Source organism: Dryas octopetala, chromosome 4 (genome assembly GCF_963921425.1).
Source record: "Dryas octopetala chromosome 4, drDryOcto1.1, whole genome shotgun sequence".
NCBI classification, from domain to species: Eukaryota; Viridiplantae; Streptophyta; class Magnoliopsida; order Rosales; family Rosaceae; genus Dryas; species Dryas octopetala.
Window position 1 is genome coordinate 9,695,523 of NC_141369.1, and position 60,948 is coordinate 9,756,470.

The 60,948-nt window shown below is 35.0% G+C and overlaps 3 protein-coding genes, 1 long non-coding RNA gene and 1 pseudogene across 4 annotated transcripts; 2 read left to right on the forward strand and 3 right to left on the reverse strand.

Moving 5' to 3' along the window:
- Positions 1-2,601: 2,601 nt before the first annotated feature.
- Positions 2,602-3,126, reverse strand: LOC147286632 (cold-regulated protein). Its single transcript, XM_086242277.1, has one exon. It carries the CDS (start codon positions 2,974-2,976, stop codon positions 2,749-2,751), a length of 228 nt encoding a protein of 75 aa, XP_086098403.1. The 5' UTR covers positions 2,977-3,126; the 3' UTR covers positions 2,602-2,748.
- A 24,853-nt stretch (positions 3,127-27,979) lies between these two features.
- Positions 27,980-29,415, forward strand: LOC147286633 (transcription factor bHLH162-like). Its single transcript, XM_086241562.1, has 3 exons — positions 27,980-28,205; positions 28,598-28,951; positions 29,053-29,415. The coding sequence occupies exons 1-3, from the start codon at positions 28,077-28,079 to the stop codon at positions 29,197-29,199; spliced, it is 630 nt and encodes a 209-aa protein (XP_086097688.1). The 5' UTR covers positions 27,980-28,076; the 3' UTR covers positions 29,200-29,415.
- A 1,108-nt stretch (positions 29,416-30,523) lies between these two features.
- LOC147286634 (Ubiquitin-like superfamily protein) lies at positions 30,524-31,288 on the forward strand. Its single transcript, XM_086242570.1, has one exon. It carries the CDS (start codon positions 30,524-30,526, stop codon positions 31,286-31,288), a length of 765 nt encoding a protein of 254 aa, XP_086098696.1.
- Positions 31,289-43,742: 12,454 nt separating this feature from the next.
- On the reverse strand, positions 43,743-44,458 carry LOC147286635 (uncharacterized). The gene is made up of 3 exons (XR_015121636.1): positions 44,324-44,458; positions 43,969-44,048; positions 43,743-43,888 (listed from the first exon to the last, which is right to left on the reverse strand). It is a non-coding gene; the product is annotated as an uncharacterized LOC147286635 (long non-coding RNA).
- Positions 44,459-45,195: 737 nt separating this feature from the next.
- LOC147286636 (uncharacterized) lies at positions 45,196-53,047 on the reverse strand (annotated as a pseudogene).
- Between the last annotated feature and the right edge of the window lie 7,901 nt (positions 53,048-60,948).

Below are 60,948 nucleotides of genomic sequence, written 5' to 3' on the forward strand. Positions count from 1 at the left end.
TCTTTGAGCGACAAACTAATAAATGAACGGTTCAGATCGTTAAAAACACAATCGACATATAAGGTTCTACATATAAATCAGTGGTTTTTGCATTTGAAGAATAAAATTATATCAACTCTTTCGTTAAAACCTTGTAGCTTCAATAATTGTGAAGACCACAACGTGATTATCACAATCAGAGCCATTCTTCATATATGTTCATACTGAAAGATCAACCCTGGAAAAAATCGGCTCAATCGGAGTTCATCTACCCGTTCGATTATTATTATAAGAATCAAGATCGTTCATACATCCTAAATGCTAAACCTAACTTCTACATCTCCAATTGAGTTAATTTTTTGCATGGATGATCTTTGAGTGAGGCACTAAGGAATGATCGGTTCAGATCGTTAAAAACACAATACAAAAGTGATCTTCTACATACAAATACACTTGAAGAGTATAATTATATTAACTTTTGGGTAGAAATTTTGGCGATTCAACAATTTGTGAAGACTACAATGTGATTTCAACGATCGGAACCCTTCATTCTATTCGTTTATACTGGAAGATCATCCCTACAAAAAATCGGCTAAATCGGAATTCATCTCATACTTCGATTTGTATTAAAAAATTTACAATCGTTCATAAGTTCAACCACCGTTACATAACTTCTACATCTCTGATTGAGCTAATTTTTTGCATGGATGATCCTTGAGTGGGGAATTAAAAAATGAATGGTTATGATCTTTGGAAATACAATCGTATCGTATGCTATTACATATATAAAATTATAAACAAAAAAGTTTTCTTACTTTGGGCGAGGAACTACAAATTTCGTCGCCCAAAGTGATCTTGGGCGAGGAACCTCACAATTCGTCGCCCAAAGTCACTTTGGGCGACGAAATTTTAGGTTCCTCGCCCAAACCATTATTACAAAACAGGATGACCCTTTGGGCGACGAACAGATTCCTCGCCCAAAGTGTCTTTGGGCGACGAACATAATTTCGTCACCCAAAGTGAGTTTGGGCGACGAAATATTTTGTCACCCAAAGTAAGTTTGGGCGACCAATTTACGTTTTCCTCGCCCAAAGACACTTTGGGCGACGAACATGTATATTCCTCGCCCAATGTATTTCTCAATTAATTGTTTGTTGCGTATGTTTAGGCGACGAGATGAGTTCGTCGCCCAAAGTAACTTTGGGCGAGGAACGTGTTATTCGTCGCCCAAACCTCCTTTGGGCGACGAACCTATTCGTCGCCCAAACCTTTATGACATTGAGCGACAAATTTTCTTGTTCGTCGCCCTAAATTGCTTTGGGCGACGAATATATGTTCGTCGCCCAAAGTATGGTCGCCCAGATATGTTTTTCTTGTAGTGTCTATACCCTAAAAAGGTATGAGGTGAACTCGTATCCTATACCCTCAAAAAATAAAAAATAATAACATATTTCTTTGACAATGCAATAGTTAAAAGACTTTATTTAGAAAAAATAAAAGCTTTATTTAGAAAAAAAAAAAAATTAAATAAGAAATGTTAGAAGAATTAAATTCTAATTTTCCTATAATTTAATCCATGACCAAAGCCCATGGCGAGTTACTATTATGCTCCCAAAACCAGTGTCACTACAGAAAATAAGCTTCCAAATGCTTATTGACGGAATTGTGAATTGTAACTGATTGTGAATATATTGTGAATTGGACCAACTTGTGTGTGTGTTTTTTTTTTTTTTTTTTCTCAGCGTATTTCCTTTTTCATTACTGTATTTTTTGGTTTGGTCTTTAAAAAAAAAAATACAAAATTCTACTCATACAACTTAATAATTTTCCCAAACCAAAAAAAAATCCTTTTTGCTCATCAAAAAGGGGGCAACCTCAACATTATATCTGTCCAAAATAAGCAAAGTTTATTTACTTATTTACTTTTGCCGACTTCAAACATTATAGGTTTCATTCTAAAGTTATTGGGGGGTTTAATTTGTGTTTGATCTTTGTTTATTTCAATTTTATTTATATATGTTTTGTGTTTGTAGTTTGTGCCTGTTGAGTTTGTGTCGTTTGTTCTTGTTCTCGGCATGACTTTTGTTTGTAGTGCGTTTGGACCAAAGAATTACATTTTGAATTATAGTTAAAAAATATGAAAAATTTCAATTTAGTTAAAAATTTGACTAAAACAATTAAAACTTTTAACAAAATTTTAACAATTTTAATTCGATAATATTTTGAAACCTCAAAAAAATGGAAATTTTTGAAATTAATTTCTTGATTTTGGACTACTGTTGGGGGGCTATGGGCGTAGTTGCCCTAATGGTTTGTGTTAATGAATAAAATACTGATCCTTAAAAAAAAAAGAGAAATAAAAATATCTATTCAAAATATCTCCTCACGACTATTTAACGATATTTTTCCCTTATAGAAGACTACCTTTTCGATTATAGTGATGTATTATTATTATTTTTCAGTTTCATAAATTTGGGAATTATTAATCCTTCAAAACTACAATTACAAATTAAGCATAACCACGTAATGATAGAAAAACACTAGTAGCTCACATAACATTGAGAATGAACACCATTAATTAGTGACCTCCAATATTAAAAAAAAAAAAAAAAAACATAAATTAACCAAAAACTGTGGTTAATTATTTGTTATAATTAGCAGATTGGAACTGCAGACTCTTACAAAGCATAAGCAAGCACTAGTAGCTTTTACACATACAAAGAAAAATACAAGAAGAAATTAAAGCATATATATATATATTATATTTACTTAAATTGGAAAGGCATTGTTGACTCTTGGGTAAACAACCCTGACCGGATGACCCATGATCCGTCGGCCCTTCATGTGCTTGAAGACGTAAACCAACGCTCCCACCGGCCACTCCACCACGGCCGCCACCGCCATCGCCAGAAACCCCACCGTGGGACCCACCACCTTGCACCTGCATGGGTTCCTACGCGTCCCACACTGTACGCATAATGGAAAGCCACCTGGCATTTTCGATCGCAAAATAACTCTCTTTTTTTTTGTCTTGAGAAGGAGAATCCGAACTTCGATCGCAAATATTTGGCTGTATACAACACACAAGAGGAAATTAGAATTGGGTTTTGAAGTATATGTCGGTAGTATAGTAGAGCGAGGAGGATGTGAATTTTGAGAAACCAAGTAGCTAGGAGCTGCGTTTTTATAGGCATTCACTTGGGTGCTGTACACGTGTCACCTTATTCCGGCATGCTGTACACGTGTCCTTGTTACGTGGTGGTTTGGACAGGTGTTGGAAGTTCATTGAGTCGGTGTCTTGTTTTGGGAATTTTTGCAGTTAAGCTTGCCAATTGGTCGGTGCAGCCTACTGGATAATAAAGTAAAAATTTTATACATAAAAAAATATACAATAAAGTAAAATAAACTTGTGATGGTTGGGTCATCCACGTGGAGCACTTATCCATACTTGGCCCAACGAAAACATGACACATGTGGTGGTATCGATAAACATCTGTATTGAGAGGCAAAAGTCCTGAACGAGAGTACCGACAATATGCCACGTGTTTATGTTTGCTTCCGGAAACTATAAACTCTACTTGAAACAAGTAAGAATACCGGTATATGCACGAAGATCGTACAATATACGTAACATGATTGTTCTATTAACAAATTACTCATATTAAGAGATTTCTTAATGGACAATCGTGTTATTTATATGGTTCACTTCATTAATATAACGACATACATTTTCATTTAGTAAAATTTATAGTTTATTTAAACGAGAGAATACATGACATCATAATTAAATATAACAATTTTTAACACAATATAAACTCGACACAATATTAGTAAATTGTGTTGACAATTTTTTACTCATATCTCTTTAATCGATTGAATCGATCTTTGAGCATTAACATAACCATAATGGTGATTTATGATTAGGATGGAGGCAGAATTTTCCGTTGGGCTGGGCCTTTTTTTTTTTTTTGGGGTTGTGGACTGCCTGAGTTGGTACTGGGCTATAGGGTGAGTCCTTTAGTTTGGGGTGGACTATAGGGTCAGTCCCTAATCTGTAATCTGGCTCTGTGCTTGATGATGATTCCACGACCAAACCATGGTGATGTTAAATTGTGTGCACATGCACTACATACGTATAAACTTTTATTAATTTTGAGAAGGGATATAATGCTATTAAAACAACATTTTAGCCTCTTACACTTCATTTCTGTAGTCATGGGACAAGTGTAGGAAGTTATGATCAACACTAGTGTACGTGTGGGTGTCCTAGTTAGACATGATGCATGTGAGGGTGATCTGGTTCTAGTTTACCTTCTGGTAAAAGAATGGTATATACATTTCTTGGAAAGAAAATAGAAAAGCTAGGAATTGCCTTTTTAATCTTTTGCCAGGGCATATGATTCCCTTCTTTGTTAATGCAATGTAAACCATAGACTGATCGAGTACTGCTTTTGGAATCCACTTCAAATGCTTAGCATATTGAAATGCCAGCTTTTATTGATATTCAATAGGGTAAATGAAACTTTAAATAATAGTTGCAATTATTGATAAGCAAAGTGAAAGAATAATGCCAGCCACAGACTTTATTCAAAGGGCAGGAAGCAAATATATTCTCGCTGGAGAGATGCAAAGTAATCTTAGCTATCAAGCTGAGCCTTATATCTTAAAACCCATCAGTTTGAAATGACGATCTCATCTATACTATCTGTTTAATCATAACACATAAAATATAGATTATATCCATTTTATACTAAATAAGTTTAATATGGTAGTTACCATCTAGCTATTCATCATGGCAAACCCTCTAAAAATTTTAAGTTAGTTAGAAAATTAATGGGCCAACAATGTATATCAAGATAGTTATCAACTAGCTATTCATCGTGTCAAACCCTCTAAAAATTTTAAGTTAGTTAGAAATTAAATTAATGGGCCAACAATATATATCAAGATATTATTATAGTATATACTGTCATTATACTCTAATAGATATCACCCTTCCTTATGTCTAGCTCCATTCTTGTAGAGGGATAAATACTCATGACTTTCTCTTGGGTTCAGAGGTCTAATACCAAATCACACAATTACTGCACCTAAAAAACTTAAGCTTTAAGAAAATTAACCAACAATATATGTCAAGCTAAAACATACATACATCTATATATAATATGCTTGAACCAGCATCTAAAGGGTTCATGTCATAAATAAAAAATATTGGTTTGTTACTAGAGCAAACAATTTCTTTAGAACGTACTGATTGTATATGGGTTAATGATTGAAAACATATTAAATGGAAATAGCTAGCTATATGTATATATGGCAATTAGAATAGGTCGACATAACATAAGGTCCCCTCATGCATTTACAACATCCACATGCAATTCGCTTTCAGAGCCATTTCAAACCCACTAAAGAGGTTCACAATATGAAGTACTAGTCCCTCTCACCTCGCAGCTGTGTGTTCCCCGAAATAACTAAACTTACCTAACCGCATGACCTGTGCATTTATACCATTTCCATGCACCCATCGTAAGCCACAAGCACCCTCAACAAATTGAGCTTACATTCCCCACCCACTAAGTACTAGCCACTACTATTCTCTTCTAAGTCTCTCTCTCTCTCTCTCTCTCTCTCTCTCTCTCTCTCTCTCTCTCTCTCTCTCTCTCTCTCTCTCTCTCCTTCTCTGAAGAAATTAATGGCATTGCCTCCAGTACATTGGAACCCTCAAACACTTGCTCTGATCATGCTGCTGCTGATTTTGTCCATTTCAAGAAATGTGACTTCTTCTGATGAAAACCAAGATCATCATGGGCAAGTATCGCTGTCTCATGAGCAGAAAGTTGACATTAATACGGGAATAAAGTGTGGAGAATGTCCTTGCGTAAACCCCTGTGAGCAGCAGCTCCTTCCACCGCCACCACCGCCGCCACCGCCGCCGCCAAAGATTTGCAATCCATCAGCAGCAGCAGCAGCAGTAGCAGCACCACCACCTCCAAGGTTCATTTACGTGACAGGTATTCCAGGGGAATTGTACCCCACCGATACCTATGGACGCTTCGGATATTTTTACTCGGCTGCTACACCAAATGTTATGCTGAGGTCATTGTTCTTGTTTGGATTTGGGGTGTTCTTTCAAGTAGTCATGGTTTAGGGGGACTCTAATAGCTGAAAAATTATTGCATTTGAATGTATCAGCACGTGACTTGCTGATGTGGTGTTACGATTCATAGGCTCTTCTTTTGTTTTATTGGTGCTGTTAGAGTATTAACAATAAATTAACCTGGTTATTATTATTATTTTCCAGCTGAAATGCCATGTCAGATTAGTCAGCTGTTAGTCTGTTAGAATTGCTGTTAGCTAGGCTGTTAGTCTGTTTAAGCTCAGAAGCTCAGCTATAATAGCTTTACTGTGTGTGACTTTGTATGATGATTCAATTAATACACACATGCATTATCTTTCTCTCTCTTACATTTTCTATTCTCTCTGAGATTTTCTTAGTTCTTTCTTGGTATCCAAACAGGTGCATGGGGCCGGATTGGGATGTGTTAGTCATGCCTAGTTCCATTAGGTCTGCTTGGTTAAGGGATTGTTACTGTTCCTCGAATTCCGTTTGCGTTGTGGACGTCCCTGCCCATATTTCTCTTCTGATCTCATGTTTTCTTCTTTTTGCTCTGCATTTACAATATATATGTGCAGTTCCTTGCATTTAAAATTATCTTGGCCACCCAATTAATTTAATGGCTCTTAAAAAACACAGTTATGGAAATAATATTTGAAACAAGAAGAATATAAGTAAAAACCAACAATTACAATTACTTGCTTAACATATCTAGTGTTTCTTTGTTTAGGACCCCAAGATTTATTAGGTTATCGGCTAAGATTTCTCTCTTTAAATACAGAGTAAATCCCTTTAAAAACGATCAAAGGGCCGGTACGTCCATTAGAATAGAATTCAGGGGTTGCTAAACAGTATTTTTCATTTAGAATAATGTAAGCTACAAAATGCTCATGTGCAATTTTTATATTAATTCACCAAAATAAATTGAGTATTCTGTGAATATTTTTTGTTTGGTGTCGATATTCGGACCAAACTTTTTTATCAGTAGTCTTAACAACTTAATGAATTATTAATTTACAATTTTATCCTAATATAAATTGATTATTAAAGACAAACATTTAATTTAAAAAAAAAACAAAAAAAAACAATTAACTTAGAGTATACATAACACTTTCAGTATACGTACCCAAAATCTTTTCTCATTTCTCCAACATCCAGTGTGTATCAGTTGATTGAAGGATGAATGATGATGGTATAGGCATACATATATATGAGATATATGAGAGAGCTAGTACATGAGAAAGTTAAGCAAAGTGAGCAAAGACACCAACGAGTGGTGCATTCGTGACGGTTGTGGGTTCAGCAGATTGGTAATTTCCCCTGGAGTCGGCATAACCATCAGTTTCATCTGATGGGCTCACAATTGCTCCCTCCAGCACGTTGGGGTTGGGGGCTTCTTTGTGTAACCAAATGTTCACCCCATCTTGGCATGTCACTGGTGTCCTGTCCTTGTTGATTGATATAATTGATGCTGCTCTGTGATGAATTTGCTTCGGATAGTTTGATCCATATCCAACGTCCATGTAACTCATGTTTCTGGGGTTTGACCCCAGGATATAATCCACCTAAATAAATGAACAACATTAATTCATTCACAGTCAAAATTACAAATAAAAAAGAATTCGCTAGCTTATTCACTTGGGTACGTACTTGTGATTTGGCAGATGCAAGCAGATCAGATGGCTTGGCCAAGCCAGCGGGACAGTTGTTGGTGGCATTTTTGGCCTCCAAATAAATTGAAGAAACAGTTTTGAGAATTGTTGGCCAATTGGGTATGTATTTGTTGGGTATGTATTTTGTTGAGAGTGTGTTTGTTGGGTTTACTAAATAGAATTGTTGGGTGTTATGTTGGGTTTAGTAAGAGTAGTTTAAGAAAACATGTTGAGTATACTAATAAGTTTTAATATTTTTTTAAATGAAGATGGGTGTAAAGATATTAAGGTCCATTGATTTTAACTACTAAATTTCAATAATTTTTTGATTTAGCTACCAAAATTAAATATTATTTTAGATTAGTTACTAATTGAAAAGTCAAACAACAAAATAATAAAGTAAAAGGTATTAGAATTTACAAATATTACATCACATGCCATTACAATAAAAAAATTATTACGTCACAAATATTACATTAATTTATACTATATTGTATTAAAAAAAAAAAATCAATTCAGTCACAACTTAACTGTAACTGTCTTGGTAAATTGAAAGATACAACTCACACCACTATATTATGTATTATTTTGAGTAAAAGTATTATTTTGATATCTATTTATACTATATTGTAGTATATTTCTCTAAAAAAAATTCAATGAAGTCACAACTTAACTGTGACTGTTTCACAACTTAGATGTGACTGTCGTTCAGTCCCAACTAAATTTGAAGTTGTGAGTGTCGTACAGTCATAATTAAATGTGAAGTTGAGACTATATTAGCAAATTTTCAAGAAGATAATATAAAAACCTCAAGGACAATTTTGTCAAAACCTTATAAATTTTAACTAACACCCATCATATGTAGGCCAAAGGACAAAAATGTCAAATAGAAAAGGCTCAAATCAAAGGGGCTAACATATTTGTGACTCAATCTAAAAAACTACATTTAAATTTAGTAGTTCAATTGAAATATTATATAGTCTTCATGCTATACCAAAAAATTATTGAAATTTGGTATTTAATCCTAATTTTCTAAAGATATTATTGGGACTACTGATAAAAAAGTTAGGTTCGAATAACGGCATCCTTTTTTTTAGGAAAGCAATACTTCAATTTTCTCATTTGCACTCCTTGTCTTTTTCTTATCCTTTTTTTAGTTGGTTTTCCAAATCTACCCTTATTGCTTCTTTCGTGGACCATTGGGACATCATAGTATTGTTCATGATATCCACTCTTATATTTTATTTTTATTAAGAGTGTTTGGTTAATAGGAAGCGTGTTTTTTTTTCTTCTAAAAAAATACATGGTATTTAGTTACATTTTAAATAAATATCTTATTAAATGTTGAATTTGTACACAGTAGTGGGTTGGTTTTTTATTAGACCTGTGAAAGGAGCTAGTAAGTAAAGATAAGAGAAAGATGTACTGTCTTAGAAATAAGGTAAGTATTGGTTATTCTTACAAGTGGGGAAAGGATGATGACGTTCGCCGCAAGTCGGCTCCCGGTGAGATTTGGATTCTTCAGCGTGAGTGTCCTTGCAAAAAAGCAATACATGTTAGTTTACATTCCTTATGAGAAGTTGATCGAAGTCATAAAGTTTTACCTCAGCCAAAGAATCATTCAGGGATGTTGTATCTTCGTCGACATTGTCTAAGGGTTGAGTTTCGGCCAGCTGCAACAGGCTGATGCATGGACATTCAAAAGAAAATAAGTCACATAAAGGTATTAGAGCATCTACAGTGGTGAGGTGTATTTCAATTTTATTGCAAAAAATTGAACTAAAGGTAAAATAATGACTTGCTGTGGTAGAGTTCATTTCAAATATATTGGAGATCAATAATTCATTTTAGAGATCACCAATATATATGAACTCTGATCAATAAGCTGCTCACCATGTGAAAAAGTATATAACTTTAGAGTCTCTCTCTTGTCGACATGTAAACTGCATTATATATATCTCCTTGTCTCTCATCTTAAATTTTTTATCTTCTTTTTTTATTTTTATTTTATTAAATAAATGTATCATTTATTCTATGTAGTAGTTGGCCTCTTTTATATCCGTTGCCCTCTCCTCTCTCATTATTATTTTATTAATAAATGTATCAACAAACAAATCTATCTGTTGGCCTCTTTTTTTATTTTATTAAATAAATGTATCAACAAACCCATAAATTTATGTTACCTCCCTTTGCCTATATATTATCTTGTTTGTAAAAAACTTACATCATTGAAAATTATTTAAATATAAATTTTTTTTAAGAATATCTAAATATAAAAGTTGGGTATGAAATTATATTTTTAATTCAAATTTTAAAAATATATCCAAAGTTTGGTCTCTTTTTAAAGATCTCTTTGAGACTATATTTTAAGTGGTATAATTTTTATCGTAATTGAATTTATCCATTTTATGTTATTTGAGTATGTAAAAAAATATTTAAAAAATATAGTTATTGATATGAAGCCATTGAACTGCACCACTGTAAGTAAAACTGCTGTTCAGTTCAATAAATGCTAAAACAGTTCACAAAATTGTATTAATTAACTGAACTATTAATCAACCACTGTGGATGTTCTTAGAGGAAAATAAGTATTCAAGAACGAACTTGAGTCTTTTTTATGGATCCTCTGCCAAAGATGTTGCCAAGCAACTCAAGGAACAACAAAATGGTGATGCATAAAGGTTAATGAAGTCTTACCAAAAAAATAAGGCTATAAAGTGGAAGCAATTTACTAGACTTCCTTATATTATACAAGAATGCTCTAAAACTAACTTGTTAGTAAATTAATACAAAACTAACTATCATGTTGGGCCCACTGCACAATGTAATCTTAAAATCTGAACCGTCTATTTTTTAGGCCCTACTTCAAAGATCATCCCTGTAAAAAATCTTCACAATCGGAAGTCATTTAGTCATTTGATTATAACAATAACTATTTCTATGCTTTTATCGAAAATACTGATCGTTTATTTATTTGATCTGAATTAGACGACTACATAATTTCTGATTTAGTTGATTTTTTGCAATGATGATATTTGAAATATTAACTAAAAAATGAACGATTCGGATTATAATATTAGTTATGTGGTGGGGCCAAAAGCATGGTTAGTTTTGTATTAACTTACTAAATAGTTAGTTTTAGAGCACTCCTCATATCTTATATATATATATTTAAGTCATGAATTAATTTAAATCTTCATCATAGTAATTAGAAAAGTAAACCATAAAAAGAGAGGGAGATAGCAGGAGAAAATTAAAGAGAGAAAAAGATAGAGGATGAGAAGGGGGATAAAATTGGAACTTCATTGGGGAAAGAATTAGAGTGTACGTGGGTATAGTTAGCAATTAGGGGCTACTAACAAAATTTCCCAGGGATACTAACAGATAATAAAAATTGATATGAAAATTCGTTGGAAGTCTACTACATATCCCAAGGCTATATATTATGATCACATTAATTAGTTGGTTTGTTATCTTTTATTAATTTCTCTTAAGGGCCCGTTTGGCACTGCTTCTTAGAAGCACTTTTATTTAGTAGCTCTTTTATCAGAAGCGCTTATGTTAAGAAACACATATAAATTTTTATAAAACTTCTAAATTATTTATGCAAAAGCACTTGAAAGTGCTTCTTGAGAAAGCACCTGTCAGGTGCTTCTCAAAAAACCCCTTAGAAGTGCTTTTATAACTCAAAAGCACTTCTAATTATTTTTGCCAAACGCTATCAAATGTGCTTTTACTAATTTAAAAGCGCTTTTGACAATTTTAAAAGCAGTGCCAAACGGGTTAGTGTTACTTGTTTATTGTTTCTGAATTAATTAATTTATTGAAAAAAATTTAATTATTATTTTTTGTTATATTTGAGGGGAACAAACCAGATATTACTTTATTCCTAACCTGTTATCCATTCTCCTTGGGTAATTTAATTCAATAACACTTTTTAATATGCAATAAACTTTTTTTACCCTTCCCTCCCAAATAAGCTTTTTTGATCCCTTTACATTTGTTCAGACTAAAATATTCCTTATATATCATATGTAGACCGCATATTCGACAACGTACTAGACCAGAAATTCGACTATTTGATTCTTCTCTTCCAGCGACTATGCATTTGACAACTAGACCAAAAATTCGACCATCTGCTTCTCCTCTTCCGGAGACAATCGTAGGGCGATGACAACCGCAGCTGATCAGAAAATGAAGAAGAAGATAAAGGTTGAAAAAGATGAGAAAGATCGAGCAAGAAGATGTTCAAGTTCAAGGGGGTTCTGGGTTTTTGAATATGGACGACAATCCTTTTTTCATAGCAAAACAACCCACCACCACCATCCCAGCAGATTCAACCCACCACCATCCTCCACTTCCCCCACCAACCTCTCTCTCTCTTTCACCTACTTAGAGCAAACTCCCAGATCTGAGAAAAAAAACGTAACCGATGCATTGTCGACAAGACAACGAGGAGGCACCACATCACCAAACCCCCGGCCACCTCGAACAACGATTGGACTAGTAGGAGATTGAGAGAGAGAGGCCTTTGCTCTCTGCAACGACACAAGTAAAAGCAACTTCTTTTTTATTTTTCAGATTTGAGTTAGAAGAGAAGGGGAGAGAGATAGAGAAAGGAGATGATGAGTCGCTGGCTGGTAAGGGAGGTGGGGCCAGAAAGTGAGGAGGGGAGGGTTTGGGTGGTGGTCCGACGAAGTAGCTACTGCAAGAACACGACAGTCGGAGTTTCGGAGGCAAAGAAGGTGGAGGACAAGTAGATGGTGGAATTTCTAGTGTTGGTCAAAAAGTTGGAAGGGTTAGATTTGGAATTACATGCAACTAACAAAATTAACCATATGAAATATATAACAAAGCATCTGCATTTCTGATTTCTGTAAATAGATCCTCTTAAGGATCGATGGAACTCTTGATCATACTCCAGGTAGTGTGATCGATCAAACAAAAATTGATTTGCCTTAACAGCTTTAATATATTCTCTTCAATATACTCAGCGTATTTTAATGCTTTTTCCGCACTCCATTGATACTACAATTGTCATTAATTAGTTGGTCCACTCCATTGATACTACAATTGTCATTAATTAGTTGGTCCACTCCATTGATACTACAATTGTCATTAGTTGGTGGCATAATGCTTTTTATATCATGGTGATATAAAAAGAAAAACAGAAAAATGTTGGAACTACAGATCAATGAAAAACAACGTACGCGCGCAAACATCAATATCATCAAATATGAAAAATCAACACAAAAAAACGATAGTAGATAGGGGATTCACACTCATACATGGAAAAAAATAAAATTACATTTTCTCCCTGCCATGCAGTCATGGTTAATTAATTTCATAATTTGTTTTTTCTTCGGAAGCAAATGGAAGCAGACCCTCCTAATTAAACTCCGAGTCTTGGATGCATGGCTGTTTTGTTTTGTTTTTGTTTTGTTTTTTTTTTTGTTTTTGTTTTTTTTTTTTCAAACGGGATGCATATATAGCCATTTCGATACACCAATAAATTAAGGACAACATTAATTACAGTACATTAGAAAATCTTTCAGCAAGAAACCATAATTCATCATTTCAGTGCACACAATTACAATCAAAACAGATTGTATATTATTTCATTAATTAGCGATGGAGATTATATCTCTCATTCGCAGAATTCACTGCAAATTAAAACAAGGGCCAAATTATAGGGGCCAAAATGATCATTTAGACATTTACCCATAAATTAAGGGCAACGTACATTGCAGTACATATATAAAGATTAATTTAAGGGAAGAGAACAAAATTAAAATAGAACATAAGGATGAGAGTTTTTCTCTCATCTTATTAATTTTGCATACTGCAAAGATTATAGAACATTGATTAATCCTTATGTGGTCGATTGCTGACTATGCAATGAATGAATATCAGACACGAAACCGAGAATATGACAAGGATGGCGAGAGCCGGAAATGCCGGCGGAGGAGCAAACTTCAGTGCAAGAATCAACAAAAAAATCAAGAACGCATAACCGAAGAACTCAGCATTTCGTTGCGCCATAATTTCAACGTTCTTCTTCAACGACGTGATCGACAAAATGTGTATGTCTGTGTATGGAATTAACTGTATTGTTGATGAAGTTTGGAGGATAATGGTGGTGGTGTATATATAATGTGCATGGTGTCTGTTTGGGTACGGGTACAACCATTCCCAAAGGAGGCATATATGCAAATTTGGAATATTTGCAAACACTCTATCATTCATGCACGATCGAGTAGGTGCCCTTTCCCATATACAGTCGCTTCTGCACAATGATCGATTAAGGTAACCTTTGCCCAGCTTGCATGATATTTGGACTGTCTGTAAGCCCATATACTGCATGCCGTTTTATATGATTTGGGTCAAAGTAGGGAAGCCCACTTACATCTCACGTGGTTCACTTGTGGTAAGCCCGGCCACTTAAAACCATAAAATAATTTTGATTTATATTCAACTGGAAGTGAGAAATATATAACAAGGAGTTGAAGAATCTCTTTTGGGGTTGATGGCTATTGCCGAGCGCTGGGTTATACCACATATTCATCAAAACTTGCTCCTAAAGAAGTTGGAAAAATAAAGGACAGTTTCAATGGAGTTTTCGGGTTGTATAAATAATTAAATTTATACAAAAAAGAAATTGCTTGTTCATTAAATCTCTAACATTTTTATGGGTATTTTGTAAGCATATCGTTCTGATTTTGTGAAGCTAATTAATTTGGTTGAGTTCTAAAATTTAGTGTTAATTTACTGGTTTTTTCAAAATTTGGAGAAACACTAAAGCGTGCTTGCAGAGCTTGCACTCATGATAAAATAATTCTGGCCTCCAACCGTTCCACGCACTACATATTAAAATGGATGTTCCATTACGTACAGGTCTGCTTTGGTAGCATGCATGGATCTGGCAGGGTCTATGATTTAAGGGTAGAGGTCTGAAACAAGGGGAAAATAGACACAAGAAGATGATGTTGGAAGGGTTAGATTTGGAAACTCAACTAATAAAATTGACTATATGACAGGGACGGATCCAGGAATTAAAAATGGGGGGGCTAAAAACAACTTTGAAGATACAAGGAAATTTCATTAATAAACATAAAAAATATGCATAGTCATGAGGGACATAGTGAATCTTACCCCTCAAAATGCATATTTATACAAAAACATAGACAAAAAAAAATACGACAAAAGAAAACAATTAAACATGCAATGCAAATACAAGATAAGTCTATGAAAATTGAATCATGTACTTCTTCACGATATAAAAATTCTTAATTACTGAATTTGTATCTATACTATTGGTAATATATTATAAACATGACATGTAAAGATATTCTACAAAACAAAATCACACAATAGCTATCTATTTTTCTAGCATTAATATGCAACTACAATTTAATATTGAAATTTAGAGATTACTTGGTTTTCAAACTTGCACTTTCAATAATTGAGATTGAGCTTAAAAGAGATCACATGCACATCAACAAATTACACGAGTTTTCCTTGAGTTTTTGAACAATATGAATAATTAAATTTTACAAACATTTAATTTTACAAACATTTAAGAGTAAATTAGAAATACCACAATTATTGCATAAAAATTAAATCCCTAATTAAATAGCTAAAAAAATAAAATATAAGAGCTTAAATAGATATATTAGTAATTAGTATAATAGTATTACTGTTGGGATAATTTATAACATATTTTCTATCCATAAATTATACATTTTAGTCATTATTTTTAGTATTTGAATTGTTGGTTTGATTATTTAGTTAATTAATGATTTTTACTAGTTTTTGTTTTATTTCATAGATTTTATTAGATTTTATTTCACTTTAAGTTTTAACTTAATTAGAGTGTGCTTTACTTTATTTGTTGTTGAGATTTTATTTTATTTTGATGTGTGTTATTTTATTTGAAGAATTAATTGTGGCCCAAAAAGAAACAAAGAATAAAGAAGGCCAAGAAAGGAAGCCCAAGCTGCATGCATGCCTCTCCAAGAGTCCAACTCTCTCCAGTTCACTAGCCCACGTGAAGAACAAAGCCAACAACAAATTTGATTAATCAAAGCAAATAGAGAGGATTAAGGAAACGAAAGGGAAGTTGGGTGGGCCGGTGGGGACAAACTTTTTTTTTTTTGGTCGAATAAAAAGCTAGTGCCTTATCAGGGAATCGAAGAGTGGGGACAACCTAACAAAGGAATTTTTTTTTTTTCATTGGTGGGCTAGCTGGGCTATTAGCAGGTGTATATATATATATTTTAAAAAAAGATAGGGGGTGTTATAGCCCTCCTAGCCCACAATGTGGGTCCGCCACTGCTATACGAAATATATAACAAAAAAATATAAAGAGTGTAAATGAAGAAAATTGAAGTAACAAAATCACCACATTTCTTGAATATTAATTTTTCTTGAATGTGTAGCAAACTAGTGGATCCCTGTAAGACCCTTACAAGCCAGCGAGAGTGACTCTTTGTTTCAATTCCCATCGTAGATCTTTGGTAATCTAGTTTCTAACTGAGGCCCAAGTCCAGCCTAACCCGAGCTCAAAATCAGAAAATCTCAAATACCCAGCCTAACCCTCGGCGAGGTGAGCTGCCCTCGTCGCCACCCATCGCCGGAGGCAGCAGATCAAATGGCGATGACGTCGCCGGAGCCAGATCGAAGAGAGACGACGTCGCCGGAGCCAGATTGAAGAGAGATCAAAGGGTGATTGGGCAGGGAGGAGAGAGAAGAAGGAGAAAAGATCTTGGAGAGAGAAGAGATGAGGGAAAGGAAGGAGGAAAGAGATGAGGTCTGGTGTGTCTCTCAGTCTCTCTGCAGTGGCGTCTTAGACTAGGAAAGAGGAAGTTACGGGAAGAAGGGAAGAAAGGAAGAAAGAAAAGAGAAGAAAAAAAAAAGAAAAGAGGAAATGAAGAAGTTACGGGAAGAAACTAGAAAGGAAGAAAGAAAAGTCAAAAGAGATAGGAAGGATTTGGTACAAAAAGTAGATCAGGAATCCAATATACTTTTACATGGCCATCTGATTCATCTCACAGAACTTGAATAAAGCCTCCTCCACTTTTCATTTCTTCCGTAATTTAATTTGGGATTTTTTTCTGACGAATATTCGCTTGCATGCCACGAGTAACATAAATTGGAGCAGTGATCAGGTAATTATATATTTATACGGAAGGAAAGAGAAGAAAAAGAGAAGGAAAAAAAAAAAAGAAAAGAAAAAAAGAAGAAAAGAAAAAAAAAAAAAAAAAGAGGAAAAAAAAAAAGTTTATTGTTAATTGGGATTTGGGGCTTTGGGCAATTGGAAAGAAAAAAAAAAGTTTAGAATTTCGTTTAGTTGTTTTAAACTCTAAATCTTAATACATTTATATATAAAAATAATTAAAAATACTTTAAAGGGCCTAAATCCTAATATCTTAGTGTGTAGATTATAAAGAATAAAGAGTATTAGAGTATATATAATATATAGGATTTAGTGTATGAATTATAAAATATGAATATATTAATTTCATTTATTCATTGTACTAATTTTATTTAACAGTATTTGCCTCCAGCGCGCATTATATTCATCACATATCACATGGAACTTATCATATAATTTGGTTTCTTCAATATTTTTTATCAATGTAGTAGATAATATGTTAAATAAACATATGGTAAAGTTTCATTCAAAATTTCCGTATTTTGATAGCAATTTCCGTCATTTCCGTCGAATTTTTGTCGAAATTTAAAAATCTTCGAAATTTCCATCGAAATTTCCTCAAAACCCGAAATTTTATTCCTTGGGCCCAACCGTGTTCTTAGGGTCCCAAAAGAAATCCACAAAGATAAAAAAGTATGAAAGTTTAGGGATAGGCTGATTAACAACCGCTTGATAAAATTGACCTAAGAAAGATTCTATATATGGACAATTTCCAGTCAGTCGGCTTGGGTGGGTTGAGGCCCCCGTCAGCCAAGCCTAATTGATCGGGTAGGAAACTGCTAACTCAATTTGTCCGAAATGTAAACGGGGCGGCCCGGGTGATATATGCAGCTTCGGGTTGGCGCCCAAGGTAGGTCGGTTTGAGGCCGACAGCAATAGCAACGATGACGACGACGATCTTGACGACGGGCAATGGAGAAGATATGAAGAAGACTGAAGATGAGAGGAAGAGAAAGAGGCGAGTAATTAAGAAGAAGAAGACAGAAGAGGAGAGAAAGATCGAAGATATGCAGGAGAAGAGAAGAGATGGGTCAATGGAGGAGAGAAGATGCGGGCTGGTCGGTTACCGACTGTCGGTGAAAGTTCCAGACCGAAACTGCCACTACAACAAAATCAAGCAAAGGCAACCAATTTTTTTTGGTAGGAATAGATGCAACTGCCACTGTTGTTAATTTGTATTGCCCATTGCCACACTGCAGTCACCATATAGCATGTTGGAGGTTGGTGTTGGGGTGGAAAGGGAGCTAAGGCCACCCACATGTAAGAATGGTGGAAGGTTCTGCCAAAACCTGCCATGACAATCTGCAAGGTCTGGTTCTCACCAATCCTGTAGTTAGTTGGTTTTTTCCCTTCACCATTAGATGTAAAGTTGCTGTATTGGTGTTAAAATTGATATCATTAAACAATGTCTCCATGAATTTTGGTGACTAATTAATTAGAATTCAAAATATATTTTTCCACCAAACATATCCTACAATAGGATTGAATCTTATATTAAAACTCATTCCATGCAGCAAAAGCTGGAAGTGGGCTAGCTATTGTGTTAGGGACGGAGATTCAAAGAAGAAGAGTAAAAACGTACTCAGAACTTGGAACCAATTTTCTTCAATACTCATTAATTTTAACAAATACAACCAAACATCCTTTTATAGGAAGAATACAAAACAACAATTCAAATAAACAAAACAATACTATACATGTGAGGTTTGTGGGATAAAGAACAAAAAAGAAATGAAGAGGATAGGGTTGTTGATTAAAAAAGTGAAGGATGGAAAGGAAAAGAGAAGAAAAGTGCAAGTGAAGAAGGAGGTTTCACACTTTCAAGCTACTGGAGGTCCGGTCCTTTTCCATGAGGTCCGGTATTCAATCTTCTTCTTAGCTTCTAGAGGTCCAGTCCTCTCTCATGAGGTTCGGTCCTCAAGTCTTCTTCTTGATCTTCTTGTCCTACATCACAACCAAGCAAAACCACAAAGTATAAACTCACAAGGGAACGGAACATAAGTTGAAAATGAAATTTGTTTGGTCAAAGTTGAACATAAGTAAAACCATATTTTGGAGTTATAAATATGCATGCCATAATCGAAGTTATAATTAATAGAAGTGAAAACATACCTTTCACAACAACAAACTCAAATAAGCTTGCAAAATGAAAAATATAATGAACTTTGATAGCACTGAAAAAATGCCTCATGCCTACTGAGAGGCAATAGAGAAACTATTACTTAATCATGTTGAAAAAGAAAAAGCAAAAGAAAGACTAGTTTAGGGGAACTCATGCTAGTGTTCAAGTCACATATGAGGTTCAGACATATACCCCTCCCCATATGCATGTTTGAACCCTATCTGTGACTCATTCCCCTATTCACCTGTGAACTTGAAGGCAATACATATAGATTGAAACCACACTCACAAGGCATAGATTAAAAGAAAGTTTAAGTTAGTACAGATTAAAATAAGAAACTATAAGTATGCTTCCTAAACCCAAATAATGAGCAGCTAAGAAGCACACCTCTTGTCTGAAGGAAAGTATCAGAACTTTCTCATATTCTTACTTGAAGAATACCTTAACAACAACATCCTGTAAATATCAAAGATATAACTCAACCATATATGAAAATTATATATGCTCACAATACTTTCATGCTTCTCTCACTTCCATAACCTAAAGATAATATAAAAAAAAAAAACAAGACAGATCCCACGATGCACTGTCATTGTTACACTTGTTCATATAAATAAAAAGAGTTGTTCATTTATACTACAGACACATAAAATAGACTTTTGAGTAATATGTTATACACTGCATTTTTCTTCATTAAGGTCACTGAAAATCATCACTAGAGCATATCACTTTGGTTAAATCGGGAAATTTCATTTTTATGTATCCACTTAAATTTGAAGTTAACTAAAGAAAAAGTAAAAGAACATACTGATCCATACCACAGACCATGGTATTTATAATTCTACATGAACCTGCAGAAGGTTGGAAAATGGAAAAAAGATATCAGAACAAATATCAACCAAGCAAAACAAGCCATATGGCACACAACTATAGGCTATAGACTAACTAACATAACTGATAACCATAATTACTGAAAATACAGACACGTGTACAATTCAGCACAACCATAAAGCAGAGGACCGGACCTCCACCTTGAGGACCGAACCTCCAGGAAGCCACCATAAAGCTGAGGATTGGACCTCCACCTTTGAGGTCTGAACCTCCAAGACCTCCAGTAGTCAACACATTTTACAGCTCACTTGTTTTTATTTCTTTATGTTAAAAGAAATAAAAGCAAACCCAAAAATAATACCTGAAATTAGTAATTTCTCATATATATATATATATAAGACACCAATTAATTAGTACCCCAGCCAAGCGTAACAACTCCGTCAACATCCCCGTCATCCACCGTCGGAGTCGCCAGAGATCAGCAGAGGAAGGTCGTGGGTGTTTGGGCTTTGAATCACCATCTATGTTGGTTGCCGAATTGATTTAACGACACCAATCAACTCAGATCAATGAGAGGATGAAGATAGAAGTCGTGTGCCTTGCCGCCTTGCTACCGGAATAGTGAAATCGCTGGAAAAGTTGGCGGTTTTGTTTGGTTTCAATCTAGCTTCATGGCTGAGTTTTTGGGAAGAAAAAGATCAAAGGGAGAGAGAGGAGGAGGAGACGAAGAGTTTGTTGGTAGTAGCGCCGGAATCCTCTACTGGATTATCCATGTTCGATCGAAGACAGAGAGATGAGAGAGAAGGGAGGGTGCATCTGGTTTAAGGTTGTGGGAGGAAATGAATAATGAATTCTGGAGTTAGGTTTTTATTTAACCCTATGTTGCAAAATTACACATTTACCCCTCAAACTAAAATCACCATAATTTGTTAACCAGTACACCAATTCGAATCTTGATGGTCGTAACTCTGTTTCATGTCTTATTCGTGTCTACACGCTCGTAGTCCCGAGCCCTATCCAACTAGACCAAAAACTCGTTTATAATGTAAACATTTAATTTTGTTAAAATAAAACCTTAAATCAATTTACGTCTTCTTCATGTCTACGCGCTCGTAGTCCCGAGCCCTATCCAACTAGACAAAAAACTCATTTATAATATAAACATTTAATTTTTTCAAAAATAAAACCTTAAACCAATTTATAAAAGCATTTCTTTTTAAAACAAATAATTTTATAAATTCATAGAAAAATAATTTTAATGAAATATATTAGTTTAATGAAATATTTTATAAATTCATCCCTAAACCCAAAATGTCAATTGCCACTTTCCCAACTTTAGTTTCAAAGAAAAGAGGCATTGTGCACAGCCACCATTACAAATTTAGATTGGGTTAGGGGTGGGAAAAGCAAAATTATCCCACTAATCTCTCAATTTGGTTACTATGTTTATGAAGCTACCAAAAAATCAACTATTGTACAAATTAGTGAGTCCTAAGGCAACTATCATCTCCACCATAAACATAGTAATCACTAACAATAAGTATTAGTGACCACCTCATTTGTCAATAGGCACCCTTTCATCTATGGGTGCAAAAAATAGAAGCATTTGGCCTTATTTGTTGTAGTGTGCCTAGCCCATTATTGATCGGGTTGGGCAGGTTGAAGCTTGGCGGGTGGCGACAGGTGGTACGTGGAAGCTCAGGTTTCTAGCGCTCGGTGCAAGCGGTTTCGTCGGCTCATACGGTTTGATGCCCACCCCTAGTTTCCAGTTATCTCTAAACACCCAATTTGAAGGAACAAAAACTTTGATACTCTCGGTTACTAAAAAAAGAAAGATAGTAAACTAAATATATAGGCTCACTACAAAATTAAAGGTTTGATAAATACTAGGGAATGGAAATAAACATGAGATTCTTCAATTGCATTGATATATATATTCTAAGTTAATCAGTCTTACTAATAAACATGAGAATGAAAATAACTGACAATGTATATGGTGAAAAAAGTATTACATTCACGGTCAATTAATGTATGTGCGCAATATAAAAAGTTTGGGCACTTGCAGTTGATTCCAAGACTTACACAAGTAATCATGTCTATTGTAAAAACAATTTACAATGTATATACACACCATTATAAAAAGAAAAAAAAATGTCTTTTACATCACATACGAAGAGGCTAGTTTATAAATAAAACCAAGTCTTATAAGTAAGTGAGCGTTGTTTCATTCAATTTTTATTTTTTTCTTATGTTGGAGGAAATTGAATCATAAACTTAGCATAATCTTAATCTATACCATAACTACCCTTACCATTCGGACAAACACCAAAGACTTTTCGTTGTCCCATTCTAATTAAGGAAGAGTGATAAGTTTAAACCGGATGCTCACCAATTTGAATATATGGTGAAAAGTGTTAGAGCTTTGTTCTGATATATGGTAACTTACCATGAGAAATAGAGAGAGGAGAGAGAAAGGAGATCGGGAAAGGAGAGAGAAGAAGAGAAAGAGTGACAAAAATACTTGAACCACACATACAAGCCTTAGGAGTGATGAGTGAGTGTTTGACTTGCCCACTGTTTCACACAGTAGTTTCTAAATTCTAAGTTTTAACAACCTTAATAAATGGCTTGTAAACTTGTGGTGGATGACTTCAAACACCAGTCCTTAATGGAAAGACTTCAAAAGTCCAAGTCTTAAGCCTATTGATATTCCACCACCGGCCAGTAATTGGAAGCCGAAAGTGATACAGTACGTGAGTGACTAGTGAGTCACATTCCCATTCATTCAAAAAATCCAACACTGAACTCCGCGTCTCAGTTAGGACTTAGGAGCCATTCCCATTATTTCAGAAAACCTAATACTCGACTCTGCGTCTCAGTAATTAGGAGAAATTTTTGGTCACTGTATGTAACACCAAATTATTTAACTAATTCATTGAAATTTAATATATATAAAATTATTAATCTATCAAAAACTATAAACCATAAATTTATAAACTCCTCGTTTATCTATATTATAAAACTTTTTTTTGGCCATGTATCTATATTATAAAACTTGATAGCACATTTTTTGGCTCACGTAGAGCCACTACCTACTGTTCCATGCACGTGCCCAAATAGCCCAACAGAAACTAGGAAGTTTCCCTTCAATGAAGGCCCAAAAGAAAAAGATCACTCAACACGCCTTCACCAAAAAATTAAAAAATTAGTCAACAGCTGTGGGCCTGATAATCTCTCTCTGATCAATTAAGCCACGTGCATGAATTGATAAATATCACAAGTCACAACAATAGCTTAGCGCTCATTCGATGGACCCAAATTTTAATTACCAGCGCCCACAACAGTCTCTTTCCACAGTGAGCCCCTTTATAGCCGATAGAAATTGTCCTGTTTTAGGTTTTTAGACTAAGATTCTTTGATAAGATCAGTTTTTATATAAATCTGGTGACATTTGAAATTCTAATTTTAGTCATTTGACTAAAATACATATTAACATTAATTCGAATATTTATTATAGTCCACATCAGCCATTTTTGTTTTGTTTTCATTTTTTAGTTTTTTTGTTCCCAAGTATATTACCCTTTTGCTTACATTTTTTATTTATTTTGGTAAATATTCGACCTTTGTTACTTCATATTAATTTAGGAGTTTTTTTTTTTTTTTTTTTTTTCCTTTTGGCGATGCATATTAATTTAGGAGTTTAATTAATTAGATTAGGATTGACTTGTTTTTGGCATTAGGTTACACGTTGAACCAAAAGAGTATGGTAGCCTCCCCAAACCAATAAATGCCCATTACAGTCAAAAATCCGTGTGTAATGAACAAATAGTGTGCCTACACGGTATACGTAATGAATATACCTACAAAAAAGGCCTGAGTTTTCCATGAGGCATAACGGGAGACTCTGGCCTTTTACATAACACGGGTATGACTAGTTAGGTATATAACATAACGTTAACATAATGATGTGTTGTTATTAAACTATTTAGATGTGTATAATTTTAAAGGTATTTTTAGGGTTTAGGATTTTATAAATTAATAATTGTACACATGTTACAATTTAAGTGGATTAGTAACCTTATATCATTATATCACGTGATATTATAGTCACACATACTAGGTATAATAAATTGACATCCTAAATTAATAGAGAAAAACTTCCTTGTAAGTATGAGCTGGTATCCTTATCCAATAACATCATAACATCTATGTTTTTATGCCTCATTACATAGAAGTTTCTCTAATTTCAAGAACTGTTTTTGTCTCGTGGGATGCCAGGTCGAAATATTATTGGGTATAATCGATTTACCGTCATTTGATGTAACAAATCCACATGTGAGGGTATTATTGGACGACAAGTTGGTAATAATTAATAACTTCTACTCATACATATTATAATGCATGAGTTAGTTATACTATGTGATAGTATATCGGTTATACAAAATAATTCTCAAACAGGTCATTCCTTCTCGAAGTTTCTCTCTACTAAATATATACAATAAAATATTTAAAAAAAAACATAGTACATAATCCAAAGGAGAATAACAGCATTTAAAAATATAAAGTTTGAAACAAAACCGACCAAATATATATCTAGATATATAGTTTTACTATATATACATTTATGACTACATGCAGTTTCAACTTTTAGGTTACAAACTTGAACCCTTCTAGCTAGTTTTTTTGACCAGATTTCACATACAGAGGAAATTTTGGGATGTTTTTTTACTTTTTTATAGTTGTCAATTAAAACGGTAATTAAATAACATGTATATAGGTGTTGAACCCGAAATTTCTCAAAGAAAAATTTAGTCAACAATAATTAAGATTGATGCATGAACGCTCCGATGCTAAAGTCAGAATAAAAAACCTCTCAAGTGTCTCCACAAAATTCAAACTACATTTTCCAAGTGACTTCCATGGAATTTTATAGTAGTTTTTGTAACTAACCCTCATGATTTTCCTCCATGTTTCTAGCCCTGAAAGTTTATGGGCTTATCTGGAGGAAATCATGGGATTAATTTCCTGTTAGTTGAATTCGGCTGGAGGTGGGGGAACATGTGAAAGAAATCCCTCCCACGTTTAACTCCTTCTTCCTCTCCTAATTATTCTTTCATTTTCATTAGATAATGCTTAGTTAATATTTTAATAATGATAAATACAAAGAAAATAAATCATAATCAATCCATACTTTTAAGTTGATAATTTGGATAATTAATAAAAATTATAATTTATCTTACCACCTTTGACTGGGTCTCCAAAATTTACCGCAAATAGGGAATCGACATATGTCGAGGCGATTTTTTGCTCCAACAATAAACATTAAAATTTCAAACTTATATTACAATTTAAAATCCAATCAGGTAAGTTTCTAAAAATTAGTTTTTTAGAAGTCCTTAGATTTAAAAGCCCCAAAACACCAAAAGCACCTACACCCTATACCAAAGAAGCCTTTACAATTAACCCTTTTTATAGCAATTGAACCAAAGACTTTGTACATTCGAAGAAAATATTAAGGGAGAGGATTAATTTTAAAACTTTTTGTTATGATTGTTTAAATTTTCATGTGTTCACAGAACCAAATAAAAGTTATATATTATTTTGAGGTTCAGGTGTTCATAATTTTCTAAATTTTGAATTCAACATTAATCGACCAATTGGTTGATCTGCGCTGTAGAATTTCAACTGCCAGAGGCTTCTTGCTTCAATCAGCAACCAGTTTTTCAATTTTTAATAGTTGATTGACTGGCATGTGCGTCCATAACATCTGTCTGGGAATTAAATCCGAATAAGAGAATTCCTAATTATGTAATTACATAAACGTACTCTAAGTGTTAACCATAAATATAGTTATTATTTATACACCCCAAACATCATTTGTACAGTTATACAGTACGTTATTATACACCCAAACATCATTTATACAGTTATTATTTATGCAATCGTCGAATGTCACTAATCAACATCCACCATGATAAGCATAAAAACATTCGAACACGTACTAATGTATATTGAACGTTAGAACGCTTGCAAAAAGCGTTCCCATACTTGATAAAAAGTGGATTAGGTTGTGTTTCATTTTGTTTCATTCGTACATAATTCCTCTCGTTAGAGATTATTTATCATCTCGTTTGAGATTATTTATCATTATCCCCATTAATTTTCTATAGGGTTAATTTCAGTTCAGTATCTCAAGTTTGTTTCAAATTTTAATTTAGTATCTCATGTTTAAAATTTTGCAATATCATATCTCATCTTTCCAATTTATTACAATGTCATATCTTCATCAATATGACTGTTAAATGCTGATGTGGCACTCCCACAATGCTGATTGGATGCTACGTGGTTTGACAACATGACACGTCATGCCACGTAGCATAAAAAATAATTTAAAATCTAAAAATTGAAAAATAATTATGTGGCATGACATGCCATGTTTCTAGATTTTTAATAAATTTTATACTACATGGCATCTAGTCATCATTGTGGGAGTGTCATGTAAGTGCTACATCAACATTTAACAGATCTCTTACTGACAGAGGTATGACTTTGCAAAATTTTAAACATGAGATACTAATTTGAAATTTGAAACAAACTTGAGGTATTGAACTGAAATTAACCGTTTTTTATATTAAAATTCTTCATTTTCTCAAAAAAATAAATTGAAGTTAAGACGTACAGATAAAAAGTCAGTTGAGAAAATTTGAGTGATAGGAATGCATGCAGGTTGAGAGAGAGAGAGAGAGAGAGAGAGAGAGAGAGAGAGAGAGAGAGAGAGAGAGAGAGAGAGAGAGATTTTCAATACATACATACCACATAAGAATTTAGAATGTGGAGAGAATAACAAAGAGTATTGTTATTTGCACACCCATTTTTTTTTCTCATTACACAGTCTCTCCATCCAATTTGTGAAATTACCACTATCACCCAATACTAAAAGACAATGAAGTACATTAGACTTTTTTTTTTTTTTTTGAAGAGATTTTTTGAGGGAAAAAAAACTCAAACTCATAACACAGCCAACCCCTTGCCTGCCTCTACCACCTCACTACTGCCACCACCCTCATCGCCGGCGATCGAGCCTTACGCCACCGACACCCTCCTCTTTTTTTTTTTTTTTCTCTTTCTCCTTCTCTTTGTTTCTCTTTCTCTCTCTTCACACCTCTCTTACTGGATGAAAAATGAGGCCGGTGACCATGCTAGCCTCTAGATCGAAAGTGGTCAACCTTCGATCTTCCCTTTCAGTCCGTCAAGGAGGGTGTGAAGAGAGAGAAAAAGAGAGAGGGAAAAAGAAAGAAAATGAGGGAGAGGAGGAAGAGACGCTTCGCCACGCCAGAGACAAGGATGACGAAATCCAGCAACAAGGAGGGAGGCTGCAGACAGGGCTGGTTTCTATTATTGAGTTTTTTTTTTTTTTTTGTGTAGTGTGGATTTTTGGAAAATATTAAGGTGTGTAATGAAAAAATGAAAAAATGTATAAAAAAAAAAAAAAAAGATATAAAAGTATGTAATGAGAAATATGTGTAAAAAAAAAAAAAAAAAAGTGTAACAAATATCAGCACTTGAAACAGAAACCCGCGTAACAGGAAAAGCCTGACACCACGTTTGGGACACGGGCTAATTAATCCTGTCCCAGTGTCCCTACAAAGTGGGCGAGGACTCAGAATCTCACAACGCCCAATTTTGTCCAGATTCGCACCAAATTAATTACAAGCATCCATCAACAGCGCTATGTGCCTCCGTGGCTCTGTCTGTCTTAATTTTGATTGGGATTTTGGGGTTGGGGAGCTGTTATTTTCCTAGAAAAACACGCCTAACTAATTCCCACGTGCCAATTAACTTTCCGTTATTAAAATTCCAACTTGACGGCTTGTATGGTTGTGACTCATTACATAGCTGACGTATCTTGATGACGCCTCACGACACTACGACCTTCTCTTTTCCCCATTTCGTCATCATAACTAGAGACTTATCTTGTGTATGGCCTTTTCTACCTACTTTCTCCTCATTAGTAATTTAGTATCAGTGGGATACATATATGTTTATATAAATAGAGTGACTCCATCACTCAAAGTCCAAAGTAACCCAACCAACTTCAAAGTCCAAAGTTCTTCGTCAGATTGTTGATGGTAAACCGAACTTTGCCTGCAGAGAAAGAAAGAAATGGATCAAGGAAGTAGTCAGTCTTCTTCAACCAAAGTAGAAAGAAAGGTTATTGAGAAGAATAGGAGAAATCATATGAAAGTCCTCTACTCCAACCTCTACTCTCTCCTCCCAAACCAAAACTCAAAGGTCTCTCTCTCTCTCTCTCTCTCTCTCTCTCTCTCTCTCTCTCTCTCTCTCTCGCTCTCTCTTCGCACACATATACCCCCATGGCACATGTCCAACACGATATCAGTGATCTTTTATTTTTTTGTGTTACAAGTTATGAAAACCGAACCCAAAATTTAGTATGCATTTTTCAAAAACCGTTTTAAAAAAACTTCTTGTTTATTTCAGCTATAAATACAATAGATGAAAACAAAATCAGTTTTCAGGAAGGATACCAAGCAGGGCCTTAGTCCTCATTTCATCTCACCCATGCATTGAGTTAATTAACCTCATGAACAGAAGCTTAATTGTGATTAATTATACCTATAACCGTTTTCTTATTCATAATTAATTAATTAGATTAATGGATGCAGGAGCTACTAAGTCTGCCAGATCAGATAGACGAAGCCATAAACTACATAAAAAGCCTAGAGTCCAAGCTGCAGAGATTGAAGGAGAAGAAAGAGAAGTTGGTTATAGGTAGAAAGAGACCATATAATAATACATGCAGCACAAATAATTTTGAGACCATAACAAGCGTGAAGTCACCCCAAATCCAAATCCATGAGATTGGTTCCACAACTCTTGAGGTGGTTTTGACAACTGGGATACACAATCCGTTCATCTTGTACGAAATTATTCGCGTACTTCATCATGAACGAGCAGATGTTGAACATGCTAGCTTCTCAGTTTCTGGAGACTCAATGTTTCACGTACTGCGTGCAGAGGTAAAGAAACAATAACATTTTCTCTTTGATTCTCATTTTAATTAGGCTGGATATTAATTTAAAATTTGTAATTTTAATTAATTTGGATCAATTTTGTTTAGATGGGGAAGACTATGCTTGATTTTGGGGCTGCCAGAATAAGCGAGAAACTCATAAGGTTTGTGAATGGTTCCACCAGCGATGAAGAATTACAACAGCAAGACTACTTTTGGGACTTCGAAATCCTTCATGACACGTGGGACTTCTGATGAGCGGTACTGCATATAAAACTAGTCTATATATAGAATAATTGGCATGAATTCGGATGCTTTGATTGAAGTTGATCAATAAAAAACTGAATTACATCTAGTCATATTTATTCATTGAGCTGACATGTCGTGAGTTGTAACTTTCTGTTAAATGTGATGAAATAATGTAGTTCGAACAGTATTACTATAAATACAAAATTACATTTAAATATCAAAGTATTTTCTTATATATAGAATGCAACTATGGGCTTTTTTAATTTGGGTTTGGTCAATGAAATAGGTCAATAACATAAGCCCATGTCTGTTTTTCGACTTTGAAATTGACGAAGTTGCTCTTTTTAGATTAGTTAGGGCCAACTATGCCCTTCCCTCTTTTGCCACATGTCCCAAAGATCCTAATTAACACTTGTCAACGGCCACAATGTCACTACAAGAAGTCGACATCCATTGGACCATTATCGGACCCATTTTCCATGTGTACACTCTCCCCATGTTGTCCATGCATCACGTGCCATCTCATTGAGTCATTGTTGTCCATGCGTCATTTCCTTTCCATGTTACCCACGTGGTATGTCTTCTCCATATATATTATGAAAAAAATAGTTAATAAACTTATCTGTAGTTGGGAGTATGTGAACCCCTGATTTTATACTTCGAAGAAGTACGTGTCTTACCATCTGAGCTATGATAATCTTTGTGCAAAAGTACCCATAATCCCAATCTCGATCGAAATCCAAAGGTACCACTATGTACTCAGGTGGAATATCCTCAGATACCTCCTGGCTTAGCCTAACTTCCTCCTGTTTCTTCTTCAACATATATACCTCACAAATAATTAGCAAGATAAATTTAAATTTAACCCCAATTAATAAGATTTTGTGAGGATTAAATCTAGTACGTACTCTTACTATTTTATTAAAATTTATATCCTTCAATAAATTTTAAAAATTAAAAGAATATTTTACTCTCACTATTGGCCTTAATAATTATACACGTGTTATCATTTGAATTGATTCGTAACACCAAATAAGCATGTTGCATGTCTCATGGTATTACCGTGTATCACAAATCACAATAATTCTTAGAGAGAGAGCTTTCTGAAAGAATTTAGCATACATGCAAATGGGATTATGGGCTAGCTTAATACTCATTCCTCCGGCATGACTCTAACACCAAACATTTGTTTCTTCTGAATTCGGAACTTATAAACCGCCATAGCTACCATCCACTAAAAGGTGATTCATTTGAGTTTCTTAAAAGCTAATTTCGCATAGAAAGAAAAAGAAAGGAAAAAAAAAAGGTCTAACAATTACTAAAGGCCACAATGAGGGTCATCATAATTGGTACATGGGGACACAAATTTACCATAGAAGTGGGTCTCAAAGAACCAGTTCTTGAAATCAAAAGGAAGATAGAACAACTCTTGGGTGCTTCAGTGGCTTCACAAACACTAGCAGTCTGTGGATGGGAGTTAATCGATGGGCTAGATATGGAAGACTATCCAATCGTCACTGAAGGTACAAAAATTGACCTAACCATCAAATATCAGATGGCACCTCCGAATTTGTACCATTCTAGTAAAATTCAGATTATCATAAAATTTTCTGCAAGACAGCTTCACATCGAGGTGGACAGAACAGAAACTGTTCGTAGCCTTAAAGAGAAAATCCACATCATGGATGGTACCCCCATCAAAAGAATGTCACTCTTCTTTTGTGGAATCGAGTTGGACGAAGATTTTCGCAACTTAATAGAGTATGGCATACACGAATTTTCGGAAATCGTTGTGTTTCTCAAGACCATGAGTCGTCTCAAGGACGATCCACCCGCGAGGAGGTTGAGTCTAATGGTGCAAACTTCGTCGAGTTTGCTTAATTCAGCGAGCATTCCTTTGGAAATGAGAGACTCGAGCACTGTGAATGAGTTGAGGCAATTGCTTTTGAGCAGAAAAATGCTCCCAATTGATGATTATTTGTTCATACACAAGCAGAGAATCATGCGTGACAATTGCAGCCTCAGGTGGCATGGTGTTGAAGATGGGGATTGCCTTTATGTATTTAAAGGGACTGTTTGTCGCAGTGGATATTGATATGCATAAAATTAATTAAGTATTCCAATCATTTCTTATATTAGTTGTATCCACCATTTACAAAATTATTAACTACAATAAAATCATAATTTATATTTCTTATATTGTTTGGGTAAGGGGTACTTATATGTGAGTTGATGCAATTCATGAGTAAGGATGAATTAGTCCCAAATGGAATAGAAGACACAAATGTCGGGTGATTCATTAATTACTAATAATATTATTGAGGCTTTTTGACATAAAATTTCACATGATCATCATGCTAGCTTAAAGCTCTTATTGTTCTTTTGGGACACACACTACACCATTTGTTGCTTAAATCCACTATTGGTTTATGTTATCTATTGATGCATTAGCAACTAAAGATTGGTTTGAAGGTTGAATATCCACCATGCAGTCACTCTTAGGCAGTAGGTTGCAGAGAAAGGGGTGGCAAAGTGGCTACCCAAACCAATTTTTTAGAATGGTGGAGTTTGGAGACAAGAATTATCTAACTGTGCTGACAATTTCTGCCTCCACCAATGTTGCAGGTAGTTGCAATTAGAGGCTCACCATGATATGCAGATGGTTGCTGTATTGGTGAATGGTTGTAAAAAGATTAAACAAATACTAGGCATGGATTTTAGGACCTTCAACATAATAGTGGATAATAGAAGCCAACTAATCTTTTCACTTGCTATTTGCTCTCCCACTAATTTGATCCAAGTTGGTTCTTTAGTATCAGAAAACCAAATCTTTGCAACTATTTCCTTTGCTTTGGTGATGATCAAACTGTCTTTTCCCACAAATTTTGTGTTAGAGTTGTTTGAATGACATAATGGTTAAATTGCTAATTGGTTTTTGCTCATAAGTGCATTGCATAATGATTTTGCAGCTACCACTATTATATTTGCAGTGCTTTACATGATATATTCATATTCTTGCTGCACTTAATATATGCTTCAGCTAGCAGATTAATCAGAAAATGAGATGATATGTCAAAATAGTGGTCAGCTTAATTATACATTCAACTGCCCCTAGATGGATAGTTATTATAGCAAAAATACAAATTGTAAGTCATTGAAAATTCTCATTATGCAGCAACGATAAATCTGTATTTCATTGAATCAAAATCAGCAAGGTACTGCTCAGTTAATGGACCAAAATAACACACTGCAAAAAGGGGACAATTACATAGCATGAGTTCCGGAGTTAGACAATTCAACCAAATCAACCTGATTGGATGGCCAGGACATCAAAAAGCACTAAGAAACTAAAAATAACACAAGATGGTCTTTCATATTCTTTGCCACTCTCTCACGGTTTAGTCCCAAGCATTAATTCAAATTCCCAAACTTGATAATATATATCAAGGTCTACTCCCCTAATATATACTAGCAAGTAAGTTGACCCTGAACACCAACAAAGGGTTTCAAAAGAGCAGTGCTTCTATATCTATCAAAACAACAAAATCATTCTTACTTGCACCTTCAGTGAGTATCTGCCCCCTCACGTCCATCTCTGGAACCTCCTTCACTTCCCCCACCACCATCTTGCTCGTTCAGTGTATAAACTATGCGCTGCTGCCCCAATGGTGTGGCAGAACTGGAACCTGCTCTAGAGTAAGTCTGAAATGATGATGACATAGATGCAAATTGGCCCGGACTGCTGCTAGGAGGAAGTGGCAGAAGGTACGGTGCTCCATACGAAGTGTTAGTAGTCCCAGTACCAATGCTTCCCCTTAACAAGCTGTCTAAAGCTGTCGACACCCTCCCATTGAAGTTGAAGTCCATCTGCGACTGCTGCCTTTGAAGGTTCAGTATCTCTGCATTATTCACAATTCGCAGCCTCTCCACTTCAGCGCTATACTGCTCCATCACCCTTCGATTATTCTCCATCTCTAGTCGTTGAACTTCTGCTTGCCTCGCTGCCTCAGCCACTAGTTGCTCATTTGCCAACCTCAAAGCTTGAAGCTCTGCCCCAACCCCACGGCGCTCAACAACCAGTCCTGGAATGTCCCTAGGAGCAACCCCGAGACCATATCCTTTGACACGACCACTGGTTTCAGGACCTAAGATGGCTGCAAATATCTCATTGCAGATAGCAGCAGTGATTGGAAGGTTGGTTACAACTTGCTCATACTCTGCCACTTGCCTGTCCATATCCATCTGTCCATAAAAGATAAATCTCATTATTGGAAATGTAACTCAGTCTACAAACATCATGATTGTATAATTGGAATAGGCAGATGTACAGTTTTAAATATTAATTAAAACAACGTGGATATATTTATTGGCAAGCTAGACATGATTGGATATATATTTTAAGGATGTGTTTACACTCCAATCACAAAATAATCCATATTTGGTGCATGCATGACTAATGACACATTGGCAGCCAATGCATATAGAACTCAGGTTATCGCAGTGGGTTAATAATTTCATGGGGTAAAACAATATTAGACAATGCCTATATATAACTAGCATGAATCAGATTTTTCATACAGAGTTACTGTGATTTATTCCATCACAGTACTCACCATGATCTTCCTTGAAGCTTCATCAACCGGGTTGCCATTGGATCTCATGTGGGTAAGTTTGAAAAGCTGAATCCGGTTTGGTTCCTCACCATTATGATCTTGCGCCTGCAACATGACACTCACTGTGATACACACCTAAACCATGCAATTGTATCTGCATTAAGTGTTTCATAATTAAACAACAAGGTATTGTCAAATTTCAACACATATTCCTTACGTATTCATCTCTCACTTGGGCGTGTGATTTTGTCCCAGTAGTATGGCCACAGTGCAGCTGTCCACGATTAATGGTGTTGACTGCACATCGTTTCTAATGCAGACAAAACAGCCACAACAAAATTAAGTCAGCATTTCAATGAATTTACTAAGAAGCAGGCTATTAAATGCCAGGAAAATCATGTTCTCACCTTTCCCTCATCTGAGTCCCAGTGTGCAACCAAACCAAGCCACTGATCCGGATCAACATAGTCATCTCCACACACAAATCGCTGGTTTGTGTTGTAGAAAGGCTTGTACCAGACCTTCCTAAGCTGACACTTGTGGTGCTTCCATCTCTCGTTCATCTTAACCTCTGCAACAGCACGAATCCTATGACTCAAGGCCCTTGTGTTTTCATCGGTCCAATCAATGGTTGCCTACAACATTGTACCAACAAGTCACTAGATTTGATGACCAACTACTACTGCAGCGTATTGGACACACAAATAAACATGTCATGGTCGAATCAATCTAATATTTCAGTATATGTCCAGCAATGGTTATGTAATTCCCTAGTATATGTTTGAATACTTATTAATCATTTGAACATTTTTATTCCCTAGGTAGATATTAATTCCAACACATGCATAGTAAATTGATCGAATTACTCTAGAAATGATAGAGATTACAGCTTATTGTTAGGTTTCTGCTCAATCTTAAAAATAAATGTTTGAATGTAGTTGTAAATTTGATCATCTATATACTAACAAAATAATTAGCCTATTAAACATTCAGTTTTAGTAATTAATTTTCATTTTTAAGATGTTCACATTACATTTAAGTTGTATGTTTAACCAACAGTACCTTTATCTTCCTCCAAACACGGTCTAGTACAGGTCCTCTAAATCCTCTCCAGTCCAGCACATTAATCGGGAACAATGTGCGATCAACTGCTTGTTGTCCAAGAAACCTAGAAAACCTGGCTACTGTCCTAGATGGAGCAACAGCTTGTCCATAGCGGTTGAACCTAATCAACTCAGCCTTTTCTATAGCCCAATTCTCCCTGTGTCGGACCCTCTGTGCTCGAACCCTATTTGGTGGGATAGGGACAACAGCATTCACCTGCCCTTCCTCTTGGTGTGCCGGTGCTTCCAGACCATCTCCATCGTGTGCCTCATCACCTTCAACATGTGCTTCCAGACCATCTCCATCGTGTGCCTCATCACCTTCAACATGTGCTTCCAGACCATCTCCATTAATGACAGTGGTGGAGTCATCCATTTAGCTTGGTTCGTGCCTAGGAAACAACATAGTATTTATATATAACAAAACTCTTTCATCATTTATTGGAAAATGGTGGATTAACTGTCAAGAAAGATACAAAGCCATTTGAAAAGTTCTACACTTCATGAGGTTGCACATTTATAGAGTTAGAAATAACTTTATGTACATATTTAAATTATGCAACTAATTGGAGTCTTAATAATGGTTATTTAGGGTCATTATCTAGTGTTTCATAGGGATTGAACACTTATGCTCAAAGCATCATCATTTCACTATTTCATCATTCTTTTCTCATATATCTAAGTTCCTAGGTATGACACTCTTATCTCTGCATATTCATATATCTCATTTGATGTTGAAAGGACACTCTTGGTATGTACATTATTAATCAAATAAATCATTCAAAGTTTGTATACCCGGATTTTAACAGCTTATTGGTCTTGCAGCAGGTCCTATGCAGTTAAGTATGTTGTGAATCATGGGAACCATGGGGGAGTAATGACCATGTGAATCATGGGAACCATTGTTTTTGTGGTTGCCTAGTCTTTAATACATACATATGCTAATTTATCATTTTTAAGTTTGCTTTATATGTGCATGTTTCCAATATTAAGGCCTAAAACAAAACATTAAGGCTACCTATTCATTAATTAAATATCCAATACACAATAAAAAAACAAGTACTACACATGTTTACTTTGTTTGAGAACTCGCATTTATGGTTATGGCTGAAGATGGTGGTACTTTGATTGAATGCAGCTAAAGCAAGGTTATTCATAATGGAGTATCACTGTGTTTTGCATTTAGTTGTGGCAATAAGTATAAACAATAAAATACCATGGTCTATATATACCAAGAACCAGAAAAATCATAAACTACACAGAAAGTTACCGTATGGTCAAGATGCTCTCTGTTCATAGAGGTTACCTCACCTTGCAGTTTATTTCTTCCAATTCCTGGGCGCACTCTGTGGAGATCACTGTTATTCTCTCTGCAGCAGGATTCTTCACCAGTGGTGTAAGGGGTAAACAATCAGTATTTGAGCTGAGATCTAAATCTCCTCAGCTTTATGGAGGATATCCTGTCCTCATGGTCACTTCAACACCGATCCTCTGCCACCATGAATCCAGGGATGGCAATTCACTTTTTCCATGGGGAATGGTGACCCCAAAATTATGGAGCCAATTCATGGAGGGAAACTTTGACACCTCTTGGCGGGAGAGTGAGTTTTGGACTCCTTCGTTGGAAACCATCATGATTTGGATAGTGTATAGTTACTATTTCTAAATGGAATGTCCAAAATCCATATGCTGATACCTAAGTACAACAACCCATTGTGCAAAGTCTAGTTCGAACTCAACTTACCAACTACCTATGGTGTACTATATTTGAAATAATAAAAAAAACTTCCTATGGATAGTTGGATACTGATGTTTGGTATAAAACTTGTACTACTTTTGTCCGTTCAGTATTGGGAATTTAGTGTTCTTTTTGAAAGTGGAATTGAAACTACTTCCATCACATGGACTAAAAAACAATCATGGTTACTTTACTAAGGTATGGGCCCACATCATCTCAATTGGCTACACTCTTGTTACTACATTTTTATCTTTGTCAATTTCAACAAGGAATCATGCACTGCTAGAATTAATACTGGATAAGTTATAAGTGTGTTGACTATGTGCATTTTGTAAATGGTCATATGTAAATTTTTTTACATCTTCTAATGATCATAAGTAATTATCTTTGTCAATTTTTGTTTAAATCTTCTAACTCCATAAATGTCCAATTCACTGTGATAAGTTGGGATTATGTTGGCCATATAATTTTGGGAAAATTTTAGCCAAAAGACTTCACCAATACTTCATGTCTCTATTCTGGACATAAATTTTACGTTGTGTCAACTGAAGAGTGAAATGAATTGTTTGTGTCAATTAAGGACCTTGTTTTTTTTTTAGTTTCTATCTCAACTTTGGCTTGATGTTAGACCCATTCAATCTCCACCAAATTCAAAAACATTGGCCAGGGTTTAAAGATATGCATCTCCTTTTTACAACCATATAAAGATCACCCAAATCGGACCTCTACAACTCCGAATAATCGGCTCCAAAATAGAGTAGACAAAACTGTACAATTTTCCATATATTTTCCTAGATGTCCATTTAGACAGTTTGCGGGTACCCTACTTTGGGTCCGATTATCTGGAGTTGTAGATGTTCGAATTGAGTGATCTTTATATGGTTGTAAAGAGGAGATGCATAGCTTTAAATCCAGTTAATGTTTGCTAAATTTGGTAGAGATTTGATGAGTCCAATGTTGAGCCAAAGTTGAGATAAAAAATGAAAAAAATAAATAAATACGATCCTTAATTGACACAAAATTAAAATAAAAATTTTGTGAAAAATTAAGGATTTTGTGAATTGATTTATTATTTCAATATTATTTTATCAATTTCAGTATAAAGCTTGTTCCTGGCAAACTTTGTAACATTATAGAACTTCATTCTTTTATGAAATCCTATTCTTTATTTTTCTTTCTATATTTCCTATACTCTTATGTTCAATTAATCTACTATTTTTTTAATTAAAAATATCTCCTCACTAAAAATGAACGTTAAATGATAAATAGTTGATGAACAACTTACTATGTGCATTCTTAATCATATAGAGACGATAGCAAAGTCTAGGAGATGGCTTTGCCCTTTACACCAAGCTAATACAAGTGTGTTAGCTTGCTCAGGCCTTCAATATGAGTACAACGTACTGTGTTATCTGTGTCAATTGTTGAACCTTTGTTTACTTTAGAATTTTCACTAAAATTATTAAGAGAGAATCATATATTGAGTGGATTGATTGATTAAGTGGATAGAACAATAAACTGGGAAACAAAAAGAAAGCAAATGATTTTGGCACGAGAACAAACCAACATGATGAAGTAACTAATGCAGCTTTAATTACACCTTCAAGTGATAGCACTAAGTGTTGAACCACCTGGCCGGCCATTAAAGGAAGCATAATCTCCCAAAGTAAAAAAAATGAACATAATCTCCCAAACAAATTGGCCATATATTAAAGGAAGCAACATCTGATATATAGCACTACATTAGTGTGGTTGATTGTATATTAATCAACCATACATTCAACAAATCAATAATTGATCACCTAAGCCCATATTAATTACTGCCCAAAATACACCAAACACACCTTCTTAGTAGCCATAATGCTTTTACAACTAATCATCATGTCCAAAATACACAACACACACCTTCTTAGTAGCCATATATAATGCTTTTACAACTAATCATCATCCATTTCAGGAAGGTCATCCTCAAGCTCATTTTCAGGTTCGAGGTTAATCTCAAACATGTAATTGATCACATCCTGCTTGGTCAAGACAACAAATATTTAATTTGGGATTTGTATTACATTGTCAAACATCAAACACATACACATACTTAAGCACCTAAATGATAGCCTTAAACACAAAGTCCTACTGGCATAGCTAATGGTCCTCACTCTTGGAATATTGTAGGAGTCACCCACGACTCATCAAATGTGTCTGGAACATACAAGTTCTCGGTACTCTGCTCACCATGTTGAGATGTGCTAGGGTCCACTGAATTGTTGGCAGTGGTGCCTGCAGCCAAACGATTATCCCCACCTAATCCCACTGCAGCCTTGTGTGGTGGTGTAAATATCATGGGAACCATGGGGGAGTAATGACCAGTGCTGATAAGATCATTATCACTCGGCGGGAAGTACTTATTGATTATCCGCTCAGTTTCTCCATCTTCCACAACAGATGGCATCCTAGCAGGGGCCACAGGAGTGTTCACAGACCCATTTAATTGTGGTGACAACTCCCTGTTGTCATGAATTGCATTATTAACATCATAATTTTGTGGAACAAAAGTTTGCTCACCTTGGCCATTTCTGGAGACTCGTGGAATGAACCGATTCATGGGCACCCAATTATTCACCAAGTTGTTAACGAAATCATGGTCGCTTTGAATAGAGGGAGTTGAGTCAGTCTGAGAGCTGGTGTCATCCACAGGAGCCCTGTAGTCTGGAACATCATCAACAAACAACTGCCTGTATGCAGCAAGATTGACAGGTTTCCTTATATTTTTTGGCATGATGGGTATGATGAGTGTAGAGAATGGGAGCTGCCTGTGTAGAAAATATTTCAGCACTAGCAAGATGACTAAATAACAAATATATAAATATCTATAGTCCTGTGGGAAATCTAGCAGCACCTACTGAATGACATGGTCACCCAATTATTTTGGTGTACCACAAGTTAACTTGCAAAGTGTACTTGGTTAAGATTCTGCTTTCAAATCAAGCTGACACCATGACTCTACTTTAGTCAAAGCTTATTCACCTAGTTACATTCTAACTAGACAAAGAACTGAACATGCTTTTAGTGATTCACCATTTAGTGAATAAAAAAAATAAAAGAGGTGGACATGAAGCAAGAAAAAAAACTGAACATGCTTTTAGTGATTCACCATTTAGTCAAAAAAAAAAAAAAAAGGTTGGCATGAAGAAGAAAACAAAGAACTGAGTCTCCTTTTACTGATTCACCATTTAGTCAAAAAAAAAAAAAAAAGAGGTGGACATGAAACAAAAAAAAAAAAAAAAAAAAAAAACTAAACATGCTTTGAGTGATTCATCATTTAGTCAAAAAAAAAAAAAAAGAGGTTGACATGAATACCTAAAAAAACAAAGAACTGAGTCTCCTTTTAGTGATTCACCATTTAGTAAAAGAAAAAAAGAGGTGGACATGAAACAGAAAAAAAAGAACTGAACATTGTGGTTCTTTAGTGATTCACCATTTAATAAAAAATAAAAAAAACACACCTGGACATGAAGAAGAAAAAAAAAGAACTAAACATGCTTTTAGTGATTCACCATTTAGTAAAAACAAAAACAAAAAAAAGAGGTGGACATGAAACAGAAAAAAAAAGAACTTAACATGCCTTTAGTGATTCATCATTTAGTCAAACAAAAAAAAAAAGGTTGACATGAATACCTAAAAAAACAAATAACTTAACATGCCTACAAAGAACTTAACATACCTAAAAAAGATTGATTCAGATCCCATACAAACCTAAACAATTAGCTTTATGTAAAAGCTTGTTTTGTAAGATGGCTACAAGTAACCCAAAATTTACCTAAAGTTCATTAACAAATGAAAAACAAACATGAACAGAATATGGGATTAAATAGTTTGGAGCATAATGAGAAATGAGTATTACCATATGCATTTCCAATCTCATCGATGCTGGAAATAGAGCAGATAGACACCAGGCAAACCACCAACAAAAACCAATTTACGACAGGGATATATATTTGCCCCATGAATTTCCGGGAGGTATGTATGATTTTGAGACGAGGGAAACAACCAAGTGCCATTGATTGTTTAATGCATGAAAATGTGGCTGTTGTCATTGCACGACTAGCAATCAATGCAGCAATGTTAGCAATGAGGAGCACAGGCCAGAAAGCACCATCTGCAGGCAAAGACAGTAGAATTTCTCAAGAATTAATTTCCATCTATGCATGCAATACAACGTTACAAACTGCTAACAAGGGATTTATTAAGTTTACAATATATCTAAGAATTAATAAAACAAGTATGATCCCTGAAGAATACGTAGAAAGTCCAAACCAATTAGTCTACTAATGATGGAAATGAACCAATGATTGCTTACTTGGAATTGAAGAAAAGAAAGCTTGCCCAGCCCCACTGGGGTTCTCCATAAGGTATGCGGCTTGACCCAAATAACCCAACATAAGACAGGGCAAAACAAGAAACACAAATGTAAGCTGCAAAGAACAAGTACCCAGTAAATTAATGTAGTAATCAGAAGGCCAACACCATATGCTCTGACACTATGTTGTATCACAAGAAATGTATAAGATAGTTATCCAGAAACCACTAATTTCTTCATTCTTTACCTGGACTGATCGAACAGAAAAGTAGCAAAGATCTGCAAACATTGCCTCAGAACCTGAAACATATTATGCCATCAGCAACAATAAGAAAAACAGGCAAAAATTTAGTGTTGATACCCACTAATATTTAGGTTCCCAGTTCACCATATGAATCAAGACACAAACTTGAACCCTATTTGCATATAAAAGCTTAAGAGTTCTATCAATAATTCACACCTTGTGAGTGATGTTTCACATCCCATAATTCATGCTGAGTTCTTTCAATAATAAGACAATACCAACACCACACCCTTTTTTTCCCTTATAAAAAGATACAGAAGAAACAAGCTACGGGATAGAGTAAGAAGATTTTTTGTTTTGATTTGCAAAGCTGTGGAATACTTCCCCAGTTTCATTACAGAAGAATTACAAAGGGGATGGGGTGAAGGAACTATGGGAAAAGATTTTGGGCTTCTTTGTGGGCGTCAGTTTCAGTTGAATTTAGTGATTTATAACTTTCTACCATTCTTTTAGATTGGAAGGCATCTATAAATTAGGGCTCTCTAAGTATGTTTAATAAGAGATGTGAGCAATCTAACCAGCCATCTCTCCTCGTTAATAATTAAGCAACATATTGCCACTAATTCCAGAAACCACATTTCTAAAACCAAAATCCTTGTAGCTGAGCCTTTATACCTGCAATAGCTTTATTTGTTTCTGCATTAAACCTTATCTCAGTGAACTAGTTCAATAACTCAAATTCCTAACTAACATTCTGCCTCTTTTCTGTTGTCTTGGGATTTTGGCTTTCGAAGGAATCTAAATGATCAGGAAGTAGGGGGAGTTAACAGAGTTTTTGGCCGTCTTAGAGAATGCTTTTATGGTTCCTTCAAAATCGGATAGAAGAATATGGATGTCTGAGCCATCAGGAGATTTCTCATGTAAATCCTATTCAAAGCAATTGATGGACAATTCTTCTCTCTCTCTCTCTCTCTCTCTCTCTCTCTCTCTCTCCTTTTGGTCTCTCTCACGCAATTTGGTAGGCAAAAGTACCTCCGAATGTACAGGTGTTAGCTTGGATTATATCCCATGGGAGGATGAACACCTGTGATATGGTTCAATGGAGACAACCTTCTTGGTGTCTCTCTCCCCACTGGTGTGTAATGTGTAAGAAGGATGCTGAAAGCTCAATTCATTTGCTGCTTCTTTGTCCTATTGCACTTACCTTGTGACAGAGACTTTTAGGAGACTAAAGTGAACTGGGACATTCCAGCTTCATGTGAGTGCTTAATGTGTGCTAGATATAAGTTTTTTTGGAAGGAGAAAGAGGGGTGTGGTGTTGGGGATGCATGCTGTGATGACTGTTTTGTGGGTAATTTGGATGGAGAGAAATAAAAGGGTCTTTGATGATGCTAAGGGGAAAAGAAGTAGATAATTTGTAGGGGAGAGTTTGGTTTTGGGCTTCATTATAGGCATCAGTCACTCCAACTTTCAGGGACAACTTAATTCCTGCAATTATGTCTTATTGGGAGGCTGTTATGTGTTAGCATTTAATTATTGCTCTTTCACTACTCTGTTATACTCTATTTGTTTGGCTTTTACTATCCTAGAGTTTGTTACCTAGGATCTTGTAGGATGGTGGACATCTTGTCCACTGTATTGTTTTATGAACTTCGTTATTTTCATTTAATGAAAACCTGTTTCTCATTAAGGGTTTACAGGCATTAAAATAATTTGTAAATTTCTTTCATAAGAAACAGAAATTTTATTAATAAAGAAAATGATTCCAGTGGGAATGTGATCCATTCATAATTTAAAATTTATAGAAACAAGATAGCAACCATAATGCATCCCCAAATCCACGTTCTCCAGATTGATTACCTGTTGCGCATAGAATACAACCCCCGAGAGAATACCAAGCCTTAGCTGAGTTCCTCTTGAAGAAGTAATTGATGTGAACAGGATTGAATGCCTTAAAGACACTGCTATCATATTTAACAAGGTTGTAAATCCCAATGCTCCCAAGGGAACAAAACCATATGAATACCATACAAAAAAGAGGTGGACATGAAACAGAAAAAAAAAGAACTTAACATGCCTTTAGTGATTCATCATTTAGTCAAACAAAAAATAAAAGGTTGACATGAATACCTAAAAAAACAAAGAACTAAGTCTCATTTTATAAGTGCATAACTACATTAATTAAGAATCAAGCTGAAATCAACCTCAAATTCACACAAGTGATCATCAAACAGGGGCCTAGCTATATAACATGTCCACTTCCACAAGTTTGAAAGAATCCACCCAGTATTCCCAATCTGCATGCACCCAAAACACTCTCCTAAGCTAATTTGTTTCCTTTTATTCCTTTACTACATTTCCAATTTTTCAGCCACAAAACAAATAAAAGAATTTCAACATTTCCAAGTAAAAGACAATTTTCATATCACTGCTCAGAGTTCACATGACCAACATAATGTCAAGTTACTTATACTTCACTAATGCATACCTTAGTCACAAAAGCTAAGCTCTGGAGCAGGGGCTACAGCTGATGAAGAGCATGGCAATGTGCAACTGACTGCATCAGGTTTCCGTTTAGAATGTCCATTTGAACATATTACATGTGAAGCTGGTGGTTGACAATTCGAACCACGTGTTCCCCTGAGCAACGAACATTCAGTATTTTTAGTGTTCATTACAATCATAATCAGTGTAAAAACAAAAAATGGATAACTAAATACCATGAGGCTGCAGCTGGAAGAGCAATAGATCTACCAGAGCTTCCATTTGGAGGAGAACCTCTAATAAGGCTTCCAGTATTCTGCAATATAAAAAAACAAAAAACAAAATCAAAACAAGAATATATGCCTCAAAAATAGCACAACTAATATTCAGCTAAACATCACAACTCTGCAACTTGATAGTCACATCTACTAAATAAAGAAAAATTTAACTTCCATTTCAGATTATTCCTCCAGAATTTTAATCAAATACACCTAAACTATATCAAGGCAAAACAAGAACGCAAATAAAAAACAATAGCATCCAGCTCATTCTTACAGTTCCATAACTTTGTAGTAAATATATGACACTTACACTTGAACCATTTTTAATAATAGGTCGTCCAGCAGAAGCAGAACTACTGTTACAATAATCATCTAGTGGCAGAGGCAACACACTCCCTGAACATCATTGCATACTGTGTGCAGCACCAGTAATTTGTTGTACTCTACTCCTTTAAACCATTATGCAAGTTAATTAATCATCCAATCAAAACACTACCAGAAGTTACAAAAAGCAGAAAGCAATGACAAGTATATTAAAGTTACACAAAAATCTTCATTAAAGCATTTTAATGAATATTAAATCTTTTTAACCTTTATCTCCACAAACACCTCTCATCAATAATCATAAAGGAATGACATGAAGTCACAATAACCTTTAGTGATTCACCATTTAATAAAATAAAAAAAAAAAACACACCTGGACATGAAGAAGAAAAAAAACGAACTAAACATGCTTTTAGTGATTCACCATTAAGTAAAAAAAAAAACTAAAAAAAAGAGGTGGACATGAAACAGAAAAAAAAAAAAAAAAAAAAAAAAAAAAGAATTGAACATGCTTTTAGTGATTCATCATTTAGTCAAACAAAAAAAAAAGATTGACATGAATACCTAAAAAAACAAAGAACTGAGTCTCCTTTTAGTGATTCACCATTTAGTAAAAAAAAAAAAAAGACGTGGATATGAAACAGAAAAAAGAGATTCACCATTTAGTCAAAAAAAAAAAAAAAAAAGAGGTTGACATGAAGAATAAAACAAAGAACTGAACATGCTTTTAGTGATTCACCATTTAATAAAAAAAAACACAGGTGGACATGAAGAAGAAAAAAGAGAACTGAACATGCTTTTAGTGATTCACCATTTAGTAAAAAAAAAAAACAAAAAAAAGAGGTGGACATCAACTCACTACACTGATGGAGGTGGGGTGAGCGGGCGATCAACTGTTGTGCCATCAATATCGACTCTATGCTTGAGTTGGCTGTGGTCCACACCGAGCCTATCTAGAATCTGTGCAGCACACACATCACCAGAACCCTTAGTTGTCATGTCATACAAATCACGGGGCTGTGTATTAACCGCAACCTGCCATCCGATTTCTACCGGGTCGTCAACGTAGAAGACTTGCATAGCATGAGATGAAATTATGAAGGTGTCATCAGACTGTTGCAATCGCTCAAAAGAAACCAGATTGAATCCGAACTCGTCCTTTTTAACCCCATTGTGGTTCTCAGCCCATTCACAATCAAATAGCACCACCTTTCTTCCGTCATCATATGCCAACTCAATGATATCCGTCAACACCCCATAATAGCCAACCGGTCCAACCCGTGGGTTCCGATCTCTTGTACTGGCGTAGCTATTAGTGTCTGCCACAACAAATACACCACTATTTTGGTTTTTCTTCTTCACGTCCACCTCTTTTATCCTAAATCGAAAACCATTCACCAAGTAACTATTGAACCGCCTTGCCCATTGACAAGGACCGTATGACAGGGCAATCAAGTCCGCATCTACTTCACCACCGCCTTCAACTAAACGTTGAACCTAAATCATGTGAGGGAATCATGGTTAAAATGTTCAAAATATTTTTAAAAAATTCCAGTTACAAATCCACCTTTCGGGGACGATCTTAAGGTAGATAATGGTCGAGCATACTCACATGATGCTGAAATGCTTTGGTCAAAGTGGTATCAGCCTGGTTGTCAGCTACTAAAAGAGTTGTTCGCCTATCCCTGCTTGCACGAACAGCCTCCCGATGCTCCCTATCATATGTGAAGCATTAGACAGAGCATGAACATTGTTTTTATATATTTCATCAATTCATGAAGACCAAAAAGCCACAAATACACCATGATATGTATGGTTACTGACTGCTAGCAGTAGGTGTGAAATGAATTCGTACCTAATGAAAGGTTGAACCTCAGTGCAATTGAAAAGAACCGTACGGTGTGCACGTTCCCAAAGTGTAGTATCTAAAGCAAAATCGGTTCCAGCACCCTTAAAATTTCCTAGGCCATGGAAAATGGCGTAACCTGTTCGGGGGACATTCTCTCCTTCATAGCTGTTTCGGCAGACACGGTTACGACGAGTATCAACTCCTTGTAGATACATTGAGCAAAAGGAGAGGCATTCCTCCACGATGTAACCTTCTGCTATGCTGCCCTCCGATCTACTTTTGTTTCTGACATAAGATTTCAAAGTGTGTAGGTACCTAAACAAGACCGAAAAAAGTCCAGAAGATGTTAGGATGCACTGACAAAGAACTTTAGCTTAAATAGAAAGCTTGCAATTTGAGTACTAAACTTATTTTAAAAAATAAATAAATCAATAAATTGGAAGATAGTAATTGCTAAACCTGCAATACAGTAATTGAATTGAGACTAAAGCAGACAGCTTATTAAAAAAAAAATTCAGTAAAACAAAATTGATGTAATCAGACAAACCTCTCAATTGGATACATCCATCTATACTGGACTGGTCCACCAGTGGCTGCTTCGTTTGCAAGATGTATTGGCAAATGAATCATGACATCAAAAAAGGAAGGGGGAAAAACACGCTCTAATTGACATAAAGTTACGGCTATCCGGTGGTTCAGATCAAGGAAGGCCTCTGAGGTGGAAGATTTGTTGCAAAGATTCTTGAAAAAGGTACATAACTCAAGAAATATTTGAGTGGTGTGCTTTGGCAATATCCTCCGAATAGCCAATGGTACTAAATGTTGCAGAAGCACATGGCAGTCATGACTCTTGAGTCCTGTGATCTTTTTTTCCTTCACGTTGATGCACCGGTTAAGGTTTGATGAATAACCATCTGGGATTCTCACGCTCTTCAACAACTGACAAAACATCAATTTCTCTTTGTTGCTCAAAGTGAAAGCAGCCGGTGGTAGGTACGTTTTATTTCCACGCCTGATAGGATGAAGGCGAGGCTTCCAATTAAGAAGTTCTAAATCAGCTCGTGCATTAATTCCATCTTTGTTCTTGCCGTCCAGTCCCAACAACGTACCAACAAGGCTATCGCAGACATTCTTTTCAATGTGCATCACGTCTAAATTATGGCGCAGTAGATTGAACTCCCAATATGGTAAATTGAAGAATACACTTTGCTTTTTCCATGGACCTGTGTATTCAACATAATCTCCTGCATTGGTACGCTGCGAGGCGAATGGTCTACTTCATTTTTTTCCAACCTTAAATGAAAGCGTGGATAGCTCTCGTAAACAGGCAGTCCCGGTTAATGGGACTGGGGCCTCCCGTCTCTCAAAACAACCATTGAATGCAGCCTTCTCCCTCCGAAATCTGTGAGTAGCTCCTAGGAACCTCCGATGGCCCAAATAGCAGTGTTTATGTCCTCGTTTCAAGAATTGAGACTCTGTGGAGTGAGAACATTGTGGACAAGCCATTTTCCCCTTTGTGCTCCATCTAGACAAATTAGCATACGCTGGAAAATCATTGATGGTCCATAGCAAGGCAACTCGCATGTTGAATGTCTCATCACTCTTAATGTCATACGTGCGTACACCTTCATCCCACAATAGTTTTAGCTCATCAACAAGGGGTTCCAAATAAATGTCAATATCATTTCCCGGTGCCTTAGGACCCGGAATCAACAACGACAAAAACAGGTATGGTTGCTTCATGCACATCCAAGGCGGTAGGTTGTACACTGCCATCACAACTGGCCACGTGCTGTGTTGACTGCTCATCTGCCTAAATGGATTGAAACCGTCACTTGCTAGACCGAGTCTCACATTCCGAGGTTCACTTGCGAACTGGGGGTAGCGGGTGTCTAACTCCATCCAAGCAGGGCAGTCAGCCGGATGCCTCATGACACCGTCTTTGATACGCTTGGAAGTGTGCCAAGTCATATGCTCATAAGTGTGTCTTGACATATACAAGCGCTGAAGTCTTGGTGCTAGTGGGAAGTACCTCAAAACTTTGGCAGCGACCTTGTGATCATTGTGACTACTCTGAGCAGTGTACCGGTATGCTCCACATACTTTGCATATAACATCATTGCAATTATCCTTCCAGAATAACATGCAGTCATGGCGGCAAGCGTCTATCTTCTCGTAAGATAACCCAAGTTGACCAATCAGCTTCCGAGTGTGATAAAAAGATGGAGGCAGCGTCTCCCCCTCGGGAAATGATCTCTTTAGCAAGGTTAGGAGGTCTGAAACTCACTTGTCAGTACACCCGTGTAAGCATTTGATGTGATACAGTGCAACAATGAACTCAAGTTTTTTAATTCGTTCACAACCCGGATAAAGCGGAGAGTCTGCGTCTTCCACAAATTTGTAAAATGTTTCAGCATCTGGTGTGCACCCGTGGGCTGCCTGTGGGATTGTGGAGCTTCCATCTGTAGGATCATTTGTGATTGGTGGTTGGAACAAATCATCTAACAAACAGTGCATGTCAGACATCTCATTGTCTTGCTCATTCACTCTCAAATCAGTGTCACAGTGGGGAATGGTTGGGTTATGTATTGCCTCTCCATGATTGATCCATGGCAAATTCATATATCGAGGGTCCATACTTTGAGCGGTAAGATGGTCCTCAATTTCAGCTCTAGTCTTCCAAAATCTGTTGTAGCATGTGCGACATGGACACTTGACTCGATTGTCAATGGAATGGTTTTGGAAACATGAATCCAGGAATTGTCCCAATCTACTTTGATACTCTGCACTCCTGCGGTCGAGCCTTACCCACCCTTTATCCATGAATGATGTCACGCTGCAAATGATTGATGACAGTTCAGCTTGAATCCTTTGAAATTCTAAAGACCGAACCACAAGAACAGCAAGAGAAGATTATGAACTTGAAGACAGTAGCAGACAATGTGTATGGAAATTCACCCTGCAATGTATTAATTACAAGTGTTCAGGAGCATTTCTGAAATTTTTTTTAAAAAAATTAAGACAAATTAAATCCAAAATCTCAAAGTTTAAACAAAGAATACAGTAGACTTTGACGTGTAATTCAATCCCATTGTCAAATTTGGTGCAAGAAAGTTCAATATGAGACAACCCAATTATCAACAATGGAAGTAAAAAAAAAAAAGTCAAATTTCAATTTTACAACTAACAACAATCATTTTCTTTTTTATCTTTTTTTTGGGGGGGGGGGGGGGTGGTTCTTATTTTTGGAGGGGGTGGGGATAACTACCTGTACACATTTTGCATCACTTGGAAACCATGAAACTATTAATTAGCATATTATTTTTAAAAACATGCAGCCATCACTCACAAGTTAGATAAAGGTCATCTTGATGTTGCTCCAATGTATTTGAGTTATAGCTTTGAGAAAGTGTAGAGAAACCATGTAATATGGTTTGCACATCACTCTGCCAAAGGCCCCAGCTATATAATCAAAGAAGTGAGATGATATCTGCCAAAGAATATCTATAAGTACGTACTAAGGTTTCATATAAGATTAATTGTCCATAAATTACACAAGGAAAAAATCAATCCCAAAATACATAACAAATCCACTTTAAAATTCAGAACTTCGTCCTGTAAGTATTTTAATTTATTTCTTCCCAGCCAATTCATGTGATCAAGCAAATACTTCAACAAATTAAGACTTAAATAATTAAACAGATTCATGACAAACTGAAGAAAATAGTAAAAAAAGACTTCAAAGTAAAAATAAAGAGATCTTCTTCATATGAATTGGAGATTCAAACAGTAAGCAATTATCTCTGCCTTTATAGGTATCTTTTAGTATCATATTTTATTCTTCATGTATGGTATTATTAATTAGTCTTCTATTTCCATTGCACTTACAGAGTACATATGATCATTAGTTCAGCTATTCCCACTTGCAGTAACTCCAAACCAAACCACATGCATTATCTCATAAACTAACTGGATTCCAACCCTGAAAAAATGGAGTTTTTTGGTTTTCAATTTATAAGCTTAAAGACATATGGAGACTGTGGCAATCATATTACCAACTCCAATTCAAATAGAGTAAATCATCATACAGACATAGATATGAAATTGAGGGTCACCATGGTGAATTGAAATTAATTCATAACATGCCCAATATGAATATGCAAAGTCAGAATATCATTCAGACATAGAGAATACAATTTCAAGTCACATGCCCCAAATCACTAAAATGCAGTCACTCATAAACTATCCATTCATTGACCACATTCAACAAGTGCTGCCAAAAAATTGATGTATGGTTGCCATGATATGCAGAGCCAATCTTCAGCATCACAATGTTTTGACATTATTTAATGAAACGGAAAATGCACAAATCAATGGTTTACTGACCTGAAGGTGGGTAATCAGTCCAAATACGGCTCACCTGCGGCTGGATTGACTCTTTTTCGTTCAAGTAAGAGATATGGAGATGGAAATTGACCAGCGTAGAAAAGGGAAGTGCTCTCTGGCTTGACGGAATTACATGAAAGAAGCTACGGATCCCCAATAATGGGCGTAGATCAACCAAGAGGCAAACTTTGTGTGAACAGACCCCCTTAACAAAATTTCCAGAAATTTCCTCAAAAGCTTAGCAGGGGTACACCTTTGCCCAATTCCGGTGGAAGCTTTTTACCCCCAAAGAGTTAAACACTCATATCCCAGCAGCAACACAGATTTACCTGGTGGCTGAAGGCGTTGCAAAACAAAATAATGGGGCTTCGTGCGCTAGCCACCGTAAGAAGTGAAACAGAATTCCCACCGGTCTTGATTTTCGATTGTAATTGTGGTAGGAAGAAAGGATTTCAGACAAATAAGGTTTCCCACACCTGCCCCACGCTCCTCATTTTGTTTCATGTACTCTCTATCCCACTGTATGGGTTTTCCTTTTGAGGTCTGATACCTATTAATCAACTTATATTGTTAATAGTTGGACAGTCAGCAACTTTTTGGACTAGTGGATACTGTTTACTTCCTCCAAATTATTAATTAGTGGCAATGACATGAATCAATTGTCACCAACTCCATTATAGTTTATTTTCATGGTGGCTTTAGGCCATATTTGTTGTAGTGCCAGGACACATAATCATCTTTAAAGTGAATTAGTAAACAAATGATAAAAGGAATTACTCAAATGAAATTTTTAGAGGTGGTTAAGAATATTTCTGGCTAGGTAAAACATATATGCTTGATTTCTTTAAACATGTTGAATCATGTAAAGCAAAACAGAATACTAAGGAGTTAATGTTAACATAACAAAAAAAAAAAAAGAAAAAAAAAAAGAGGGGGTCTTTTAGATATAATGGCTTCCAAAATATATTTTTTAGACTCTAACGTACCTTATATATTGCTTTAGGAATTCTAATATAAGGACAATTCTTTAAACTCTTGCTACATAACCCCATAAGATGCCACTAACTAGATAACCTAATATTTACATAGTATGTCATCTAATAATAAAAGGAAGAATCCCTTAAAATTATTTAAACCTAAAATTAAGTAGTAACTTCAGTTAATTACATAATCCCTTAAATAAATGTCAATATTCAATAAACTTAAAATCAAGAAGTGCTTTGCATAAATGTTAAAAAATATGAGGATTTGCATTAATGTTGTTGGTACAGTAATATATTGTTTATTTATTAAAGGTTTGTAGGAAAAAATACTCTTCGATCATGATCAAGCCATTGATGGTGATCTAGAAAGAAAAACAATATATTCTCTTCAAAATACTCAGCGTTTTTTAATGATTTTTCTGCACTCCATATTGATATTACAATTGTCATTAGTTGGTGGCATATATAAAGCCATATATTGATGGTGATCTAGAAAGAAAAACAAAATTTATTGAACTACATATATGAAGAACAACGTACGCAAACATCAATTTCATCAAATATGATAACAACACAAAAACCATATATACTAGCTAGATCGGGGATTCGTAGTTGGAAAAAAAAAAAAATTACATTTTCTCCCTGCCATGCATGCAGTCATCGTTTTGTGTTTTGCACTCCAATATGCGAATCTAATTTAAGTGATTTTAATATTAATTTTCTAACATATATAGATTTCAATATATAATTTCATATTTGGTTTTTAATTTATTTTTCTTTGGAACCAAATGGAAGCAGACACTGTAAATTAAATTAATTGATGTTCTCTCTTGTTGGCTTCATGAGTGAATATAACAATTGAACCCAATGGACCAAACAAGATGACAACCGCAACTGGTAAAATCACTGTTTTTATCAATGAATGCAAATATATGAATTTTATGATCTTTTTGCTTCTAAATTAACAAAGATTAATATTGCACGTACGTGATTTTGATATGAAAGTTCAATCTAATTTTTGGACAAAATATAAAATACAAGACTTGATTGAAAAAAAAAAAAAAAAAAAAACAATATAGATGAATTAAATTGAAACAAGAGCCAAATTATAGGGGCCAAAATGATCATTAATTTACCCATAAATTAAGGGCAACATTGCAGTACATATATAAAGATTAATTTAAGGCCAGGAATTAAGAGAACAAAATTAAAATAGATCGAACATAAGGAGAGTACGTTTTTTCTCTCATCTTATTTAATTTGCATTATTGCATACTGCAAATATTATATAGAACATTGATTAATCCTTATGTGGTCGATTGGTACTGGCTTTGCAATGAATGAAAATCAGACATGAAACCGCGAATATGGCAAGGATGGTGAGACCCGGAAATGCCGGCGGAGGAGCAAACTTCACTGCAAGAATCAACAACAAAGCCAAGAATGCATAACCGGCCAAGGAGTAGTAGAACTCAGCATTTCGTTGCGCCATATTTTCTGTGTATGTAGTATATACTTAAATTAAAAGTATTGTTGATGAAGTTTGGAGGATAATAGTGGTGGTGTATATATAATGTACATGGTGTCTGTTTGGGTACGGGTACATCCATTCCCAAAGGATGCCATATATGCAAATTTGAAATATTTGCAAACACGTACTCTTATCATGCATGCATGATCGAGTAGGTGCCCTTTCCGATATACAGTCGCTTCGATCTACACGATAATTAAGGTTATACCCCAAGAAAGAGCCAACAGGAAATCGTTGCCTTGCATGATATTTGGACTGTGTACGTAAGCCCATTGCATTGCATGCCGTTTTATATGATTTGGGTCAAAGTAGGGAAGCCCACTTAAGACCAGTTATGAGTTACTACCAACTAATAGCAGGAGTTCCTCCTTTAACTAGAAAGATAATTGGGTTTAACCGATATATATGCTGTCACGTAGAGTATAATATTAATATCATCCACTTATATATATTATGACACATGTATTAATATATTATATCACGTGATCGTGTATCAATTACACTGAAAAATTTCTCCTTCAACTAATCGCAAGTGCCACGTGGACTCTAAAAGGGTTTTTGATATATCAATCAGTTTGTATGCACTATTTTTATGCCTTGCATTGCATGCTACGATATATCTATCTTAATTCCTTTAAGGCTTATTTACACCATTGCCTCTGTAAGATACATTTTTTTTCACTTTGCCCCCTGAAACTTAAATCTTCTCAGTTTGCCACCTGAACTTCAAATAGTTGTAGCAAAAAATCATATGTCGTTAACTCTGTCAATTTTTCCGTTAAAAAAGTTGATGTGACACCTATATGGCATGGGTGAGACCCTTTTCTAGTTATGTAACATCCATGTAGACACTAAAAATTATAAAAAATTGACATGGATCTTATTATTTTTTAGTTAAAAAAAAAAAAATTTTTTGTCCACATGAATCTTACATAACTAAAAAAGGGTCTTACTCATGCCCTATAAGTGTCACGTCAACTATTTTAATGAAAAAAATTGACAAAGTTGACGACATAATCTTTTGCAACAACTGTACGAAGTTCAGGTTGCCATTTGAGAAGATTTAAATTTCAAGAGGTAATTAAAGTGAGAAAAAGTGTATCTTATAGAAGACAATAATGTGAATAAGCCTTCATTTATAGCTCTCAGTCTTAGGAAGAAGTAACACGTACATATATGTATGCCATATGTATGTACTCCAGTATCGATACGTACATGTTTTATTTCCTCACTTTTTTTCACTTCAACAGTTCGTTTTCCATAGGCGTACGTGGTTTGTTAGTTGCCTAATTAAACTACTGGTCTTTGACATTATTTTGACTTATTGTTAGTGGCCGGCTTTGCTTTGTTTTTGTTCTCCATGTTGTGTCTGGCGTTTTGTGCCTTCAATGTCATTTGACCAAAACTTAAAAGGCCAGATTTATGAGAAATAGAAATAATTAGTTTGACCTTTAAATTAAGTTGTATCATAATCAATATATTGCTAACATTATGACAATTATACCGGCCACTTACACATCATATATTCTTCTAATGTCTAGGTCTCACTACAAAAGTATTCAGTTAAATTTCACTTTTGGTCTATGTAGTTGGGATCAAGCTTCACTTTTATCCTTTACACTTTGATTTTAGTCTTGTACTTTCAAGAACATGTTAACATTTATGTCCATTAAATCATTAAATCCACCAAACAAAAAAATCATTAACACGCTAAGAAAACACTAAAAAAGATGTATATATATAAACCATTCACGGAAAAATGTATACCTGAATTTATTTGATATATGTGATTTGCAGATAATTATATATACTAAAGTGTTTTTAAAAATCTTCTACTAGATAAAAAAAAAAAAGGTGAGATTTAGAGTTCAGTCAATTTTATAAGTTTTTCTTAGACTAATACCAGTAGTGATTTATAATTTTTAATCAAATCCTTTTCTTTTTTTTTTCTTTGACGGCTTTATGTTAAGTTTTAATTTCAAAATTTTGAGTTCTGCCCAAAATTCCAAAGTTAAAACCTAATATGCAGCCTCTACAAAACCCATTATACATCTTAAGAGGGGAAATACCCTTCAAATCGAGGGAAGTACCCTTCAAATCGAGGGAGGACTTTCTTATAAATTAAAGGATTTTCTTATAAATTAAAAGGATTTTATTATGAATTAAAAAAATTCTTATAAATTAAAGGACTTTATTATGAATTAAAAAGTTCTTATAAATTTTAAAACACCCACAATCTATCTAAAGAATGTTTTTCTAAATGACCCAAATCTAATTATCTCTAAAAAAATAGAGCGTTAAGTTTAGTTTTCTTTGTTATCTAAGAAAAGGAAAAAGAAGAATAAGAGAGATATATAATATATAAAAAATTAGGATTAAATACTAAATATCAATAATTGTTTGGTATAGCATAAAGACTATATAATATTTCAATTGAACTACTAAATTTAAATGTAGTTTTTTAGATTAGGTCACAAATATGTTGGCCTTTTTGATTTCAGCCTTTTCTATTTGACATTTTTGTTCTTTGTCCCACATATAATGGGTGTTAGTTCAAATTTATAAGGTTTTGACAAAATTGCCCTTCAGGCTTTTATATTATCTTGAAAATTTGCTAATGTAGTCTCAACTTCACATTTAGTTGTGACTGTACGATACTCACAACTTCAAATTTAGTTGTGACTAAACGACAGTCACATCTAAGTTGTGAAACAGTCACAATTAAGTTGTGACTTAATTAAATTTTTATTTTTTTTAATATAGTGGCATGTGATGTAATATTTGTAAATTATAATACCTTTTATTTTATTATTTTGTTTGACTTTTCAACTAGTACCTAATCTAAAATACTATTTAATTTTGATACCTAAACTAAAAAGTTAATGAAATTTAGTAGTTAAAATCAAAGGTCCATTGATTTTAACTACTAAATTTCAATAACTTTTTAATTTAGGTACCAAAATTAAATAGCATTTTAGATTAGGTATTAGTTGAAAAGTCAAACAAATTAATAAAGTAAAAGGTATTAGAATTTACAAATATTACATCACATGCCACTACAATAAAAAAATAAAAATAATATTACATTACAAATACTATATATATTAATTTATACTATATTGTATTAAAAAAAATCAATCCAGTCACAACTTAACTGTGACTGTCTTGGTAAATTGAAAGAGACAACTCACACCACTATACTATATATTATTTTGAGTAAAACTATTGTTTTGACTTCTATTTATACTATATTGTAGTATAATTTCTCTAAAAAAAATTCAATCAAGTCACAACTTAACTGTGACGGTCTCACAACTTAGATGTGACTGTCGTTCAGTCACAATTAAATTTGAAGTTGTGAGTGTTGTACAGTCACAACTAAATGTGAATGTGAGACTACATTAACAAATTTTCAAGATAATAAAAGCCTCAAGGGCAATTTTGTCAAAACCTTATAAATTTTAACTAACACCCATCATATGTGGGCCAAAGGATAAAAATGTCAAATAGAAAAGGTTCAAATTAAAGGGGTCAACATATTTGTGACATAATCTAAAAAACTACATTTAAATTTGGTAGTTCAATTGAAATATTATATGGTCTTCATGCTATACCAAAAACTTATTGGAATTTGGTATTTAATCCTAATTTTCTATAAAATCAATGGACCTTATAATATATTACAGATGTGAAATAGTTTTAATAAAACACTACATAATTCATACAATAATGCTAGTTGTCCCACATTTTTTTCTCACATTTGTATCTCACCTGATGTGTCATTACTTTACTGGAAGGGTATTTCCTTTTTCTTTTTTAAGTTTTATTTTTTAATTTTTAGAGTTCAATGTATGAATGTCATGTAAGATGGTATGAAATTATGGTATAAAAATGTGGTAAATGTAGCATTACTGTCATACATATTACAAATTAAGGTTCTCATATCTAACGTTTATCGGTACTAGCTAACTAACAAATGATTACCATCACAAGATCATCAATAAAAGAAAAGAAAATATATAACATATGAATCCATGATTCCCTTTTCTTCTTCCTTGTTATTTTTCCATGTATTTTTGGTTTTTGGCACGCATATATGGGAGTTAGGCTTGGCCTACCAACCCAAGAGAGAATCAAGCACAAAACGATGCGTATTGGACGAGCCATCATCAAGGGGATTGAAGAAGATATAGATGTGGGACCCATCTTGGACGCCATAATCAAGGAGCGAAACCCCGCCATCTGAATCGTCGTTGATCATAAGGCTATGATCAGGAACGTTGAGAATCAAGATTAGACGGTCATAAGGGAGTTTCTGCTGGGCTTCAATTTCCCGCTTCAGATCAGCAACCGTGGCATCGTTGCCTACTTGAACGTAGAACAGACTTCCTGTCAAATTCTCCACGGCCACCCTCATTGTTATTGTTATTAATTAAAAAACAATTAAGGCTAGCTTCTTTATGATCCATTTCTCAGTCAATTTAAGAGAGAGAGAGAGAGAGAGAGAGAGAGAGAGAGAGAGAGAGATGTAGTGTAGGCAATTAAGCAGGTAGGGATGTGAAAGGTGTTCACGTATGCTGCATTCTCGCAAGTTAGTTTAATTGTTGCATGCTTATGGAATGGGCTGATTATTAGTCGGTCAAGGAAGTGTGATCCGTATTAATTACATATGCTTATGGGTAATGCACCAATCACCATGGACAAAATGGCAATAAATTGTATATGTATGTATATCAGATTGGTACATTGAAGGTATAGCATATGTATGTTAATAACTCAACACAAAACAACACAAATAAGTTGAGGTATGCCTCAATAGAAGAAGCATATATATATATATATATATATGTCCGAGTGCTCGGCCTAAGTACATTTCATGTGTACCAATTGAGGAATTGGTACATTTCAATTGTACCAACCAGCAGGTTAATACATTTTACTTGTATCAAGGAGTGAATTTTACATGTTTAAATCGTACCAATACGCGCCAATACGTGAGTTGGTACATTTTAATTGTACCAATTCTTGAGTTGGTACATTAATTGTACTAATATGTACGTAAATTGGTACAAGTATATAATATGTGCGTGTACTTTAGGTTTATGAAAATGCCTCCTATTTATATGATAACAAGACCCTATAGAAATAGTAAATAAGTCACAAGGCTTGTTAGGAAAGATTAGGATTCATATAGGAGTGAAAATTAACCTAGTCAAAAATGAAAAAGATGAATACTTAAAATTCGCGGGTGAACAGTGAGGATCGGTCCTGCAGAGAGAAAATAAAGGCCGTGAATAGTGAAGACTGGTCCTACAGTGTAAACAACATTAAAGAACCTCTCTCTGGAGGACCGATCCTCTTGAGGACATGATCGGTCCTCTGGGACAAATTTTCCAAACATAAAATTAAACATTTAAAAACATGTTTGCATGCACTTTTAACACCACTTTAAAAGCAAGTAAAACTAATCACCTAGGATGTATGAAAGGTTATTTAAACCATCTTACCTTTCCTAATTAAATAGATTGAACAATGAAACCTGGCTTGATCAATGCTTCAACCTCGAACCTCAGTTCACTTCGAACTCCGAATAAAATCAACACGTACTTGACTCACTAAACTTAAGTACTTAACCTAATTTAGTGCTTATAAATTAATCATTTTGTCATTAGAAAATAACTAATTACACAAAATTACATTAACATATTCTACTTTTTCATTCATGGGTCCAAGTGCTGCTTCGTACCCTTTTGAGAAAAACCTGGCACCAATTAGTCAGGGATCATTTTACAATCACATTTGTTATTTAAATCCTTGGTTGGTCTCAAATTAGTGATTCAAAATTTATTCCTTGTTTGAATCAAGGAATTAAAAACAATTAAAAATTCATGTGTATGTGCAATTGACCATAAAATCCGAACAGCAAAGAATCATGCAACCACTTCAGTTGGGATCTGTTGACACATGATTTGCTGAGAAAGTCCAGTGAAAGCTTAAACTAACATCAAATAATTAATAGTTTGACGAAATATGACATGTTTTTATATTCCCCTCAAATCTAAATTAATAAGGAAAGCTAAAATTTTCCCCAAACCATTAACAAATAAAAAAACAGACCAGAAGACGGGCTGAAAATCACTTCACTCGAACGCATAATGAGTATAAATGCAGTCTAAAATCCAAACAAGTTAGAAATTGATGCACATGCACTTACAGTGTTCTTAACCAAGAAGAAAGAGCATATGGTTCAAAGCGGCACAGCTTGAAAAGAGACATGGGACTGGGGAATCTCTTGATGCTTTTCTTCGTAAAGCAGTGACATACCACGCGACCACAAGCAGTAATGGCTCATAATCAGATGCCAAAGCAGCTGTATAATGAAGAGGGACATTTATATACCTGTTAGAGGATTGTGACATTGATACAAAACAATTACTTTTGAAAGAATTATTTGTCCTACAATTACATTTGTCCAACAATAACTTGTAAAACTTCAGCAGGAGTAACTCAAATAAGTAAAACTTCAGCGTCCGTCTCTCTCATTAGCTTTGTGCGCATGTCTTCTTTGCGAATGTCCCAACTTGCTGATTCGTACTTTGCTTTACTTTGCGCACGTCTCTCTCAATAGGTAAATAACTCCTTATGGATTGATGGTTAGTCTTTTTAGACCAATTGCACCCCTTAGCATGTGTCTTGTGAAGTCTAACTCGTCCCAATTGAAATGAAAATTACTCAGTCTAATTTCACTAAAGCTGATAATGCAAAAAGGATCTTTAAGATATAACACCATTTTAAATACTCTATTTTAGAGTAGGTAAATAAATGAGTGAGTTTTTTTTTCCACGTCAGATAATGACTTAGGCATAAATTTGTGAATATTTACAAAAGATGTCATTGCTCCAATTTGAACAATATTTAAAGATCCATGATTTAATGCATTTATGACTCCTAATTTTGAATGTTTTTATTGATAAAATTTCATGATTTATGCATTCAATTCAAAAAACATTTGTTACCAATTATGAACATCAACATATAAACACTCAAATACAAAAAAAATTAAACACCCAATATACATTTAATATAGATAAAAAAAATGAACACAGTAAGCCTTTACATTAGGTTAAAAAAAATATCTAATAAAAATATAACAAATCTAACACAATACAAACATAGCACTAAATTAAATATATAAATACAAATACCAATACCTTGGACTCAAGTACATAAAACAAAAAAAGAAGATATTTATCACTCAGGTCAAGAAAAATGGAAGAACAAAATTGAAATAAAGAGTAATAATAAGGGAAAAATTTTCAAACAGGACACCTACTTTGGGGTTAATCTTAGTTTAAGACATCAGTTTGAGTTTGTCTTAGTGTATGACACATATTTAGGATTTGTGTTAGTTTGGGACAATCCGTCAACTCCGTTAACTTTTCGGTCCAAAAAGGGATAATTTGGTCATTTTATATTTTTAAAACTAAAAAAAAACTAAAAAGTTACTACTAAAAAACTAAAAAGATTAAAATTGAAAAAAAACAAAAGAATTAAACTCTCTCTCTCTCTGTGGGCTGGGTGGGGGGGCTTGCGAAGGGGCGGGGCAGGCTGGGTTGGGGTGAAGGGGGCGGGGGTGGTCGGGGAGGGGCTAGGTTGGGTTGTGAAGAGAGAGGCAGGGGTGGTTTTGGGTGGGGAAGAAGAAAGCGGGTGAGGGGGCTGGTGTTGGGTGGGGGGTGCGACGGGGGCTAGGGAGTGTGACGGGGCGGGGGTTGGGGGGAGGGGGCGAACCGGGTTGAGTTGGGGAGAGAGAGGCAAGGGTGGTTTTGGGTGGGGAAGAAGAAAGCGGGCAGGGGAGGCTGGTG

Bases quoted from the DNA above. Each gene is read 5' to 3' on its own strand.
- LOC147286634 (XM_086242570.1), top strand. From the start codon at position 30,524: ATGAGGGTCATCATAATTGGTACATGGGGACACAAATTTACCATAGAA.
- LOC147286633 (XM_086241562.1), top strand. From the start codon at position 28,077: ATGGATCAAGGAAGTAGTCAGTCTTCTTCAACCAAAGTAGAAAGAAAG. The intron at 28,206-28,597 runs GTCTCTCTCTCT...TAATGGATGCAG, and splicing joins TCCCAAACCAAAACTCAAAG to GAGCTACTAAGTCTGCCAGA. The intron at 28,952-29,052 runs GTAAAGAAACAA...AATTTTGTTTAG, and splicing joins TTCACGTACTGCGTGCAGAG to ATGGGGAAGACTATGCTTGA.
- LOC147286632 (XM_086242277.1), bottom strand. From the start codon at position 2,976: ATGCCAGGTGGCTTTCCATTATGCGTACAGTGTGGGACGCGTAGGAAC.